At 41.5% G+C, this 72,089-nt stretch overlaps 1 protein-coding gene across 1 annotated transcript; it reads right to left on the bottom strand.

The window, feature by feature from the left end:
• Positions 1-17,120: 17,120 nt before the first annotated feature.
• Positions 17,121-55,740, bottom strand: LRRN1 (leucine rich repeat neuronal 1). Its single transcript, XM_081275994.1, has 2 exons — positions 55,246-55,740; positions 17,121-20,396 (listed from the first exon to the last, which is right to left on the bottom strand). Exon 2 carries the CDS (start codon positions 20,128-20,130, stop codon positions 17,980-17,982), a length of 2,151 nt encoding a protein of 716 aa, XP_081132120.1. The 5' UTR covers positions 20,131-20,396; positions 55,246-55,740; the 3' UTR covers positions 17,121-17,979.
• Positions 55,741-72,089: the final 16,349 nt, after the last annotated feature.

The following is a 72,089-nucleotide window of genomic DNA, read 5'->3' as shown; positions in this document are numbered from 1 at the left end:
CTCTGCCCTATTCCTCCCATTCTCTCCTTCCCTACCCCACTATGAATCAGTCTCCTTATATCAGAGAAAACATTTGGCATTTGGTTTTGGGGGATTGGCTAACTTCACTTAGCATTATCTTCTTCAACTCCTTCCATTTACCTGGAAAAGCCATGATTTTATTCTCTTTTATTGCTGAGTAATATTCCATTGTGTATATATGCTACATTTTTTTTCTCCATTCATTCACTGAAGGGCATCTAGGTTGGATCCACATTTTAGTTACTGTGAATTGTGCTGCTATAAACATTGATGTGGCCGTGTCCCTGTAGTGTGCTGATTTTAAGTTCTTTGGGTATAGACTGAGGAGAGGGATAGCTGGGTCAAAAAAAAAAAATCATTCGCAGACTGGGACCATAGCTCCGTGGTACAGCACTTGCCTCCCACATGTGATTCTTAGCTCCACATAAAAATAAATACATAAAAAGATGTTGTGTCCATGTACAACTAAAAAATCTTTTAAAAATCATTCACTATTTCTCCTCCATGCAGTTATGTTTGTATTGACCATCATATTATATTATAGTCACAATGTAGGTGTTTTTATTGTTGCTTTATTGGTTCTTAATGAAACAAGGTAAATCTTACTTATTCTTGTGTCCCTAATGGCTATTGCAGTACCTCAAAAATAGAACATGCCCAAGAAATGTTGGTTAGGTATATAATTTGCAAGAAAGCTCTCTGTTGATTATTTTTCATATATTATCTTTAAAATTTTTGCAGTAGTATCCCATGATGATAATTACTATTATTATCTCTATTTTGCAGATGAGGGAAAAGACTTAAAGAGGTTATTCTTGTCCGAGGTCTTAGTAAGTGGCAGATCCAGAGTTTGACCCTAGACAGTCGGACTGCAGAGCTCATACTGCTGAGAGCTTAGCTATTAAAATAAGATTTTAAAATACAGCACTCTCAACTTGAGCATCTCTGGTTCATGTTTCAAGATGCCCAATTTTGTGGATCATTTTGTGAAAAACAGGATTTGCTGAAAATGTACCTTCCAGAAGCCTGCCATCTTCTCTCACATAGTACAGTTATCGCTGCCCCTCGACTGTATTTCTTTAGGCAAAATAAAGTCACTTCTTTTAATCTCTTCTTAAAAACTTAATTTTTCAACTCCCAGAGTTACTGTGCCTCTAGAGAGAGGAGCGAAAAGAAGCAAAGCATGAAAGAGGAATTGGATAATTAGAAAGAGTCCTGTATGGCTGGGTCTACTTCTGTATTCATGATTTGGTATGAAGCAGGTCATTATTTTGGAAAGACATCATCATATCAACTGATTTAGGCAAGAATATTCAATGGATGCTAAAACCAATGGGTGAGAGTTTGAGGAATAACAGGATATTTCACGGAGTCTCAAAGCATTTTCCCACGTGGTAATTACAAAGGGTAAAAGAATAACTTCACAATAGAGAAACCTGGTGAAGAGCACCTTAAGCAAATGATGCAGTTGGCTCATGGGATGCATTTGTGTCTTGTGCCTTCTGATGCCAACCTCCAAGAGGAACTCAGCGTCAGTTCTGTGGTCCTCCTGCCAAGAGGGCATAGCTTGAATCTAATCGTGATAAAAGACCTGACAAAACCAAATTGAGAGGCATTCTATAAAACAACTGGCCTGTCCTCTTCAAAAATGACATGGTTGCAAAATATGAAGACCCAAGGACCATTCCAGATTAAAGGAAACTCAAAACGACATGACGACTAAACCAAACGTCATCTCGGATTTTTCTTTTGCCATAAACAACATTGCCAGGGAGACTGGAAAAATCTGAATAAGAGCTCTAATTAGGCAATAGTATTCTATCCTTGTTAATTGTCCTGGTTTTGTAAATTTTACTGTAGTCCTGTAAGAGAAAATTCTTAGTTTTAGAAAATACACACCGAGAAATTTAAAATAAAAAGATCTGTCCATATCTTACTCTTCAAGAGATCAGAGGAGAGAGTCCGAAAAAAATGAGTGAGGTAAGGAAAGAGATATCTGGATAAAAAGCATCTGAGAATTCTTTGTACTATTCTTGTAGTTTTTTGGTATGTCTTTAATTATGATAATTTTTTTTTCTTTTTTGATACTGGGGATTGAACTCAAGGGCACTCGACCACTGAGCCACATCCCCAGCCCTATTTTGTATTTTATGTAGGGACAGGGTCTCATTGGATTACTTAGCGCCTCACCTTTGCTGAGGCTGGCCTTGAACTCATGATTCTTCTGCCCCAGCCTCCCAGCTGCTGGGATTAGAGGCGTGCGCCCCCACGCCTGGCTTATAATTTTTGAATGTAAAAAGTGTAAGGCATCTGAGTCATTGAGTTTTCCCCGATTCCCCTCATTATGAGATAAACAAAATGACTTCATTGTTTCTAAGCCACTGTGTCTTCACACATTCATTGGGAAGTCCAAGGATGCGTGGATTTCACTGAAATATTCTAAAAGCTTGTAACAGAGCACTGGATTTGTAACCAAGAAAACTAAAATACGAACCTCACTCCATCTCTGTGAGACTTCTGATACGTCATTTCATTTTTCCTGGCTTCAAATCGTGTCCATAATGGGAAGAGTTTAAACTAAGCAATTCTTCCATCCTTGCAGAACATTCATTTATGGTTCTCTGTTTATCTTTGGGGGCATTTAAATAACAATCTATTCTTCTGAATAGAATTCATGATGACTTTGTCTTATACCAAGTTCCCCTTAAAGTAGCTAGCATGAATTGACATCAGAGAAATTTCCACTTTTAAAATTTGTTGGTTTGTTGTAATCAAGGAGGAAAAATCCCCTAAAATATTCAACAAAAATATTCAACAAAAAGTCTTAGTGTGTAATTCGGTTTACTGTTCCTCATCTAGGAAGTTTTATAAGTTTAGGTAAACAAACTATGTTAATGATGGCTGGGAATAATCATTTTTCATTTCATAACAAATATGCTTTTCTTTCTTTCCCGAGTTCGGAATGAGCTGGTTTATTTCCAAAAGTTCTGGGCATGTGTTAGCAGCTCTCCGCCTCCCCTGAAGGCTAGAACAAATGGTCCAGTGGAAAAGGCTAGGAACAAGGGAATCTCAACCTGGCAACAGTATCACCCCGCAGCCGCTTTGCTCCTTAATATTTGGTGGAAGGTGGTTCTCAAGTCATTGCCCTCCCTCTTCCTTAAAGAGAGGTAATGAGGCTTGAACCTCTTGCCTCTCAGGAGTGTTACATTGATGAATGGGAATGCCACTTGCAAACGGCTAGGAATCCTCTGTTCGAGAGAGATTTAAGTAACAAAGCATCCTCATCAGAGAACAGTCAGCTATTGCTCAAAGCCAGCGCCAAGGGACTGAATCTTTTCCTGTTAGCATGATCTAGAATGTGCTGTAGAAAACTTTGCATGATGAAGGAATAGATGACTTCCCTCTCCAAACTAGTTACTGTTGTCTTAGTTTTTATTTTCTTTGTAGCACTTGCAAGCTGTTCTGAACTAGTTATATGACTAATTTATTATCTAGTTGCCCTTTAAGAACATAAGTTCAAAGAGAGGAAGAACCAAGTTGCTTTGTTCTCCTGGTATCCCCTGACATGTAGTGGGGGCCCAATAAAGACTTATTTAGTGATAAATGAATGAACTATAAAATCCATAATACAATCTTGCTATTCCTTTATGGTATAACTTCAATTTGTGAAGATACTTATAATTGCTCATTAGCATTTGAATTTCCAGAGCCAAATAGCAATTTCTCACAAATGTTTTTTTTTTAAATGTCACTTGTGGACCACAAATAAAGAAGTTTACACGTGATGCTTAAAAAGTGATATCTCACATCAACGTGACCCTCCTAAGAAACTTCAGTATATTACCTGGTTGCAGTGAAGTGGATAACCAAGACTCTGAATTCTTTTCAGACTTGGAATGCAATTTATCGTTTTATTTTTCTTGTGAACACCCTCTCACATCTTGTTGGGTTCCACTGCTATAAAAAAGGTATCAGTTTTATGTAAAAAAAAATGAAATAAATGCTAGAGGCTTATACTACTGAAGGCAGAAAGTGGTCAAAGATAACCTTCACACTTCCTCTATCTGTAATTGATTTTCACGTCCACAAAAGTTTAAAAGATGAGGCAATTTGTGAGTTACATCTTCAAAGAGCCACCTGTGAGGATTGGGTTCAGCCTCTTTTGTGCTGGAGTGGCACAGTCTGATGATCTGGAGCATTTCTTGAAATGGGTAGGGGGATGGATGGAGTCTCTCTCCTATTGATGGTATCTGTTCTTTAATAAGGTAGCTGAATGTTATAACTTGGATCTGGAATGTCCCCCAAAGGCTCATGTGTTGAAGGCTTGGTCACCAGTACAGCAATGCTCAGAGATGGAGCTTTGGGGGAAGTAATTGGATCATTGGGGATTAATACATTGATGGGTTCATAATTAAAAAATACTATTGGGAGGTGTTACAAACTATAGGAGAGGGAACCTAGTTGCAGGGAGTGGGTCCTTGGAGCATATTCTTGGGGACTATGTCTTGTCTCCTGACCCCCTTTCTCCCTTTCTCTCTCTCTGCTTCCTTTGGCTGCCACGAGGTGAGTAGCTCTGGTCCACCATGCCTTTTGGCCATGATGCTTCTTCCTTAGCACAGGCCTGAAAGCCATGGAGTCTGCTAATCACAGACTGAAACCTTTGAAATCACGAGCCAAAATAAATCTTTGCTTCTTTATGTTGTTTTTGCCAGGTCTCTTGTCATAGCCAGAAAAGCTAATATGTGAACACTGGGAAATAGTCTTTGAGCTGTGTGCATATATGCATATGTATTTTCTTTGAGAATTCTAGGGGAGTATTTTTTTGCTTATGGTCATGGTATTGCTACATTGACCTTCCTGAAGACTGACATTGATGGTCACCCTCATTATTCAGAATCCTTCCCTGGCACCCCTAATCTTGCAGAATGAAGTCTCAAGCCTTCAAACCAGCACTTACTTTCCCTCATAAACCAATTCCACCATAGCATTGCAGTTTATCAACATAGGTTCTGGGGTTAAATACCTGGTTCTGCATCTTGAACAAACTGCTTAACCTTCTAAGCCTCCTGTTCCCTCCTGTGTAAAATGGAAAAACAAAAACAATGAAATTTGTCTCATGGGCCTATTTTGAAGATTATAAATTAAATTATGCATATAACACACCATTGTGCCTAGGACATTTTTGAGGCTCAACAAAGATTTTGTTATTTTTACCACCTCTCACCTGACCTACCAACGGAGTTATTTACTATAGTAAGTGCTTTTGCATACTCCATAATTTTCATTTCCTTTAGACTTTTTTGCCTTGTGCTCACTCTCCCAAGTTCAATTTTTTTTTCTGTCTTCTGAGGCCTTGCTGCAGTGTTGCCTAATCTATAAATCCTACAAAAATAATTCCTTCCTTTTCTGCTCTCCACAGTTCTAAGTGATTGCTCCTTTCTCTAAATTCCCTGAAGGCTTGTTCTGAGGTGAAAGTGGCAGCCACTTGAATTGAGAACACTCTTCTGGTTGCCCACATAGGTGGCTGAGATCTGGAGAAGGTTTCATTCTTTCCGATGAATCTCTGGGATGAGGCGATGTCAACCCCTTTACCCTGCTGCCTGCCCTGACCAATAAACAGAATGACCCATGATCATGTGCTGCATGTAGTAGATGCTCAATAAATATTTATTCAGTGAAAGCACCTTCCTGTGGTCACCACACATATACCTCTATCGGAAGACCCAGTCTGATTCTAAATTGAAAGTTCTCCGAAAATGTGGATAGTGAGGTTCAAAGGACCCTCTGAGATTTTCGTCTGGGATGATAAATTCATTATGTGGGATAAATTTGACAACTCATAAATTGAAGTTGATTTCAGGGATCCTGTATGTGGGAACTGAATCTTTTAAAACTACTAGTTCTCTTGTCCCCGACAGCCATCGTTTTCACTCGTGACAGAGATTCAGAATTATTTCATAGGAAGCAGAGTGTTCTGGCATTTGAAAGGATGATGATGGATCATTTCTATCTTGCCATCATCTCCCCTCACAAGATGGCAGGAAAAAGATGAAATATGCCATATTTTGAAAAAAAATGTCCCTTTCAAGAACAGAAATGGGCTGTTGGGGTGGTGTAACTTGTGGTCCAGAATGATAGATCTAGGCAAGGTGTAAGGGTGAAAGCAGAAAAGAACTTTCCACACACATCATAGGAACTCACAGCAAGTCCACCGTAGCCAGAATTATATGGGAACACAGATGATTCTCCCTCAGGACTGAAGATAACAAGGCTCAAACAATCTCCCTGATGGTGCAGGGTCAGAACATTTGGGGAGAAAGGTCAAGTTTTCCTAGGTCTAAAATTCAAAACCGAGTTCTAGTTTCAGCTTTTCCACTTGGTGCTTGGGAGAGCTTAACCAAGTTGTTTTCTTTTCCTGGCCTCAATTTCTCCCTCTGCAAAAGCATGGTGTTAAACTAAATGATATATTAAGGTTCTTCTGACATTTTTGGCCTCAATGAGACACCATACAGTAATGGAAGAAAGCGGCACTCGCCTTGTACATCATGAAGAGTTATGTGGCCCTCAGGGTTCATAGGGACAGCCAGCAGGGTGTGTCCTTCCAGCCAGGCATCCCATGAGCACAATTATGGACTTCACTGTTACCCCCACCAATGCAAATCCAGAACCCCCACCTCAGAATGTTTCTGTTATGCCATTTTTTTTTTGTATTTTATTTAAAAACAGGGTCTCACTGAGTTGCTTAGGGCCTCGCTACATTGCTGAGGCTGGCTTTGAACTCACCATCCTCCTGCCTCAGCCTCCACAGCCCCTGGAATTACAAGCATGTGCCAACACACCCACCTGGAAATAGGATTTTAAATAGCCTCACACGATGGCAATGCAGAGAACAAGAAGCAAAGATGCAGAAATTTTGACTCTACTGTTAGAAAAGATAAGCAATTTAAAGGTTTTGTTGTTGTTTGTTTGTTTTGTGGAGGAAGAGGCCAGGAATACAGCTGAGAATTGAATTATCCATCCATTTCCATGGTGATGTTGGCCATTCCAGACCCTGTTAGCTGTTTACTGATCTCCTCAATGAATAATCAAGGATGTTCAAACCTACCATAGGAAAATGTCCAGAGTTCATGGACAGAACTTCTACGCTGGGTGTCTCTTTTCATATTCCCTGGGGAACTAGCCAGGTCAACTGAAAATAAAACTGCAAGACTGGGACTCTCAGAGTCCAAGCCTCTTCCTCGACCCTTCCCAGGCTGACTTTAAGTTCTCTTCATTCCCCAGTATGAATGTGGCCTAGAGATGAGCACCTACATGAAGTTAGGAACGATTGTAGGAATTCCAGCTTTGCTCACAGAAAACGGGAAAAGGGAAACTGAGACACAGAAGACCCCTTTAAAAGGCTCTTCTTTCAGCAAATTTACAAGAAGTTGTCATTTCTCAACTCCTACTAGCATTTCATGTTCTGGGGCTTTTGGGGAAGAGAGAGAGAGAAATGTCTGCCACTCTACCCTAAGCAATAGCTTCTGTCTATCCTGTCTTGGTGTTTCTGCAGCAGTTGCAAAGTTTTCTTTTCATTTCTCTCATAATGTCATTATTTTTTTCCAAACTACCTCCCTTCACCTGGCCATTGGTGGTTGTAAGACATCAGAGAGATTGTGTGTTAATTCCTGCTAGTCAGCCGCAGACCGCAAGTTTTGTTGGAGTCAAAAAAGGCAGCTGAAGTATTTTGAATAAGGCTTCTAGAGTTTGGGGAATGGTGAGTGTACCCCACAGAACCATAAAGAATACGTACTTATCTGCATGGGGACGATGTGTGATGGCCAAATCAATCGGGAGTTGCAATATGCTCAGAAAATGTAAGCCGTTTTGTCATGTGTTCAGAATAGCACCTTGGGGGACGGAACAGAAATCCAAGCAATCCCAGATCATCACAAGTGGTTCAGCCCAAGCAGATGTCCTGGGTTGAATGATTCCCACAAACTTGGAATGAAGGCAAAAATTTCCCAAGCCTCAAAAATGGAAGCAAAAAGAAGAAAACTCAAGAAATGCAATCTGTTCCCCAAATCAACCAAATGCCAACTTGCTCTCTGCATCAGTCCAAAAATCTATTACCAGACACAACAACATCTAACCAGAAGATACATTTGCTTCTGGCAACAGTTTGTGGTTCACTCTGAAGTCCAAGTTGTGAATAACTTCATTCATTCGACAAACCTCTCTTTAACTTTTGGATGGTCTAGTATTTTTCATTGTCTGCAAAGTGCCTGATTTAATTTAGGTGGCTAATGGGAAGCTAACTATAATTTATGTTGTCTGTCTGGTGACGTGGACTGTAATTAAGATATCTGTAGGATGGTCATTTGGATCTTTCACCAGACAGAAGTAATAATTCAGAGCATGGGTAGGTGGAATCTGAAAACAGGTTTGGACAAATCTCCCAGAGATAAAAATACCGTGGAGTGTTAGGTCCACAATGCAAACTGGTTAAGTGATGAACTGGGGAAGAGAGAGAGAGAGAGAGAGAGAGAGAGATTGATTTCTGTCAATCTCTGCTTGCTGTAATAAATTTGTTATCAGGAATTAATCTAATAGAAAAACCCAAAGAAAATCCCTGCAGAGACACTAAGACAATCAAGTTTGTATTCAGAACTATATTAGTTTGTGCTACAAGGCCTTCGATTTGTTCTTTTGGAAAAGGGAGTGCAATATCTAAGCTTGGGGGTAGCTATACCCCAGTATGGCTTTCCCAGTTAAAGGCCTTGTTAATTACAATGCTTTTTTTTTTTTTTTTTTTTTTAGTTTTGTCTAAGCAAGTGAACTGGAACTTATATTTAGTAGTCAAAGGAGTCAGATAGTTAATTTGGGTTTAAAACTCCACATTATCAATTTCGATTTTCCAAAGATGCACTTCCTAATTTCTCAACACCAGACACCAGAGGAAACCTAGACTAACTTCAGGCCACTGACTGGGATAGACTGAGGCAATTAGGGCCATCTCACATCTGTTTATTACTTGTGTCTTACCTATAACCACAGCTGAGATTCCATATTGAGTCCCCCCAGGCTCAGAAAGGTTTATCAAGCGGCTCATGCAAGCTTCTCTTATCTCACCAGGAAAGCACTCCACCAGTGATTATGTTGAATAGCTTTTAAAAAAAATTAAATTGGAAGGAAAACTTCATCTGGGACCATGGGTGCCTCATTTGACCTGGCTCTCCCTCTCATCTTTACACAAGAACTTGCTAAAACTTCTATCTCAGCTTCCTCTTCAGTGACTCTGTTTTTAATAGCCCCTTCCCCTTCTGCAAAATGCTTTCAGAATCCCCCAGGTCTTCTTGGAGGCCCTTGGAAACCCTGTGATTAGTGTTGACACGGATCCTAAATGTTCCACACAGGTCCGTAAGGTAAAGGCTTGGTCACCACCCATGGTGCCATAGGGAGGTAAAGGAACCTCTGAGAGGTGGGGCCTAGTGGAAGAAAGTTAGGTGACTGGAGGCATGCCCTTGAAGGGGAAATCCGGACCCTGGCCTGGTCCTCTTTCCCTTGATTCCTGGCTGCCACGAGGTAAGCAGTTTTGCTTCATCACTTGTTCCCTGCCTTGATGTTCTTCTGCCTCATCACAGGCCCCAAACAACAGAGCCAAGTGACTGAGGACTCAACAAAATCTTTGCAACTATGAACCTCTCCTCCTCATAAGTAACCCATCTCTCAGGTATTTTGTCACAGTCATGGAAAGCTGACACATAGGGCAATTTGTTCCCTTTGCCTAGATTCCCTCCCTCTGTGCATTTTCTTGTGGAACTTTTACCTTATCTTTTAATTCTAAGCTCAAGTAGTGAGATTTGAACTCAGACCATCCCCAAACCAACTGGGGCTCTTCTTCCTGGTATCTTCATGTCATTTTGTCTCTTGGTGGACATCCATCTTCCTCCATGACTGCACCATTGATAATGTAAGCAGCGTAGGCTTTTATTTATGGCCCCCAATCTTGACATGGAAGACAGATCTCCAAAAGAAGGAGTTGTTTAATGACTGCATATCCATATGATAGATGACTATACACAGCCTTTAATATCATGCTTTCCAAGAGAATTTAGTGATATAAAAAATGCTTGCCTTTTTCATGATAGAAAAATGTATACAAAACCATATATACCAGGATTTTAATTCTATATTCATACAGGTGAAGTTTTACAATTATGTGTATATACAAATATAAATATGCAGAGGGAGAAAAGACTACACGCAAATCATTTTATTTATTTCTTCTTTTCTTCCTTGTCCTAGAATGAGATGCTATTTTTGTTAATATATGCCTTTCTCTGTGCTTTATATATTACTGTTAAAAGAATACATGTTTAAATGAATAGCTGATAGGAACCACTTGATGATACGGGGAACACACTGAAGGCAGTCAGAATAAAATTGGGTGAAACCAAGTATTGTTCATGAGGATGTGGCACTCTAACACGAGAAGCTCACAGTGGCCTTCTTTTAATAGTTTCATCAGCACACGTGACACACGTGACTAATTTGCTTCCCAGAAGACAGAACGGCATGTATTTTACAAGTAAGGGCTACTGAGATCATAAAGATGTGGGAGTTAGCCATAAAACTCTTCACTAACAGTTCCCTATTGAGTTGATGATCCCGGCACCCCTAACCCTGGAATGTTGCACAGTAGGGCCTCAGAACAAGTCTTTGCACCCAATGATGTGGCATAGCTTCAAAAAGCAGATCAGAGAAATGATTAAAAATGAGACTAACCTTAATGGTTTAAGAAAAAAAACAACATAGCATTTTCCCCCCTCTTCACTTACCAATGACATTAAATACCACGTTAACAAAACTTCTTGTGAGAAGGCCCCTGAGATCATGGAAACTACTCTTCCCCTGGCTGCCCACTGAAGAAGTAAATCAGAGAGGGCCCGGTTAGCACTCTAGGTGCATCTTTCCAGAGGATTCCACAGCGCTCCGCACTGCCCTGGTGAATGCCTACTGCTCAATTTATGGAGCCTAGTCTTACTCCCACCTACCCATTTTATTTTTATTAATTTAAATCTTATTACTATTTTTTTTCTTCTGCAACTTTGGTTTCTTCCAATCGTTTATATGAAGTTGGCATCTCAAACTTTTTAGAGTTGTCCTTGCTGTGACTTCTATATGCTTGTCACTTGACCTTCACTGGGAATTGGTTCCAGGACCCCTGGGGGATACCAGAGTCTGAAGATACTCAGTTCCCTCACATAAAATGGCCCGGTGTTCGCCTAGAACCCGGGACATCGTCCTCCACATTGAATCACCTCTAGGTGACTTATAATACCTAAAGCAATGCATATGCTATTAAAGAAATGTTTGTTATATCATGTTGTTTAGGGAACAATGACAGGAAAAGCCGGTATAGGTCCTGCACATGTTTTAGTCAGGTTTTTAGCTGCTGTGACCAAAAGACCTGACAAGAGAACTTTTAGAGGAGGAAAAGCTTATTTGGTGCTCATGGTGTTAGACGTCTCAGTCCAGACTGGGACCCAGCTCCATTGCTCTGGGCCCTAAGTGAGGCAGAACATCATGGTGGAAGACTATGGTGGAGGAAAATGGCTTTGATATGGCAAACAGAAAGCAGAGAGACACTGAAGACTAGGGAAAATATATATATCCCAAAGGCACACCCCCTTCTCCAGCCTTACACTACCTGCCTACAGTTACCTCCCAGTTAATCCCTATTAAGCGATTAATGTACTGATTAGATTAAGGCTCTCATAACCCAATCATTTCCTCTAAACTTTTTTTTTTTTTTTTGCATTGACTCAAACATGAGCTTTTGGGGTGAGGCGACACCTAATATCTAAGCCAAAACAGTACAGAAACATTAAAAAAATAAAGGTTGATCTTCCCTAATCTAAAAATCTGACCAAAACTGTTTGAGCACTGTATCAGTGCTGAAAAGTGTCATGAGCACTAACATAATGCTCAACAATTTTTGGATTTGGGTACATTTTGAATTCCAGATCAGGAATGTTTAACCAGTAAACAAATTTTCCAAAAATCTAAAAAACAAACAAACAAACAAAAACCTTGCAACCTGCAACCTTTCTAAGTATTTCCCATTATCGAAACTGAACCTGTATTTTCAATCCATGGATGGTTCAATCCACAAATACAGAATGAGTGGATGCAGAGGCCTCACTGTATTGATCTCAGGTCTGAGTCTTAAATGAGACCCTGGGCTCAGTGCTGGGAAGTGCCCTTCCCCCACTCTCCCTGTCTCAAGTGCTCCACACTCCTGATCTAGCTGTCGCTTGTGGATCATTCTGTGGTTAAAAATCTGCAAGTCGCAGTCACATGATCCGAGTGTCTGCCCCAGTTCTGTTTCTCACCAGCTGTATGAGTCCAGGCATATCACTCTGCCCTGGGAGGCAGATTACCCACTATTCACTGATGTCGGGACAATACAGGTACCATCTCCTGGAGGAAGTGATGGATCTCCTGGAGGAGTCAGTGTCGGTGACCCAGGAGAAGCTCCTGGCACAGGACTAAATACACAGTACATGTTTCTCTTTTTCTTTCGTAAGTCCTTGCTTAAAAACAACAACAACAACAACAAAAAAAAACCCAAACCACACAGTCCTGGCAGCAGTGACAGGGTTGTCCTTTTCCTCATGCCACAAGGTCTTCTGTGGACATTGGAGAGACATGCTAATATGCAGGCAGATACATTGAAATGCTACCTTATTAATTCAGGACACCCCCCACCACCACCACTTATTAGGGATTCTTGATCACTCTGTCCAGGCTGAGATTCATTTTGTCAGTCTAACCTTATGAGAGAAAGTGAAAGGCCAAGGTGGATGGGGCATAGCTTCAAAAAGCAGATCAGAGAAATGATTAAAATGAGACTAACCTTAATGGTTTAAGAAGAAAAAACCCAATTTATGTCCAGAGATACTTTCATGAGGTACATGACATGGGCTTGGCTTCCTATTACACAGCATATAACTGACAAGATGGGGTACATTGCAAGGGCAATTACATTTCCCTTTTAAAATAATCTCCATCATTTTAATGTCTTTTGACAGCTCCGAGACTTCTTTTTGGTGTGTGTTGGGGGGCATAGGATTGGCTAAACAGAAATCTACCCGCAAACTCCACCAATCCATGATGAGGCAGGAGCCCTTTGGTTGATCTGGGTGTTTCCAGGATGTCAGATACCACCCTTGGAACTGCTCAATTATGTGGGTTTCATATTCTCCTGTTTAAGTTTTGGAGTTCGTCATTAGTTTTATGTAAGTTGTCCCTTTCTCCTAAGGGACAAATGAGTTTTGAATTTCCTCCAATTAAAAAAAAAAAAAGCTTTAAACATTTTAATTTTACAAGTGTGTAACAGGGATGGGCATGGGGCAGTTGAAGAGTAGAATTAAAATTTATCCTGGTAGAAACATAGTTTTGAAGCACAAAACTATTACAGATCCCAGCATGGAGTGTTTCCTAAAAGACAGAAAAAATTCAAGACAAGAAGGAAGCCTTCAGTGTCTCTCCCTGCAACTGTGCATTTGCTCTTTTCCCAGGTGCCTAGTGACTTTCAGAATTTGCCCTTCAAAAGAAGCTCCTCCTTGGGGCTGGGGATGTGGCTCAAGCGGTAGCGCACTCGCCTGGCATGCGTGCGGCCCGGGTTCGATCCTCAGCACCACATACCAACAAAGATGTTGTGTCCGCCGAGAACTAAAAAATAAACATTAAAAATTTTCTCTCTCTCTCCTCTCTCACTCTCTCTTTAAAAAAAAAAAAAAAAAGAAGAAGCTCCTCCTTCCACCTGGGGGGAGGGAGAGAAAACTGAGAGCTTGGGGATCCCATGATGGACACCTTCTTACAGAGCTGCCTGGTATCAGCAAATACTTCTATGGGTCTTAGTTTTCCTATCTGTAAATTGGAAAGGAATAATATACAATTTACCAAACTTTTTCAGGATTAAATTAAACCCCCATTTTCCTCTGAGATATCAGCGGCGGCCCAATGCTATGCACTTTCTATTAGTACTATCAAGTCTCTGAGGTGTTCTACAATGTAAGAAACCCTTTAGTTCCGTTAACCAGCACACATAAAAATCATTAGTTCCCTCATCAGCTCCTATTTTCACCATGTACCTTAAATTCCCAGTTTAACTGATTGAGAAGAGCTGATTATTGGTGGGGGAGAGGCAACGGAGAAATCATTTCCACCCCAGATTAGATCAAGGCCTGCAGAGGTTCATTTGAGAGTAACAAATGGTGATTCTAAATCTGAGCTTGAAAGAAACATTTTCTCCCAGATAATTCCTTTTGAATTAAAAGAAGAATTTTTTTTTTTAAAAGAAAAGAAAAAAAATCTATTTGCAAGCGGGGTAAGAGTGAAAGAAGTAAGGTGAAGAAAGTAAGGTGAATTTTCAATTGTACTTAGAATTCATCAGAAGGGGTTAAATTCTCCTTTTCAGTGAACAGAAAGGCAGAAAGTGGTTTTGCCCAGAAAAGTGTTAGAAGTACAAAATGCTTCCCCCCACCCCATGGTGAAAACAGGAATGAAGAAAAGAAAATGCTTTGAAAAATGAATAGAGATAGAAAGCAAACACCAAGCAAAGGGGGTAACTATGGTGTTATTAGCAAATAAATGAATGAATGAATAAATACACAAAATGACAGAAAATGTGGATTTTGGCATTGCTTGCAAAAGAATTGAAGACAATTCCTTTTTGCCAGTCACAGAACCCTAAGTAGAAACACTGATAATCATGCATTTTTAAAATTCATGGCATTAATTTGATTTGTCATTAATTAGATGAGCAAATTAGGGAATGCCTGTTTTAGGGAAATGTTCCGAAAATAACCTTGTAAAATCAGGTTAGAGACACACTGTATGCCCTCAGAGCAACGGGGAGTAAGAGGGAAAATGTGAAATTAGAATGTGATCTATAATAGCCACTTCACTGGTAAAGGTGATGGCACCTCCATTATCAATCAGGACCTGGTCTGATGTCTAATTTCACTGCCTGTCTAACTGATCAAATTAAATTAAATACAAATGAGGAAATATTCGGCTGGGGGAAAAGAGCTATGCCATCTTGCTTTCTACTGAGTGAAAACTGACCCATTATCAAGGGCAGGGGGAAAAAAAGCTTTAATACTTTTTCAAAGTAAAAAACAGCAAAACACACAAACCAAAAAAAAAAAAAAAAAAAAAAAAAAAAAAACTTTGCCCAACTGACCTGGCAAAGAACATTGTTGGCAAAAACATTTGGAATTCCTTGTGCTTGCTATGTACTCAGAATGGAGCATTGGTTGATTTGTTTTACTTCAGTTATTTCACCAAAGTTCCCATGCCCATTCTGTGCCAGGTTCCAATCATTGCTTTGTGGGTAAATGGTGCCTCCTCCCGACAGCTGCAAGCCGCTGTGGGTCTCATTTTCAGTGCTGCTTGCTTTTTCACCTCTTTCGGGTGTAGCAGAGCTGTTGATAGATGGTTTACTATTCTGCAGATGTTTGAAAACAAGACTCACCCAACAGGAAATGCTTCCTGGTTGCATCCAAAGCATCTCCACTTCTGTTTCCCACATGTACTTGGCAGTACCAGCAAGGCAGACAGTTCCCTGGTCCTCTGCACTACCCTTTGTGCTGAAAGTCATCCTGAGTCAACAGGAATTGAGAGTATGCTGCATTTTTAAAGCAGGGGCAGCACAGGTTGTTCAGAGCTGAGGAGTCCTGCACAGGAGTCTACCAGGCTGCTGGGCCTGAAGCAATCAGTGGAGAACAGAGTTCTCAAAGGGCAGGAGGACCTGACCTGGATCAGTGGCAAACCCTCCTTGGGCCTCAGTTTTTCTTATCAACAGACAAAGGCTGTGGGAAAGGATGCTTCTAGCTCAGGTACTCACTGTTTTCCTGTTGCAGCTTGCTTGTTTTAGCATCTGAAGTTCTCTCCCCACTTCCTTTAGAAATGTAAAGAAATGACTCCCCCCTACTCCCCACCCCTAGGATTGAACCCAGAGCCTGGTGCATGCTACGTAAATGCACTACCACTGAGCTACACCCCCAGCTCCCTAATATTTATATATATATATTTTTTAATGATTCACAAAACAAAGAACTTGACAAAGACAGGAGGCTCTCAGCCCGCCTCATCTGGACTTTCTTTCTGCCCCCTTGTCCTTTCTCTGGCCCCTCTGGTACCTGCTTCATCTTGGTCCCTTTTGACAGTCTCATCATTCCTGATGTGACAGTGTGTCCGTGTCAGAACTGCCATCTGGGATAGCCTTTCTTTATGTCTCTGCCGTGTCCATTTCAATTTTCAAATGGCTCTTTTGTCCTCTACCTATGCTTTCACATTCCCTCCCCATCTCCTCCCTTCCTGGCCTTCCTCCTAAACCTAGCTCCTGTTCTCAGCTTCACACTGGCGTTTCCTGGGTGATCTTGACACACTCAACTCAGCCCAACTATATATGTGTATATTATGATTTGGATGAAAAATGTCCACCGTACAGAAGTTGTTCTGTTTTCTCTCCATCATTTACTTGTCTCAGCAGATACTGCCACACTGATTCACAGATTCGTGTGAGTCTAAGCATATAGATGGCTGTTAAGATGGATTCAGAAATACACTAGAAAGAGTCCATGGCTCCGTGCTTCACACTTGGATGGAGAATGTGGAGACTGTAAAAAATAAATCAGGTCTTAACCCTTACAGAAAAGGAATGACAAATCCAAAGTACCCGTGTGTGTGTGTGTGTGTGTGTGTGTGTGTGTGTGTGTGAGAGAGAGAGAGAGAGAGAGAGAGAGAGAGAGAGAGAGATTGAGATTGTTTAGCTATGCATGGGATATAGTAATACAGCTTCTTTCTTTAATATGAACACCCTCCCATTTGATTCTGGTCAGTAATATTTAAAATATAGAAACACTTCTCCTTAGAATATCTGAATTAAAATAGTTTTTTCTTCCTGTACAAAAAGAATTCAAAACATTTTAGGGCCTAGCTTTTTAAGAGACATCATGTGACAGCTGATTTATTTCATTTGTTGTTTCATGGATGTGAAAAATATATCATTACCACTGTGGCTGTTAAGAACTATAAATGATACATTATTGCAAGTGTTCTAAAAAATCAGAACAAAACTAATTTATTATAGTTCTGTCTTCATTTGTACACCACAGGTTGGTGAGTTCAACACAACAAAATTATCTCTTCTTTTAAAAGTATCTACTAAAGATAAAAAGAATAAGGTAACAATTAACATGTAGTTTGTTACATTAAAAAATCTGATATACATATTTCTATTGCCTGTTAGCTTTTTCTAAGCCTCTTTAACTATTACAAAAAAAAAAAAGAGGAAAAATGAAAGAGAAGTGGTCCTTGAAAGGCAAACATTCAATTCAGTTGATACAACATTACAGTACAGTCAACTAAAGTCATTCAAGGAAGGTAGCGAGTCTAGTCAGCTTCTTGGGTTAAAGTCTGTAAACCAGATTGCTACAAAAGGTTCGATGCTGCTTCAAAACTGTATGTTAATTACCTTTTTTTGGAGTATGCAGAACTTCCTACTGATGGCTTCAGAAGAAGGGGTCATGCTATTGGTCAAAGCACAGGGGAACCCCGACCTGTCATTAATCATTTTATTGAGCAGTGTAGTTAGGATAGCATTATTGAGTTTAGCACAACAACTAAAATAAAATAATAATAATAATAATAATAATATAATAATAATCATAATAATGATAAGAATAAAATCCAAACACAAACTGGAAGCCGAGAGTTGCTGCCAGCCGTGTGGAACCCTTGCGATACGCTATACTAAAAAAATTTGAAATATCCACCTGTCCTCTCCACTCTGCCACAAACTAGCAAAGTCAAAAATACAAAAGTCTTCAACTGGTTACTTTTGCAGAATAAAGCAAAAACGTCTTTGTGCTCCTTACTACCAGAAGCAAAATATCCACTGAGTTACCACATGTAGTAGCTTCTGGATGTGTCAACCTGGGATGGCTTGGCCTCTGCCGAACCGTCCTTGTCTTTCTCGCTGTCACCGTCCCAGAAGTTAATGAGTGGTGGGTACAGCTCGTTCAGGGGGATGGAAGAGGTTTTTTGCATATACTTTTTTAGGGAATGGTGGTAGTTTTTCCTCTTAAATCTCTTGGCGATGTACACAGCCATGGATGCGAGGCTAATGACGGCGAACATGGACCCCATGACCGCGGCGAGGGCTGTGCTGGTTTCTTGGTCAGAGATGTCCAGGGCAAAGGCAGCAGTTTTGGTGGTGACGTTGACACATGACTTTTGAGTCTGCTGGTGAATGTTGGACACGGTGAGGCATACTTCATAATCGGTAGAAGGCTGCAGATGAGTCAGGTTGTATTCATGAACGTCTACCGGGACCCTGGCTGTGTATGTGATGTGGGGGTTGTCGATCTTCATGGTAGCCGACGACCATTTTAAATTTGATGTCATGACATTGGAGTTGACCTTCCAAGACACTAAGATGGAATGAGATTCCGTCTGCTTGACATAGATTTTCAGCACCTGGGTACCATCCAGAAGGGTTCCATTGACCTTGATGGTGGCCACCCGAGTGTCTGCCCCTTGGACATTCTGGGCAACACACGTGTATCTTCCTGAGTCTTCGATCTGTATATTAGCTATTTCCAAGGTACCTTCACTGCTTAGCTTGTATTTTTCCGAAAGGGTGTCCACCGTTATTTTATTTCCAATGGGAGTGACCCAGTAAATTTCAGGTTCGGGCTCAGCCATAGCCCTACAGTCCAGAAAAACTGTAGTGCCAATCTCCATGTTTAAATGATTTGGGAATGTGTCGTGAGAGATCATTGGCAGGCACTGTTCACTTGAATCCTGGATTAAAACTTCCTTCACCTGCTGCCCTCTGTACTCGGGGGGCATGGCACAGAACATGGATAAGGGCTCCATGAAGCGGATGTTGGTTTTGTTGGAGTTAATCCAGTGGATGACACAGTCACACCTCAAGGGATTGCTGTGGATACTGATCTCCCGCAGATTGGGAAGGGACTCTACTGTCTTTTGGTAAACGGCATTCAAAGCATTATTGTTCAGCATCAAGCTTTCCAGGGCAGGAACGCTTCGGAAAGCCAAGCGGTGGATGTAAGACAATTTGGGGTTATTGGTGGCTTCTAGCTTTGTGAGTTCTGGTAGGTTATCCAGGGCATAGCGGTCCACGGAAACAAGTTCCCCCATATTGTTTATCCCTAGTTCTTTTAACCGGAGCATGTTTTTGAAGTCCCCTTCTTGGATTTTGTGGATGGGATTTTTGTTGAGGTCTAAGAATTTCAAATTGGGGACTTTTTGCAGGGCGAGTTGAGGGACTTTGACCAGTTTGTTATCATAAAAAGACAGGCTCTCGAGGCTATCCAGGCCCACCAAGGCGTTTCCGGGGATATCCGTGAGGTACATTCCTGCCAAAACTAAGCTTCTCAAGTTTGAGAGGGGTTTAAAGTTCATATCCAGAATTCCAATCACAGGGTTTTCCCCAATCATCAGAATTTCCAGGTTAGGTGTCGAATCAAACCAGCGACTATCAATGACCTTCAACTTGTTGGAATTCAGGTGGAGCCTTAGAAGATTTTTTAAGCCTGCAAAGGCATTAGCAGAGATAGTGCTGATCTGGTTGTGGTTGATGTAGAGTTCCTGGAGGTTGCTGAGGTCTTGCAGACAGTAATCAGTCATCTCTGTGATCTGATTTTCCTCCAAATGCAGAGTAGTGAGCTGAGTCAAGTTCGCCAGCCCTACCTCCTTAATATTGGTAAAGTTGTTTTGGGAGAAATCTAGCTCAGTCAAGTTGAACAGCTGTTGAAGCTCATCTACCGTCTTGGCGATGTTATTGCTCTGTAAGAGAAGCACTTGCGTGTCACTAGAAAGGTTGCTAGGAATCCTTGTGAGGCGGAGATCATTACAGTCGACAGTGGTGGCTTCTCTGTAGGTGGACTGCGGGGTAAACCAGGGACGAATTTCACAGACGCAGAGTTGTGGACACTCACTATTCTGTATGGAAGACTCCGTGAAGGAGGTCACTAGCAAGCCCAGCACCAGTTGGCAAGCGGCTGCTACCAGGCTCACCCCAGCCATGCTGGCTTGCCGAACAAGCTCAAGTCTCAGCCCTGGGGAGTGAGTTTTAACAAAATGGGAACTCTATCTGTTGACACGGAGCAGAAAATGTAAACATTCGAGCAGTCTCGGTTGAGATGTACAGAATGCCAGAGTCCAAAGGGATGATGTTCTGGACTTTTCAAAAGGCAGGAAGCAATTTGGAGTCTTTCAGCTGTGTCTCTCGATTCCAGGCATTCGCACAGCTTCTCATCCGAGTGACTTCAGCCAAGAGTCTGGAACTGTGTCTGAAAAGTAGATTAGGAAAGGTGTTATGCTTGTTCCACTACTTTCTGCATTAGAGCCTTCCTTTTATTTACTAAAAAGGCATAGTCACTTACAATTCTAATAAGAAGAAATGTTTAAATGCATTCAAATAGGCAAATAAGCTTTAAAACATCAGGATACTCACTATATCCCTCTTACTATACTAAAAGCAGTTAATGTTCCTTCACTTTTACAATTGGGAGTGCATGTACTACTGGACCAAATTGTTAAACACACACACACACACACACACATACACACACACACACACACACACACACTGATTCAGAATACCTAGAAAAGCTTGTAGATGTCATTTCTTTTAAAATAAAAGATGACTTTAGAAATTGCATATATTTATGGCTCTAAAAAGCAAAAAATATCATCCCTACTAAAAGCAAAATACAAATAGCAGTTTATTAGAGACTCGGTGCATTTTTAATTATTTACAGTTTAATTAATACCTCATTTGTTTCCAGAAATTTTCGTTTTTAAGTGGTACATTCTGTGGAAAGGCACCAGCCAAACCTTTTCTAGATCAATTTATTTATTTATTTATTTATTTATTTTTAAAGAGAGAGAGAGAGAGAGAATTTTTTAATATTGAGTAAATAAAAAGAAACTCTACGATCCCATACTACTATTCTTCATTAAAAACACAAATATTGAGCCAAGGGTGGTGGTGCATGCTTGAAATCCCAGTGGCTCAGAAAGCTGAGGCAGGAGGGCTTCAAGTTTGAGACTAGCTTCTGCGATTTAGCAAGATCCTATCTCAAAAGTCAGAACATAATAAAAAAAAAGGGGGGGCTGGAGATATAGTTCAGTGGTAGAGCAGACGTGGGTTCAATCCCCAGACCACCCTATGCAAAAACAAACAAAAAACAAAAAATCTTCCATAAATATTCCATTTATACATAAAAATATTATCTCAGGTGCACAGTTTCATTAATCTCATGAAAATGTCACTGGCCATATGATATCTGTGGACCATGAATACATTACTCAATATTTTGAAGTTTTAGTTTCTTCAATTTATACAATAGGGCTGATCATAAAAGTACCTCTCTCATAGGATTACTGAGAGAATTAAAGAATCTATGTCAAGCACGGTGACTGGCACATAGTAAATGCTCACTGAAGTTAACTACATTCATTATTTATTACCGTATTATTGTATCTTATCCATTTTGGTTTTAGGTAAGTAGTAATTGTCAGAGGACAAGTAAGAGTAGAAAAGCCAAGGACACATGATCTATTGACCATCATCTATAGGTTTAATAAGATCTTCTGAGATCAGATATATATGCTGACTGGCTTATAAAGATGATATTACTGGTTGATGGTTCCAGTTTTCTGGATTCTATTCAGATATAAAAAGCTATTATGGATTTCACGTTAGTCTTGTTTTCCGAAGATTTGGCCCATTACTTGCTAATTATTAAAAGTAGGGTTATATATGTTTCCTTATACTTCTCTTCTCATAATCAACCTCAGCTTTGAGTACTGAGGGAACTTCAGTGACTAGTGGTTTCTAGAAATTCAATAAGACAATGCATATAATGTGCTTCAAGCCTGGTGTTCAACACATAGTGGACTCTCACTTCACGTTAGCATTTCATGTTATATCGGTTTACTTTTAAAATCATAGTTATCCTTGTGATTGTCCAAAAAGTGTAATAATACAAAGAGTGAGTACTGAAAGATATATCCTACAAACTTTTTGTTGCTTTACGGAATATAGAAACCATGTTCCTGGTCTCACAAGATAAAATCACTGAATCTGGGTTCTGGCAAGTGTGAGGTAAGATGAATGGTTAGCAGGATGTTGGAAGCCTGCTGATCTCTGGGAAAGAAATGCATTTGGCATTCCTGTCCCTCCATCTCACCCCGAATACTTTGCCATTTATTGTGCATTTGCAAAACTTCTCAATATACAACTACCCAATTCTGACTTGTATGGGGAAATGCTACAAAATGAAGACATACCTCAGAGAATAACATTTTCCAAATATCATTAACTCCACAAATTTATTCCACTCTTGTTTCTATTTAGACTAACCCCAAAACAAGTACAAGGGCCAAGGTAAACATGAAGAAAATTTCTGCCACAGGTTATTCTTCAATCTTCATTTGAAACAGAAAGCCAAAAGAAAAAAAAAATCTATCTTTCATAACTCTAAGATGGAATTTCAACTAATTTTTATGTTTCAATTGAATTTAAGGAAATGTATCAGGAATTAAGATATGTATTAAAGTTGTTGTATGAGAGACTCCCCCAAAGAGTTGATTGCTATTGAAAAATAGCTTTTGTGGTGCGGTAGCTTGAATACCATAGGCATTGCTCCATTATAGTTTAAATGCTATGATTTGAGATGATTACATTGAAATATTCAAATTCGTCTTTCATACATACACACACCTCAACAAACCAACCAAAGAACTACAGAAGCCCAGAATGTCAGCTCTCCCATCAAATATAGAAGAAAGGCATTCTGTTCTCCTAAACCTGAATTTGATTCCTTTGGAAACAGAGAATGACCATCCATAATACAAAAGGAGGTGCTGAAGACACACAGACCAGTGAGTCTTTTCTGTTCAGAAAACCCAGAAATAAACCCTTTCCTATATTGATCTTTGTTAAGATTCTGTTTGACGAGGCTGCCAAGACAACAGAATAGGGAAAGGGCAGTCTTTTCAATCAACTCTGTTGGGGAAACTGTAGATGCACATGCAGAAGGATGAAAGGGACCTGTAACTTACATATAAAAACCAATTCAAGATGCATTAAAGACCTAAAAATCCTAAAAAAGAAAACATAAGGGAAGAACATCACGACATAGGATTTGGCAAAGATATTTTGGACATGATATCAAAAACATGAACAACAAAAAGCCAACAAATGGGCTAATTTCAAACTTAGGACTATGTCTGCACAACAAAGTGAGACAGTGAGCTCCAGAGAAAGATGTTTTCAAATCCTATATCTGGTAAGGGGATGATGGCCAGGATGTATTAGGATGTTAACAGCAATAAAATAACATAAATAAAAATGGGTGAAGGACTTTAAAATACACAATTCCCAAAGAAGATACACAAATGTCCAATAAGCATATAAAAAAATGTTCAACGTTGCCAATTATAAGAGAAATGCATGGCCTAGGATGGTCACACATGCCTATAATCCCAGCAACTCACTGAGGCAGGAGGATTGCAAGTTGAAGGTCAGCCTGGGCAATTTAGCAAGACCCAGAGAAGCTTAGTGAGACCCTGTCTCAAAATTTATTAAAAAAAATTTAAATGGTTGAGTTTATATATCAGTGGTAAAGTGCCCCTGGGTTCAATCCCATATCAAAGGAGAGAGAGAAATGCACATTAAAAAAAACCTCAGTGAGTTATCATCGTATATCAGAATGGCCACCATCATAAGAATAAAATTTTTTTTATTGGTTGTTCAAAACATTACAAAGCTCTTGACATATCATATTTCATACATTAGATTCAAGTGGGTTATGAACTCCCATTTTTACCCCAAATACAGATTGCAGAATCACATCGGTTACACATCCACATTTTTACATAATGCCATATTAGTAACTGTTGTATAAATTTAATAAATGTTGGCAAGGATAGAGAAATTGGAACCCTTGTGCAGTGTTCTGAATGTTAAATGGTGAAACTATTCTGGAAAACAATATGGAGGTTTCTCAAAAAAATCACCATATGATCCAGCAATCCCACTTTTGGTTATATATCCAAAGTACTTCAAGGCAAGACTCCAAAGTGAGATTCACCACCTGCCATGTTCATTGCAACGTTCGTTATTCACAATAACCATGAAGGGGAAAGCCACCCAGACTTCCATCCCTAGATGAATGGATAAAGAAAATGTGGTATATAGAGTTGGCCCTCGGTATCCATGGGGATACCCAAATCTGCAGATCCCACTAACTGTGTTCACACTCAGGCAAAAAAAAAAAAAAAAAAAAAAAAATTATGTCTATAGGACACATGTATAGATGTTGTTTTCTTGTAATTAACATTACAGTATAACAACTATTTACAGAAAATTTATATTGCATTAGGAAGTATAAGTAATCTAGAGATGACTTTCAAGTATACAGGAAGATGTGCATAGATTATATGCAAACATTGCATCAATATATATTTGTGGATTTTGGTATCTGAGAGGATGTCCCTAAGAAACAATTTCATCAAGATACTGAGGGACAAATACATATATTATGTATACATAGTATATATTATATTTATTATATTATGCACACACACATTTTTAAGAAAGAAGGAAATCCTGTTGTGTGCTAGCTATGATATGGATGAATCTTGAGGACATTATGAAATAAGCTGGTCACAGCAGGACATAGACTGTACGATTCCATTCTCACAAAGGATCTAGTTGTCAAAATCATAGAAAGTAAATAAAAATTGAGGTTGCCAAGAGTTGAAGGGAGAGGGAATTACTGTCTAATGGGTGTAGAGTTTTCAGTTTTGAAAGGTGAAAAAGTTCTAGACATCTGCTGCACAGAATACACTTAACATAATTGAATTACAAACTTAAAAATCAGAGATGGTGAAATTAATATCATGCATTTTTTTTAACCGCAGTAAAAAGGTAAATCCATTATGATTCAGGCCAACGTTTATCACCCATACAAATTAATTATCCTAAATCCTGCAACAAATAAAAAAATGGCTGGCATTGATTTTTTTTTAAAAGTAAAATGGCTTTTTTCGAGGGCTGACTGGCTAAATCGGTCCAATGTGAAAATAAAATGTCCTGCTAATTAGCAGAATGATGTTCCACAAACAAGTCTGGCAGTTTAAAGAAACAATCCCTTCAATAACAAACCATGGTTTTAAAGGCCCAGAATTGGCAAGGGACACATTTCAAAAGAGGCCCACAATTATACAATTACATTAGATGCTTCTCTTTTTTTCCAGCCAGATATGTTTGGGACACTCTGCTCCGAATATAAAATTTCCAAAGGAGAAGGAATGCATGCTCACCACCATCAATGAACTTGGCTCTCATTCTGGCTTTCCCCACAGACTTGTTTCAGATGGGGTGTTAGTTTAGTAGGACTTCAGGCTGGGGTCTGTGTGCATGAAATTCTTATGGAGTTGGGAAAAAAGAAATATGCACTTATAATGACATGATGGTTTTGTGAATTCTTGTTACCATTAAAAAAAAAAAAAATCAGGCAGCTCTGGGATTGCAGAATAAACTCTCCCAGAGGAAACAGTTTGGTGATCTGAATCCAAACTCTGATTTATTGGATGGGTTATCTTGTGCAAACTACTTAAATTCTTTGCATCTCATTTTCCATAGCTAAAAATAAGGCCAATTATACCTTCTTAATCCATGAAAATTATGATAATAAAAGCAACCTATGTGAAAGTAATCAGCCTAGGGCCTGGGAAAGAGACCAGCCCATAGTGGACCCTCAAATGTTTTTTAAATCTCTGGAAGTTCATCAGGGTTGTGGTTACATGGCATTCTCACCCTGCTGTTGGAAGGTAACGAATGAGCAAATCTCCTTAAGGCTCTTGGGCACAGCAGGTGTTTGGGAGAGTCATTATTATTACTTATCTTTTCCATTAAGTTTTCAACTAGTATTATTAGAATTAATAGGGTTAGAAATCCAGAGACCAAATACTGCATCAGAGTCCAACTAAGAACCTAAGTGAGCAAGCAAATTATATGGGCACAGATCTTGGGCTGAGGGTGTAGCACATTGCCTGCCTTGTATATGTGAGGCCCTGGGTTCAATCCCCAGTACTGGGGAGGGAAAATAAAACAGAACAGTAAAACAGAACAAAACCCCACAAAACTCCAACCTCATACACAGTGTAGTCGCAACAATGAAGAACCTAATTTTTTATCTAATGAAGAAAAATGCCTTCTTAAGTCATTTACTTTTATACACATGCACAAATTTATAGTAGGTAGAAAATGTTCTGAAAAATCATTCTTTGAGCTCTCTCAGTCTCCAAATAGACCCAGGATTAATGCAGCATTCAAATTGGATTGTTTTCTTTTGGGGGTCAGGGAATGATTTCAATGATGTTGAAGTGGGATTTTGTTCAACCCAGTTTTACTCCTGGCCTTATAAGGATTTAAAAAAAAATGCATAAGCTCAGCCCAAGCTCTCCCTGTAGCCAGTCCCCTCAAGGGCGACACAGAACCAGACAGGACTCTGTGGACTGACCTTGTGCTTGAGGGCCACCCTGACTTCTGCAGGTACAAGTGCCGATTGTTAGTGCTTGTAGGGACCTTAAGCCTTTTGAAGCAGGAGGACAGCTTAGAGTTAAGAGTAGCTTCTGGAGAGACAGAACTGGTTTCAAATTCCGCTCTGTGACCTTGGACAAGTAATTGAAACTTTCTGAGTCTCAATTTCCTTTTTTTTTTTTTTTTGTTGTTGATAATGGAGATCATAAAACCTACTTTGCAAGAGTGGTGAGAGAATTAGAATGAGATATTAAATGTGAAGCTTTTGGCAGAGGGCCTGGCACACAGCAAGTACCCAAAAGATGTTAGCTGTTACTATTTACAGGTTTGATGTCTCGTATTGAATCTGGGTCTCTTTTATGGGTATTGAGAATAAAAGGAAGTACTGGGTAGTTGAAATCGGTGGAGACTGCCTTTTGTGGCACAATCAGCTACAAGCTCTGAACCTAAATGTCGGTGGCTGCTGCAGGTGGAGCCAGAGATTCTTTATGGAGGGCAGGTTTTATTTCCCGTGGGAGGTCAAGAAGGCCTTGCGAATGCATCTCAAGCGCTGAATCTGCACAGGCTATCCTTTAAGGCATTAGTTTCTCTGACTTTCGTCTGGCCTTTGACCCTGACTCTTGATTTCTTTGTCTAACCATTTTCCAAAATTATATTCCTGGCTCACAAATCATCCAAAGCAAACACCCTGTTGGGTGTGTTCGTGATGCCAGACGGAAGTTCGTATGGGAAAACAGTCTCCATAATGCATTAAGGAAACAATCAAGTGCATCCCTTTGCAAGGACACACGGGAGCTGTTCCTGACAGGCCACCCAGTTCATCAGTAAGCTTCAAACCCGTGCACCTGAGGCCACGCAGCAGCCAGGATGTCCACCCGGGAAGGGAGTCTTAATTTTGGCTTCACCACAAACTTTCTGGGTGACCTTGGACAAGTCCTGCAACTTGGTGACCTCTTTTACTTATTTCAAAGTAAATGGGTTGAGAGGGAAAGGAGTCCTGGCTTCCCAGGCCAAAAGGAAGCTCAAGTAGTCATCTTCTCTACACATTGCCCAGGTGTCATGGCCAACTACACTTTCAGCCATTTTCAGAGAAGGAGTTCTTCCTTCCTACCCCCTCCTGCTCTCCTTCTTCCATCTTTGTGATTAGGATATCATGGAGGGATGGAAGGATCTCACACTCAGTGCCTTCAAGCCAGGTAAGTGAAGGTAGTTGAGGCTAACACAGCAGGAGGCAGAGGTCACGGTAAAAGCTGGAGACCGCATGTGCCCCAGAAGGCAGCCAGGAATGTTGAGCTGTGCAGGGCAAAGAAAACCCCAGCTGCCTTCTGAAGTCTTTAGAGCCCGTGGCCACAGTTTGCAACCTCTGAATTATATAATTATACCTCTGGATTATATAACATGATCGCCTATAATGCTGAGCTAAAGGGAAAATTTGATAGCTAGGTGCTTAGATGTGAATTTTAAATATCATTGGCAAATACTCCATAGGTGTAAACCTATAATTACAAACTCAGTTCATTAAGGTGTGGATCTTTGCTCTGAAGAAAAGTTCATTAGTGCTTTTCTTAAAAAAAAAAAAAAAAGCATCACATTTACAAAATTCATTTTACTCTCCTTGCTTTCGGAAGACCTATTTTTAAAAGCAGACAGAACCTTAGAGGATCCCTAGGTGATCCAAACTGACCCAGTTAACTGGCAGAGAAACAAAATAAATCCCAAGTGCTTTCATCCCCAAAGTTCATCATTTCCTAATCCCACTTTCAATTTTTGTAGTGGCTTTTTTTTTTTCTGGGTCCCAAAGAAAAATTGAATTGTCTTTTCCCTTGTTTCACTATCTTCAAGCTGTATTGGTTATTATCATTATTATTTAATAGAGACTCCCCAATTCTCTGCTGTGCCGGGGTAGGATAAATGTCCCAGTGTTCGAAGAGGGTGGACAACAAGTGATCTTTTGATTCCTGCTCGCTTGCTTTCCTTCCTCTTTCAGGCCAGGGCAAATCCATCACGCCGCAGGTGCAGTCTCGGCCAACATCTCCGGGAAAAGCCCAAAGGCGCAGCTGGTCTCCAAGCTGAGCATAAAAAACGGGGGTCACCATTCATTTAGCTCCCAAGAGGAACTGGGCATGGCCAGCACATTAGCCCTTTCAGAGGGGTTTGGCCAGGCATGGTAAACAGGGCAGGGCTGGACTGCGTAGACTGAGGAATTACCAAAGAAAATTAAAAAAATAAAAATAAAAAAGAAAAATGAAAAGCCAAAAGCCCAGCACCCCAGCTGGCATGAATCCAAATCCAAGTAGTTGGCTTGGTGTGGTTGGGGAGAGCGCCTGTGGAAGAACCCCCCGGGGAATAGGGCCAACCTCACACTCTGATGGGGCTTCTACTGATCCCAGGCAAGCAGGCTAGCCTTCCTGTGAAATGTACAAAAGCCCACAGGTGGAGAAGATGGAGAGACGACCGGACACATGGAAAACAACCTCTCATTTAACAGAGGACACCTCGGAGAGCTGAGGTCAGACATTTGGAGGCCCACCTTGACTCCATTCCCAGTCTCGACCACGTTTTATTCCTTACAGAACCCCATGCTGCTTTACTTACCCCAGGGTTACCTTAAATCTGTATTCTTTATCATTTAGGTAGAGTTGCAAACTCTGAAGGACTATTGGATTCCCTTAATCAACCATTTATTATGGCCTAGGAAAACATTCAGGATAGGGATAGGACAGTAGCTTGCTTTCTGTAATAACCTCCATCCTGACCTTTGTTTAGACAAATCAGGGGTAGGGTAGGGAGCTCAATCAATCCTGCTAGTGGCCAAATTATTCCAAAAAATTAGTCAACTCAGCTAAATAATGTTCATTGATTTTTTTTTTTAAATTTAACATGGCAGTGAATTGATCATAAGGGTTGATCTGTTCTACATAAGCCCGGCCAAACTGTGAGTTTAATTTGCAAAATGCATAAATTAACTTTTTTTTTTAATTTGGTGATAGATCATGTGTTGCAAACTGTATAAGGATATAGAAACTCTAGTGAAAGAAATGTAAAGAGGATTTGAAAAATGAGTAGGCGTTGGAAGCTGGCACTCAAGATAGGAGAGGCCTCGTGAATCATCATAATAACAATAACAACATGAACGGAGCACACTTCAATAGCTGACTTAAATAGAAGACTTTCTACTCATTAATTACGAGATGGCGGGCCTTATATGCAAAGAGTTTCAAGTATTTGCTACGGTTTGGATGAGGTTTGTCCCACCAAAGGGTTGTGTGTTACTAGCTTAATCCAGGGGTTATGACGTTGGAAGGTGATGTAGAACATTTAGGAGGTAAGGCCAAGTGAGAGGTTCTTAGGTCACTGGGGACACTGACCTCAGAAGGGAGCACTGGCCTCCTGGACTTGTCATTAAAGCCCGAGTTTGACCCCTCGTCCTGCTTCCCACCTTGCTGTGTGGTCTCTTACTCCTACATCCTCTGCCGCCATTGTGATCCACCATGTAGAGGCTGAGCCAAGGAGGCCACCTAATGTTGGACTCTCAGCCTCCAAAATTGGGAACTAAATCAATCTCTTTTCTTTATAAAGAGGTTTCTGTGAGAGCAACAACAACAAAAAAATGGATTGACCTAGTATAATCGTCCCTATTTTCCAGAGTGGTCAAGTCACTAAGTGAACTAGTAAATCCTAGAATATAGGACCCATGCCCTACTTCTGAATCCTGTTTGGTTCTCAGGTTGTTTGAGAAACATTTTGTGGCAGAGACTGGAATACTGGACCAAAAGTTAGGGGACCCAAGTCCTTACTTCTAGTGATGCCTCTATGTCAGGGCACACAAACCTAAGATGATGATGTGGAAGAGTCTAGAAACTGAATGCTTCTTTCTCAGATTTCTGTTCTTAAAGACACCCATGTACGCAGGACTCCTTGTGACTGGGAGCAAAACTCCTGTTCCTGGCTTCTTAAGAGGAATCATGATCGTTTTTGTGTGTGTTTTTTAAGGCACAAGTCTCAAGAAGCAGGCAGAGCAGGGTCCATATCCTGGAATTACCAACGGCACCTGAGAGAAACCACTCCACTTCTCTGGGCCGTGGCTTCCTCCTCTTTTAGAAGGACAGTGTTACATCTACCTCAGATGCATGTTGGAGAATTAAAGGAAAGGACGTGTCCTGAGTAGCGCCTGGTACCTAGGATCCCAACACACATGTATGTCCTTTGGAATTTCCTACTTAGGAAATGAGAGCCAGGTGCTGACACCTAAGTTAAATTGTAACTCTTCTGACAAGGATATTAATGTGTTGCTTGAAAATTATCTGCAAGAGTTTTCTTCTTCCTCTTTTGTCAGTCTAACACTTCTTGGTGTTTACTTTGTTCCTCACAATATCCCCAGGAGCTAGGCACTGTGACTGTCTCCTTTAACATGGAAGAAATGGATGCATGGAGATGTTAAGGAATCTGCTCAAGAGGCATTGCGAGAAAATCACGGAAGCAGGATTCAAACTGAGTAATCCTAACCCTGAGACCCAATATCTAAACTTCACCTCCTACAGGTCACACGATTCTCCAAAGAACCCCTGGGTTTGAGTCAGGTGAATGGAACTATCATCTTAAAGCATCAGAAATGGGGACAGGCTGCCTAGGATCATCTGTAGCTCCTGAAGGCAATACATATTCTTAAATCACAGTCAAAGCCTAGGGATGAGTCATCTGTTTACAAAATAGTTTGGTTACCTCAGAGACACCCTCTATCCCTAGAGTAGATTTCTAGAGTACTAGAAATACGTGTTTTTTTTTTTTTTTTTTTTTTTTTTTTTTTTTTTTTTTTAAGCAAAGGCAGTTTAGTTGTCATGGAACCTTATAGGAGGGTATGGCACCAAGACAGACTGATGCACAAAGCACTTCCCTATGCATGATTTTCTTACAAGGAGTAGTGTTCCAAGTTAAATCCTTCACCAAACCAAGCCAAACAAAGAGGAATGAAAAAGGAAAAAACAAATAAAAAAAAGAAGAAGAAATTTTAAAAAACTGCCTAAACATTTATTTATTTTTACAAAGAGAGAGTGAGAGAGGAGAGAGAGAGAGAGAGAGAGAATTTTTTTTTAATATTTATTTTTTAGTTCTCGGGGGACACAACATCTTTGTTGGTATATGGTGCTGAGGATCGAACCCGGGCCGCACGCATGCCAGGCGAGCGCGCTACCGCTTGAGCCACATCCCCAGCCCCTAAACATTTATTTATATATCCATCTCGGCTATTCTGGATGCCAAGATATGAACAGTATACTAAGGGAATTAAGCAGGTAGACCAAGAAAAGCAGGAAGAAATTGTTTTGAAAAAATGGAGAATTTTTTCCAATTTTTTGTTGGTGCAGGATAATTACACCTAATGGTGGGATTCATCGTTATACATTCATATGTGCACATGGTATAACAATATAATTTTGGCCAATATCATTCCCCTTTCCCTCTCCTCCTGTTTCCTGTACTCTAATGATCTCCCTACAGTTTTCATGAGATCCGCTCCCACCACCTTTCTTTCCTTTCTCCTCTCTAGCTTCCCCATATGAGAGAAAACATATGGCCTTTGACTTTCTGAGTTTGGCTGACTTTGCCGAACATAATGCTCTCAAGTAATGACAGAGTATTTTCTATCCTTGTAGACACCTCCCATTTTCTACATCATAACATTCACTGCAGAGTAGTTCTGGCTGAGCAGTAGTTGCAAAAATAATAGGAATTAATACTCATTAAGCTCTATTATGTAGCATGCACTACACGGAGCTTTACATGATTTTTTTTTCTTAATGGTACCAGTATGTTTCTTATCTTTATGGAGATTTAGAAAATTGAAATAATGGCTGAAGTCTAGAACCAGTACAGTGATGGAAGTTCTATGTGAATTCAGACATCGGAGGCCAGAGCCCAAATTGTACCCCTGTTCTTTCCCAACTTGCCCATGCAGGTAAGAGTCCTTGCCAACATTTCAATCTGTCTGCATGAGCTTGAGTCTCATGAAATAAGCACTGTGCTTCTGTCTTGTTCACAATGAGTCACCCCAGGGCGGGTGCCGGGCCTGACATCTACTAGTGGGCACTCAAAAAGGAAGCAAATAATGGAACCATTAAAATGTGCTTTCCAGGTCTCTAAAATAAACAAATGTTTCAGCCTGCAAATATTCACAGTCTTGCCGTGTCTCTTCTGCATCTGCAGTGATATAAACCCTGAGCTCTTAAAAGCCTTACTCTTAAAAAAAAAAAAAATCCTTGCAATTTAGCATTAATCTGCTCCGCATCCATACTAATATCTGATATTGAGTCAAACCTACTCTCGGATCCATCCTTTCCTCTAGGATGCTGAAAATCTCTGATGAAATCTGGAGTTAGTCTACATTGCAAGAGATCCAATAAGATGGCGCTGAATGAATCAGATGAGTTTAAAAGATCCCCATTAACTGCTCCCTGTCATGGGGCCAGGAACACCAGACCCTGCCCTTAAAGAGGTTATCTCCTTATGGGGTGACAATGAGACAAGTACCCAAGTGACTGTAAAAGAAGACACATGACCGAAGGGAGGACAGGAAGGAGACATGAGAGCTGCCCACCTGTGCTGCTCTCCAGTAGGACAGGAAGGTTCTGTCCCCACACTCTCAGTGCATTAGATCTTCAGTGGCCCCTTCATACTTGAAATGTGGCTGGTGGGAGCAGAAATGGAATCTTCACAGTTTATTTTTATTTCTATTAAATCCAAAGAGCCAGATGTGACCAGGAGCTACCGTGTCAGGCCGCACAGACAGAGATCTCCACCACCACACTGTTCTTCATTAACACAGGGATCTTTAGAGGAATGCAGATTCTTATGCCTCGTGGAGATTTTGATGAATTAGGTCTGAGATGGGGTCTGGGAGAATATGTATATTTTTAGAAGTTCCACAGAGGGCTTCAATGCAGACCAAGTTGAAAAACTCCAGACTTCATCCATCCTGGTGGGGCCATACCTGCCACCACTCACAAGCTCAGAGGGCCTTAGCAGGCAGGTCCGCTGGGGCCTGGTAACTGCAAAGACATAGCTGCACTTGGCTTTGTCCTAAGCCACTGTGTTTCCAGTCTCCACTCAGAGGTGTCCTAACCTCTGTGCTCATATACAATAACCAAGGCCTACGGTTCAGCTTTATTTATCTTAGTAGGCACTGCAGTGAGCACAGTGACTACTCTGCAAGGGCTCAGGGGACATTCGCTGAAACAAACAAAGCATAAGATAAGAGAGACTCAGTCTCATTTACTGGGCTTCTCTCTGCTACCCCAGAGAGGACAAAGACTGCTGGAAACTGGTGTGTGAACGTTGGGAGCACAAAACAGCAGATCAGGAAAACCAATGTACTCTTGGAAATGAACCAACTGAATTAGAAGAAAACCCATGAAGAAGTCTTTTGCCCAGATTCTCAGGATGAGGCCAACAAAATTTTTCATCAGAATAGAGCTCTTATGTTCAAGTCAAGGATCATAGCATTCCTTGCTATAGTATTTCAAAGTAATAATTGGCCAAGAGCACTCAGCATAGAAAATAACCTAAACAAAAAAATGTGTAACCCTCTGCCAAATGCCATGGTTTCTGTTTCCTAAAGGAAAGGCTGATGTTCAGAAATTAAGAGTTTTGGAGGCCGGGTGCTGTAGTGTATGCCTGTAATCCCAGGGACTTGGGAGGCTGAGACAAGAGGATCCGGAGTTCAAAGCCAGCCTCAGCAAAAGTGAGGCACTAAGCAACTCAGTGAGACCCTGTCTCTAAATAAAATACAAAATAGGGCTGGGGATGTGACTCAGTGGTGGAGTGCCCCTGAGTTTAATCCCTGGTACCCTGCCCCCTGCAAAAAAAAAAAAAAAAAAAAAAAGAGTTTTGGATGGAAAGTTTAGTGAGGGGGCCTAGCAAAATGCTGTGCATAGATTGGGCACCCAAAAATGGCAGCTTAGCCTTCTTAGGTGATGGTGCACCTATTTGTTTTTTGTGTTAGGCATTAAGAACATTTATCATTTCTGTATAATATCCTTGCACTGGATAATTGCAGAAGACACGAGATAAAAGTAATTCTAAAAACTAGCAGGGCACAGTATGTGTAAAATGCCTAGGACATTTAACTGAGAGTCCCATCATCTAGAACAAAGGGCTTATTTTCAATTGAATTGTGTCTTCCCCAAACTAGATATGTTCAAGTCCCAATCTCAAGGTCCTCAGCGGTGACCTTTGTTGGAAATCGGGTTGTTGCGGATGTAATTGAGTTAAGAGGAAGTCAGACTGGAGGAGGCTGGGCCCCTACTCAGTTAGGACTGGTGCTCTTAAAAGAATGGGGAAAAGGATTTGAAGACAGGTACACACACACTAGGAGGCAGCCATGTGACAAGGTAGGCAGAGACGGGAGTCAGGTGTCTGTAAGCCAGACCACACCTGAGTTTGCCAGGAAATCCCCAGAAGTTAGGAAGAGGCAAAGGATACCATCATCTAGAACTTCAAACCTCCACAACTGAATGTTGCTTTAAGACACCCAGTTTGTGGTACTTTGTTACAGTATATTAAAACCAATAGTATATGGTTTTAATATACATACTAACTACTTTAAAATCCTGTGAATGATTTTCCTGTGCAGCTTACTTTATTAAATACTTACAGCACTGACTATCCTTACCCTTCTCCACACTGCACCCCTAACACTCCTAAGTGATTATGAAAGCAAGTTTTCTGCTCCCACTACCTACAAATCTTATGTGTAGAGATAGAGCAGTTTCTTAAATTCAAAAGCTGTGATAAATTCGATGATCTTTGCAGCTTCTTCTTTGAGGACCTAGCAAGCCAGACTAATAATTATTCATGAACTATCTCAGCTCTATGCCAAAATAATTTTTCCTCCAATGTTTTGAAACTCACACACCAGATATAGTTTGAAAAATTCTTGAACCTTTGGTTTTTTCAAATCCCTTTTAAACTTGAGATTCTATGATAGGCAAGGAAGGAGAACAAGGGGGGGGCGGGGGAAAGACTTTTTTCTCTTGTTTAATTCACTGGTAAGATCAAGAAAGATTTTTTTTTTCTTTAAAAGAAATGAGCTTTCTGCATAGCTGGAATCATAAAGTAGCAATTTAACATTATTGAATTGAGAAACTGATAGGAAGCTAAACAGAATAAAATATCAACCAACAACTAGGCTATTTTTATTGCCTCTTTTTAACACCAGCAAGTGCAATGATATAAAAACTACCATGAAATCAATTAATTTTAGTCTTTTACAGATCATTTTAATTCTCTTCTTGTAATATGTCTATATGAAATAATTGCTTTGTAATTAGCAGCATGATTAAATGTTAAATAAATGCTAAGTCTTTAGTTTGGCAGCCTTACTATGCCTAGAAGGCCCAGTTTCATGACTTATTTTTAAGTACTTCACAGCATATTGCTTAGTGTCCTCACTTTGGACATGGATTTCACCATTCTATGTTAATAAATTGCAGAGGAGCTGCTAGGTGCAATGGTTCTGGATTGTACACCCCACACTACAGATGCACCAATGAAAAAAACAGATTTGTCATGGCTGGTACTGAAAATGCCAGTGTGTAGGCTGCTAATACCAAGCCATAGATTTTTGGATGCTAACCAAGCTAAGCAATTCCATTAGACTCTATCAGATTTGATTTTGCTCCCAGACTCTTTTAAAGTTTAGTTTGTAATAGTGAAAATAACTCTCCTTATCAACATATGCCAAACATTTTCACATCTATTTCAGAAAACTCACTGCATTTTTCTTTGTTTGACTAGAGCCCCATGCTATTTTTTTGTTATACTTTTAATCCAATAATAAAATTCATTAACTATCTGACATTTTTACAACATTTTGTTTTATTTAAAAAATTAAAAAAAATCCATGTCCTTAAGATGGAAGCCTATCTCTCTGATCTAGTGATATTTCTCTAAAGAATCTGACTGCTTGGAATTGGTCAATTAGAAGACTGAGTGCTGTTTAAACTTTAGACAAAGAAAATGTCAAGAACATATCCCTTCCACATTAAAATGTTCCTTTAAAATTTGAAGACAGAGAGGTAAAGTGTATATCTCTTTACCATAAAATTTCCTGCTAGTCAAGGTTAAAGACAGCAGTATTCAGGTGAATGACAGAATGTGTCTGTTGACTTGCCAGAACTCGAGCACATTGAATGCTGTTTTAAAAAGCAAAATAAAGCCATCTGTCCCTGAACTCTTCAAATAAACTTGGTTTTAAATCCCTTTCCTAAACTATCTTTATAACTACTTATTCTAATAAGAACCTGAAGAACTCAATATTCTTAATCATTCATTGCAAGAGAATAAAGTCAAAGGTATACCTGCCTGTAAGACTTGGACCCCCAGAGGCTCTACAGGGAAGGGTCACTCTAACCAAACACTAGGATGGAGAGCAGGTTACAGCACAAAAACTGTGGAAGGGGCTTTACTTATATTCTTGTAACACTAGGACTGAACACTGGCTTTCCACGTTTTCCAGCTCACATATGGTGGAAGGACTTCTCATCCTTCATAATCACATGAGGCAATTCCCATAATAAACATGTTCTTCTATATCCATCCATCCATCCGTCCATCCATCTTACCTTCCTGCCCACCTTCCTACCTACATACCTGCATATCTATCTGCCTACTCTGTTGGTTACGTTTTTTGAAGAACCATGACAAATACACGTGACTTGTCAGAATCCCCATACCTATTAGGTGGAAGAGTTGAGGTTAAATCCAAGTTCATTGGACTCTGAAGTTAGGACCTTTTCTGTGATACCACCTGCCTCAGGGGTCTAATTGGATCTCCATATTCCTGTGTGCCTTGCCACCTTCCTGAGCCTGTTCTTATGGTTAACCAAGGTTTGAGCCTATAGATCAGTTTTCTCTTATGAATCTAAGAGAATGCTAACTTTAATACCTACTTTCTTGCCTTTGATAAGGGTGTTATTTTTTAAGCATATTTTTCAAGTCATTGATAATGAGCTCATATTGGAATTGTTTTTTTTTTTTTAATCTGAAGCCTTGGTTATTAACTTATTTTCTTCCAATTTTCTCTTTTCTCCTAAAAGTAGACTCAAGGGTGTGTGTGTGTGGGGGGGAATCTAGTTAATTAGGATTTCTGTTAATCAGGTTTTTAATTTGTTTTGGTAAATGACAATCCGGTGAACACTACCTCCCTGAATTTGAAATAGTTTCTTATTGTAGAGCCTCCTTGATGCCAGGGGGGTCTCCTATCTTAGTATGCATTTGAAACTAATGGTCCAATACTCCAAAGTGCTCAGAGCGCTGATGACCCGCGCACCATAAATCCACTGGTGCACATTAGTAGGATGGTCCTTAATTACACAGTTTAGGCCTTGTGTAATCAAATGGTGCCAGAGAACAGCTGATAACATTAAAATGCCAGCAGCCATTATAAATCATAGTGCCTTGTATAGTTTCTCTTCAATTCATGTGTTTTATTAAGTTAAAAGCAAAAAAATAATTTTAGTGGAATAGCCATATCGTCATTCACAACCCTTAAAATATAAACTAATCCAAGGCTATTATGAGATCATCTTTATTCATACTTACCTTGGTTTTCAAATTGAAATAGTTCCATTTTGTACATTTAGTAAAGGAGTTATTTTTTTAATGAAACAATATAAAAGTTATTTCTTAGACTGACTAAATAAAAGGGTTCCTTCTTATCAGAACACAATTTGGAATAAACTGCAGATCTCTCTGTCCCCTTCTCTGCCATCATGGTATATGCAGTTGGCTGTATGCAGTCGGCTCCATTCCTTCCATGTTTTCTCTTGAAACTTTTGGGATCAAGCTATTCCTGGGTAAAGAAACAAAAACTAAATGTCCCATCCCCCAGCAGATCTGCATGAAGCTGGTAATAAAATCAGGTTCAATTCTAAGAGGAGACATTGGGGAACCACCCAATAGAGTCTCTAAGGAATTGTGCATGAGATGGCACACAGATTTATGCTGCATCAAGGTCACCGTCATCTTACCATAGCAAGCTGAAAACATTGCCACTATTTAAACAGTTGGACATGTTTTACCAGGAAAATGATTTTTCTCTTTGTTTTTATCCTCTGCGCTAGTAGGTTAGTTCAGTAGTAAATATGTGAGATATTTTGTTTGGAAAGAAAGAGAATAAACTGCAGCATAATCTTCTCTATTTAGGACTAGCATGCACCTTAGAAGTTTTCTAAAGAATTTTAGGTTCAAGGGGACATAGATAAAAAAATATATTGTAATGATGGCTTATTATTATTTAACATTATATTTAAATGAGGACAACACCAACATAATTTGTAAACAAGACCAGAAAATATGTTATCATCTTGGAGAATTATGCAACTTTCATAACTAAGCTTCAGTATCTTGGCATAAAACGTGAGCAAGTAGCTTATTTTCACTTCAGGGATTTTAAGTCTCAAAAACCTAACTGGCACCTACGTTAGCACAATATTTCTGGACTGATAAAGCCATCAACATGTGGCTGCTAATTAGGGTCTGAACTATTCCAAATGCCCACAGGAGAGATAGAAAGGAAGGACAATAGTTTATGAGCAACTCTTCTGTATGCTGCGCAAAAGGGGTGGGGGGGAGGTGGAGGTGGAGGAGCTGCTGTTACCCAGGTGGAGGGGAAGCCGCAGGCAAAGCAGTGAGATCCAGAGCTAATTGTGAGAGTTGCTTTCCAAATGCAAGTTCAGAGGTGTCATGCTGGTAGTTTAAAACTGGTCCTGTCCTACAAACCAGGACTTGTTTTTGCAGACCCAGATGTTAACCCCTTACCAGCAGCAGACCTGGAATAGCTACTTGGTAGGTAAGGAACTACGTCACTTCCATGGGGTTCAAGTCTATGCCAACAATAGAAATTAAGAGAGAAAGGTAAGAGTGTGTTCAACATCCAGGGCCTTTCATGTTTCCCTAAAGAGTTTTCTCTCACTTCTTAATCTTGTCAAAGACCTGGAAGAAAACAGCTGGTATATTCAAAAGGGATCGAATAAAGAAAGGCTTTTAAAAGGGACCATTTACAAAGTGTATTGGTCCATTCCTGTGGCCATTAACAAAACACTCAAGACTGGGTAATTTGTAGAATTCTGTTTTGAGAAAACAGAATTCCCTGAAAGTGCTGGTGGTAGGAAATCCAAAATCAAGGCATCAGAAGGTAGTGTCTAGCGAGGGCTTCTCTTTATTTCCAGAGAGTGCTTCCTGGCTGTGTCCTCATGTGGTGGGAGAGATGAAAGGGCAACAGAGAGATGAGTACCTCTTTTAACCTCCTTTTTGAGAGCACTCATCCATCCTGAGGGCAGAGTCCCCCGACTTATCACATCCCTAGGAGCCTCACCTCTTCATATCATCCGAGAGGTGTAAGTGCCAGCACATGAGTTTTGGATGGACAAATAACTTTCAAACCACAGAACAAGGGTTGGGCAAGGTTCAGTATCTGAACTCCCAAAGGAGAGTGGACACCTGTGAGCTAGCTACACCACAGCACAGAAGGCTGGAAGAAACCACAGGGCAAGGGCCCAGCTATGAATCCAGTCCACACGTGCCTGATCCCCAGGGCAGAGGGAGGAGAGGGCACTGAATGGCTGTGGAGGGGCGCTGACACTATCCAGCACAACCCACAGTGGGCGGAGACCCCCACATGCCTTTTACAGGGGAACCACAGGACGGTTTCTATAATAGATAAAGCTTAATCCACTAGCCGTGTGGAGGGCAGGGAAACCAGCTCAGAAGCGCTTCAATAATTGCTGAATAAAGGGCGATCAGAGCTGGAATCTGGGTGGTTGTTATAGGAACAATCAAACGGCCACATTAGGGAACATGTAACTATTAGACACTCCCGTTAACCAGACACAGAGAAGGAAAGGAAGCCGAGGTTGGGGTCCAGTGACTGTGATGAAAGCAGACCCCAAAGTAAGAGGGTCAGGCAGAGCCAGAGTTCACTTTGGAAGGGGTGTGTTTCCATCCAGGTGTACAGCATGGGGAGAGAGGGGCGGGAGTCCTTCTCTCCTGGCTCCCTCCCTGCTGGGCCACCTGGCGGTGGCTTCTTTCCCCTGTAGAAGGCAGAGGTGTCCTCTGACACAGGCACTGTCCATTCTGCGTCTACTGCTTCCCCCGGTCCCCTGAGTGATGTTGTTATTCTCAGGGTGAAATTATCCAGGAGGCATTTGGAAACATAGGACTGGCCTGAGGGAGCAAAAAGATGGCTGGAGAGAAATGTGGGAGTTTTCCTCATGAAAATCTAGTAAAGAGTTCTTAAAATCTCAAAGGGCATAGACAGAAAAGAAGGTTATTGATAAAACGAGGCAGAGGAACCAGGGATTTACTGCCTTTACTAAAACATGGTAAGAGGCAGGAGGAGCCCGAGTTCAAGGGCAGCCTGGGCAACTTAGCGAGACCCTGTCTAAAAAAAAAAAAAAAAAGATGGGGATGTAGCTTACTGTAGCTTAGCATCTGTGAGACCTTGGGTTCAGTCTCCAGTACTGCAACAATAAAAATAAATAAAAAAGGGAGTGGGGTGAGATAAAAGCACAGTAAAAGTATGTTTGAATCTTGCTTAAAAATAACTAACTCCATCAGCTCCTTTGGTCACTATTTGGTGATAGTGTCTGAATTTAGTTATATGTCAAAACAAAGATGTAAAAAAAAAAATCATTACAGGAGCAAAATGCTACAAACTCAACATTGAAGTGACCTCTATATTATTAGCCATAATAATTAAGATCAGGCAGAAAAGAACATCTCTCCACTGAGGACACATCACTTAGGACTAAGTGACCAATCCAACATGTAAGATCTTACACACTCAGCATTGATCTCTTCCATGTTCGCACCAGCCAGATATAGTCAAATACCTTTTACATAACCGAGATCATGAGCAAGAATAACATCTTACACAGGAGCCATGGGCTGGTCAAGCAAGAGAAACTTTTCAGGTATCCCTGAATTAAATGAACAAAGGTTCATTTATGGGCAACCCAGGTGATGGGGTGTCAGTTAACTAGTGTCTTAATCAGAAGTTCATCTACAATAAAAGGAAATTGTATTACAAGGGGGAGAAGGCAATGGAAGACAAACATTACAAGATGAGCTAACTTACTTACAAGATGAGCTTACAGAACTTCCTAGGTACTGTGTGCCATTTTTACATATACTGTATCTTTCCATTCTCACAATCCTCTGATGTTATTTAAATTTTTTTTAAACAATCAAGCCTCAGATCTAAGTTAGTTCACATGCACAAGGTCACACAGAGATGAGGGAAAGAATTTCTTCCAGGAATGTCCTTTTGTCCTTGAAGCCTGGTGTATGACAGATCAAACATGTCACTCAAAGAACTGCTCTCCTGACTTGCCTCTCCAGGAATTCAGAATTTCTTCTGTCTTTCCTCCCAGGATGGCAACCAGCACATCTCTTCTGTATATAACCAAAACTCTCTTTTTGCTGAACTTCCTCCAAGTTCAGCCTTTTCTAACTCCAAGTGTGTTTTGGAAGCAGAAGGAAGAGAGTCCCCCTTTTTTCTATCCTGTGCCATCCCTGTCTTCTCTGGTCTCAAACCCACCAGGCACCTTCTAACCACATCTTTTCCCTGGCTAACTCTTTGCTTGCTCTTGAGATTTGGGTTTAAAGGTCGCTTCTTTAGGAGGTCTTCTCGTGGAAGCCTCTGTGGTATATTCTCCTGGTCTCAACGGCTTCTCTTCCACTGGGCTCACAGCCGTCATTTCACATTCATGCATGTGTGTGATAAGTGGAGTCATCACACATAGATGGCAAGCTCCAAGTGGGGAGTACACACCAAGTGCTTTGCTCACCACCATATCCCCAGTCCATAGAAAATGATCTGCACACAAATGGAAATATTTGCCAAATGACTGAACCAAATGACCGTCGTATTCTCAGAACTCGACCCAATGCCTTCCTTATGTCGTCATGACAACCCTGTGAGTAGATATCATTCTTGCAATGTCTAAAGGAGAGAGTTTAGATCAACACATCAAATCTCTTAACCAAGAATACACAGCTAGCATGTGATGTGGTAGAGCTGCAAAGCAGGAATTGTCCGGGCGGAACCCCTGTTTTTTTCCTGCTTTGTTGTAGAATTTCTATAGATGATCACTGGCCTGTTTTGTCTTGTCTCTATTCACTTTCTGTCTCCAATGAGTTTGGAAGCTCATCTGGGATGGAAATAATGCCATGTTGTCACCTCCCACATCACCCTTCTAAGATATTCTACATGCATATAGTCAATATCTTTTGATGAATAACACTTGCTTGGCAATAATATCATTAAAAACTTCCCCAAAGGAGTTTTAATTTCTATAATAAACTTTCTAAAATAATAAACACCAACATGAGTATAATACATCTTTACGAACTCCTCATTTTCTACTTAACGGCAGAGAAAATAACTTTGTAAAAATTGTTTAAAAGACACAGCATTGGCAAAATGAAAACAGACATATGATATGGAAATTCTGTCACTCACTGAATATTTCCTAAGTGATTTTCACATGCCAAGTGCTGTGACAGGTGCCAGAGACCTAAGACTAAGTCATAGTTTCTTTCCCTTACTGAGTGTTTGGTGGTGATGGCATTACAATGACCTGAATAAATAATCCTATATTAAGATGGCATATTCCTATACTTGAAGCAAGGGAGAGAAGATACAGGGAACTCAGGGATAGTGTTCCCAGTGCAGCCTGAAGGAAAACCAGGAGCCAGAGTACCTGCTCCTACATATGTACTACTACCTGAAAGGTATTGGGCAAGTTCCTTGCCTCAGGTTTTTCCACATCTTTAAAACACGGGGAAATACCTCTCGGGGTTTCTATGTGCTCCTCTCAGCACACAGAAGATTCCATTCACTGGCCTGCAAGGGTAGCCAGGTGGCCAAAAGACTTCAGAGCTGAGAGTATGGAAATCTCCAATGGCCAACCAATGCAATCCAATGGGAAGCACTGGTAATGAAGATTCAACAAGACGATGGAGTTCTCTGTAAATAATTATTATTTCTACATCATGAGGAATTCAAAGAGGATGCTTTTGATTCACCCTTCCATATGCAAATAAAAATCTGTGAGCTGAAATGGGGCAGGGGGCTGTGGAGGATAAGCCACAGCAATCTGCCCCTGTCTGTCCACCTGGGATCCCTCTAAGAGGTCACATCTGATCTGGCTGCCCTGGTGACCTCCTCTTGCTTCTTGACTATTCTAATCCAACCAGGAGCTTCGGAGTTCAGTCAATAAGATGATGACGTGTGGAGATGATGATGATACCAAGAACTAACAATAACAAGGAGTGCGGCATTGCTTACTGAGCACTCCCAAGATGCTTAGCAGTGTTTGAGTTTCACACGCCCCAATGATTTTATGATCACAGTGGATACAGAGAGGTGAAGCTCTTGTGTCTATGAATTATACCAACTTCAATTCCTATCCTCTTTATGGAACATCTCTGAATGTAACCTTTTGTCTCTGGCTATAAAGTGGGATTCTATGAATTACAATTTAGGGTCTGCTGAGGTCTAGATGTTTGTCTGCAAAAGGTTACTGTATTGGAAGCTTAGTCCCAATGTGGTGGTGTGAGGTAGTGGATCCTCTAAGAGGTGGTGTCTAGTGGGAAGTGGTCAGGTTATGGGGGCACCACAACTGGAAGAGGCTAATCTACTTGTAGCAGAAATTGAGTAGTTTCTGGGAGAAATGGGTTGTTACAAAGTAAGCTCAGCTTTCTTTGGCTCATGTTTTTCCTCCTTCATACAGTCCCTTCTACATGTAGCCAGTTCCCTGTCACCTTTTGTAACATATTGTAACACAGCTAAGAGGCCCCTCACCAGACTCTGGGCTCATGTTTATTATTTTGTAGCCACGAGAATTATAAGCTAAGTATGCATCTTTTCTTTATAAAGTAAACAGCCTCGGGTATTTTGTTATAGCAACAGAGAGAAAACAGACTAAGAAGGGGCATTGTAATATTTTCTGAAAGAGAACAGAGAAAGTAGAAACAGAACAGAATCTAGAAACAAAGAAAAGTGATCTAACGTATTCATCTGTGTGCCAGTCCATTAAAAATACATTAGCTGACAGGATTTCTTGCATGTCTGGACAAATATAAAGCTCTCTTACCCACAAAAGGGGACAATCGTGTGAGTTTCTGAATTCATGAAACCTCTAGTCTGAATCTTCTTGTCCCTGAACACTGCTCTACTTGTCTCAGAATTAGCATCCTCAGAATGCAGAAACAGTAGCAGGCAGAAGGGTCAGAAAATATAATAATATAATTTCTCCTGGTTGCTACTATTTACTTTCTAGGTACTTACTTTGGTTCAAGAACTATGCTAGGGGACTTAGATGATTGAACAATTTTAGTGATTCTGGAATTGCAGGTTCTGTTACTATGCTCACTTTGCAGATGACATCGAGGCTTAGAGCACAGAGCTGAGATGCACTTTTTAAATTTTTTTCTTTTTTAGGTTGTAGATAGACACAATACTTTTATTTTATTTATTTACTTTTATGTGGTGCTGAGGATAGAACCAGTACCTCACATGGTAGGTAAGTGCTCTACCACTGAGGCACAACTCCAGCCCTGAGATGTGCTTCTGAAACTAAGTCTTCCTGACTCTAAGACCTGTCTTGTTACCCATTCTTTTCCCCCTGCTTAGGGCTATACATCCTGTAACACCACCACAGTGAGTGACACATTGTTCTGACATGTCACTTGCACGTCAGAAGGATACCTTAAAGCAAAGCAAGCTTTAGAAACAGATTTCAGATGGTAGATTTTAACATTCCTGGAAGCTCGAAGCTCTTATAAAAATTATTTGATACTTAAGATTCAACAATTTACCTATCTCTGATAATATTAACAGGAATTTTTTAAAAAAAAAAATTCTGTGTAACAGGAGGATGCTTTTCAATTTTTAGAAACTTCTAAATTTAGAAAGCAATGATACAACTTAATATGCAGCGTGATGGTAATGGTTAGAAGGTTGTAATCTTTAAATATGCATTTTCCTCTGTGTAAAAATTATTTATCCTAAATAGGGTTTAAAAGCATGTTCTGTTAATAACTCCAATATAATTTTAAAGGATAATTCAGAGATGATGAGTTAAATAGATTTCAAAATTAAAAGCAGTAAAAAAATGGTTTTATTTTACATAAACATTACTTTTATATGGAATTGTATAACTTTGTGGAATATGGATGGGCTAGAAGAGCTAATCTAATCGAGCCTTTTTGTTTTATAGCTGCAATTAAAGAGGAAGAAACATAGCCAAGTGCTTTAACAGGGCAGGTTTAGAGTCACACAGACCCAAGTTCATGTCCCTGCTCCCCTCTTAGCAGGTCTTCAGGTGCCATTCATGGGTCACAGAGGCAATTCTTTCTTTCTTTTTCTTTTTTTAAAAATAATTTTTAGTTGTAGATGGACACAATACCTTTATTTATTTATCTTTATGTGGTGCTGAGGATCGAACCCAGAGCCCCACACGTGCTAGGCGAGCGCTCTACCATTGAGCCACAACCCCAGCCCGTAGAGGCAATTCTTAAAAGTGCCCTGCATACAAAGCAGGAATGCCATAAATTGAGACTATAAATAAAGGACTCTATAACCTTGGAGCCCTGTGTAACATTTTCCTCCCACTTACTGAAGCATCTCATTTGCACGGAACTCACCTTTCATCCCACTTGCTCAATCCTCCTTGTGAAGCCTTGGGAACTTCTGCACTGCAGTTCCATTTTGACGGTGCTACCCTTTAGACATGCAGAGAAAGGTATCCCCACGGCATCTGCCCACATACTACATGTTTTCCCTTCAGATGTCTTTAAATGACCCAAGTTTTTCACCTGACCTCCCAGTTGGGAAATGATGAGAGTTTCTGCTTACAGGGCTATACATGTCCCCGAAGAACATAGCAAAGCTAACTGGTCCTTTGGGGGTGCTAAACCTTACATGTCATCCTCACTGCTCGGAACCCTACTCAGCTGCAATAACAAGCCAAAGAAACCCAGTAATTGCTACTCTGCTGTTCTCGGTGTTTCTGTTATGGGCCGACGACTTAATGGGTAGGTAGATTCCATAACTCATGTTCGAGGAGTGAATGTAGATTCCACAAGTGTCCTGGAGACTCTCAGGATGTGGCTGAAGCCCCGCGTAACTCTCGCTCATGATCCTGGAAATCACTGAGGATGAAAAAATTCTTGAGCAGAGCCAGGCACTGTGGTGTGTGCCTGTCATCCCACAAGGCAGGAGGGTCGCAAGTTCAAGGTCAGCCTGGAACTTAGTGACTGTCTTATAAAATTAAAAAGGGCTGGGCATGTGGCTCAGTGGTAGAAGAACCCTGAGTTCAATTCCCAGTGTTGCAAAAACAAACAAGAAACCTTGAGTGGTGCTGCAGCTTCTCAGTTTTCCTTCCCCTAAGAAAACACTCCACGAGGCAGGAGAAACGAGAGGTCAACACACCCTTAAGGCCTTGAGAGAGGGCTCTCTCCAAAACTCACGTTGATGTGCCAGTTTCATTACAGAAACAAGCAAGCACACACTCAACAGTATGGAATCTCTCTGTTTTATGTTTGTACACATGCGTGTGCATGCGTCTATACCCTGGTTGTCCTTCTCTGGTAGGAACATTAAATACCTCTGCCAAAGCAAAATCGAGAACAGAGAACAGTGACACTGTTGCATCTTTTCCGAATTCATTCTTTCTGCATGTTCTGGGTCTTCTCGTTTTCTAACCCTAGTGTCCCTCTCATATGAAACTGTCTTCCCAGGTTGAGCATTTTATTAATGCTGCTCAGATCAGCTTAACACTCAAGATGGAGGGCCTGATCTGTCGGGAAACCCAGCTTAAATTTCCCTGCTTGCTACTTTTTAATCGCTGCCTCCCAGGTCCTTGCTGTCTCTGGTAACCCAGAAGCTACAAGGCTGAATCACTGTCATCTTCTGTCCTGCTCCGACTCCACAGTCCAGGGAGCAGCCCCAGTCCCAGTGGAGAAGGAACTGGGTCTGAGAACCAGAGAGCCTGGCCTCTTAGGCCAGCTTCATTCTTTTACTTAGATGTGTAAACTAGAAAAGTTCAACTTTTTTTTTTTTTTTTTTTTGGTATTAGGGATTGAACTCAGGGGCAGGCACTTGACCACTGAGCCCCATCCCCAGCCCTATTTTGTATTTTATGTAGAGACAGGATCTCAATGAGTTGCTTAGCACCTCACCATAGCTGAGATTGGCTTTGAACTCCTGATCCTCCTGCCTCAGCCTCCCAAGTCGCTGGGATGACAGGCATGTGCCACCGTACCTGGCACCATCCCTCATCTTTCTTTAATCAATAAACTGTGACTTGTTCATGGTCAGTTTGACCTTCTTCATGACCCTGGTCCCTTATTAGAAGAAATAGTGATAATCCCTGGTATCTCAGAATATTGCAGATCAAATGAGATATTTAAGACTTTTACAAAGCTTAAAGTTCTAAGACATGAGACGTCTGTAGCTAAGTCAAGTTGGCCTCATCTTCCCATTCTGCAGCTTGTGCTGTCCTCTCCTCTTCACTCAAGGCCCACTGAATTCAGACGGAGTCCTACGAGCAATGAACAACTCTGTCCCAGGTTTATAGTTGTGTATGGTGGTGGTGGTGGAGGGGGTTGGTACTGGGCATTTAACTCAAGGGCACTCTACCACTAAGCCACACCCCAAAGCCTTTTTATTTATTTAGATATTGGTTCTCCCTATGTGGCCAAAGTGTAGCCTCAAACTTGCAATCCTCCTGCCTCAGCCTCCAGAGTGGCTGAGATTATAGATGTGAACTCTCATGCCCAACTCCCAGGTTATATAGTTCTTGACAAACAAACGGAAGGAATCTACTATTTTCAAGCAATTGTCTAACCACTTATGTTCAATAAGTCTAGACCTACAGTTGTCTCCTGACTACTTGTGTTCCTGGTGATAGTCTGCTCCATGGATTAATCAATATATTTTGGAAAGCCTTTGCTGACAGCAACTATTTGAATTCAGTTCCCTTCTATCCTTCCACAGCTCCTACTTTTCCCATCACAGCGTACTCAATAGCACCTGTCAGTCTCCTTTCTGAACCCTGCTAGATTTCAGTTCATTGAGGGCAGAGGCAATATATTCGAGACAAAGTTTCTCATCCTAGGCACTACTGATATGTGCACCAGATAATTCTTTGCTTTGGAGACCACTCTATGCATTGTAGGATGCTTAGCCTCATCCCCTACCTACTAGATCCCAGTAGTACCCTGCCTGCTTTCAGTTGTGATAACAACTGACCAAAAAAAAAAAAAAAAATTGTCTCCAGAATTTGCCAATTGTCCTGGGGTGGGGAGATCACCCCTGGTTCAAATCCTCTGTTGACATCAGCTTGGGAGGCTGAGACAGGAGGATTGCAGAGTTCAAAGCCAGCCTCAGGAAAAGCAAGGTGCTAAGCAGCTCCGTGAGACAAAATAGGGCTGGGGAGGTGGCTCAGTGGTCTAGTGCCCCTGAGTTCAATCCCTGGTACCCCCAACCCCTCCACCCAAATATCTTCTGTTGAGAGTACCTTTTTTATTCTTCGCACTCAATAAATATTTGTAAAAGAACACACGGATTGAGGAAACAAATGCTTATGGTGGATTTAATTACGAGCTGCAGAAAAATCAAGCCAACTTTAGTTTTAGTGCCTTCTCTAATGCCTAGCACATAGCAGGTGGTGTTCAATATATATTTATTGGGTGAACAAATGTTTAGTGAGCATAAATAGCCTCCTGTATCCCCAGAAAAGTTCTTTCCCCCGGGAGGGCCCAGATGAGGTGGTAGGGAACTGTCAATATTAGGGAGAGAACATTTTAAAAAGAGCAAAACCAAAATCTCTTAGCTGCAAAACTAGAAAGGAGAAAAATCACCTTGCAGAAAAGGTGGGGGTTGTTCCCTGGACCTTTAAGCTCTCTATGCAATCATAACGTTAGGACAAAAATCAAATTCTTTGTAACGGTAATGCTAGAAACATCTACCAACTTTCCTGGACCCTTCACGACTCAACTCTGATAGGAACAGGAAGCCTCGGGAGGGTTGCAGGACATCTGGAAGGTCACACGTTCAGTCATTAGTGTCAAAGCTGGGAACCGAGCCTGAACATCCCTGACTCTCTGCACAGGGCTTGATTACAATGAGTATTAGGGATGCAAATTAAGACTTATTACTATTGTGAAATAACAATGCAGGTTAATGATATTCTTTATTGCCATGCTAACATATTTTTTTTCCTAGAGGAGAAAATTATAGGCATGAAACCAATTAAGCCACCTTTCTTTCTTTTTTTTTTTTAAGAGAAAGTGAGAGAGGAGAGAGAGAGAGAGAGAGAGAGAGAATTTTTAATATTTATTTTTTAGTTCTCGGCGGACACAACATCTTTGTTGGTATGTGGTGCTGAGGATCGAACCCGGGCCGCACGCATCCCAGGGAGCGCGCTACCGCTTGAGCCGCATCCCCAGACCCCACCTTTCTTTCTTTGTAAAGCTTTTTCAATATTCCTAAATGAAGATTCTCTCATTGTGCTTACTGCTTAATAGGACAATGATTTTTTTTTTCGGGGGGTGGGGAGGTCTCCTAGGTCTCACTGAGATAGATGCTGTTCAGGTCTCCCTGTCTGAATTGAAAATGACTCTGCTAATCCATTATCCTACAAAGGACAGTCATAAATAGTAAGAGCAAATATTTTGAAATGAAGATTTAATGGACATTCTCCTGCAGAGGTTAGGCATTGTTGGAAATACCTCCCTTGGAAATCTCTGTTAGGCAAAGGCTGGTGATTGCCCTTTCCTGGATGCTCCTGGAGGATGATTCTCCTCCCATAATTGAGAAGGTAGCTCCAGAACAATGGCACATTTATCGCTGTGTTCTTCCAACTTTCAGTAGTTGTACTTTTCACTCCCAGGTCGACTAAATTTCTGCCACATAAAAACCTTTCACACAGGAAGATGTCATGTCACATGTACATTGTAAATGTAGCTATGGTAACCAAAAAATGCCACCAGTGTGTCTGCTTCATACACAAATGAGGGGACAGCTGTGGAGACCACATGTCTGCCAGAGGTATAATAGATGTGAGCTAGGACAGCTCGGGTCACCAAATTACAACTCATTTATATTAATCAGAGCTTTCCAATAACATTCCAACCTCTGAGCTATAAAGAGTGCAAATGGAAGGCAATAAGCCACTATAAAAGCAGTTTTCACCGCACAGCTTTCTAAACCGAGTGTCTTACGCTAATATAGTGGCATCTTTAGAGGGGACTCTGAAGTCCAGGTGGACAGGGCCTTTGGTGTGTATCACTGTCAACCTCGATTCTTTACATCTCAGGGATGATTGTCAGTATATCTGTTGTGATGTTCATGTCAATTGTAGTACTGGAGGTAGTGCTTCTATAAACCTTCTAGCAATCTGATTATGGTAGTCAGTTAGTCCTTCCAACCTTATTAGCCCATGCCTACTGGGTTATAATTGAGAAATCTGAAGGGTGGCAATTCAGCAAATGATCCAAGTTCTATGACTAGGTAATATAGCTTGCTTACCAACCAAATAAAATTGCAAATAACATCCTTACTTTGCTAGAGCTTTTGAAAACATATAAAAAGTTAAAAATAGAGGAGTATGCAATCCTGCATAGTATTTCCTTTAAAAAACACTGAAACATATTATTATACATATTATACACACGTGTGTGTATACACACACACACATATATATCCATTGATTGTAATGCAATGTCAATAACCACTTATGACCTTATCTGTTTTTAGAAATGTGGAAGCTATAGCCTAACATATCCATCAAGTAGATAAATGGTTATATTCTGAAACAAGAAAAATTTAAAAGCAAACTTCACTTTAGAATACCTTTTAGAAGAAATGATTCTTTTGGTCACTAAAATATTGAGTTTTACAGCTAGAGTTTAAATTTAGTCTCTCCTCTGTACTTTGGCCAAAACAAGAGAGAATACATGTTTTCTGACTTCATCTATATAATTATAATTTCATCCTGAATAAAATATTAATCAAAGCTCTATTCATGAGTTAAAGATACTTCCATTGTTCCCAGAAACCAAAATATGCTTCTAAAATGGAATTTGCTTTATCTTTGGATTGGCTTAACCCAAAATAGAAGATCTGCATAATAACTCTAAAAAATTAAATACAATATTTGAGCAACCTTACATTAACGCTCAAATGAATCACCCGGATAACTATTATTTTGCAGCTTAAAAAATGAATTTAGATAAATTATTGTGGAAATCTTGTAAAAATGACATTCAAATCCTATAATTTACCATATTTTATTTGTGGCTTATGGCTTATTTAAGGTGGTATTAAAAACCTACAGTTCTGATTCTTTATAATTTCTTATAGTCAGTTGGTTTGGAGAAAGTAGCAATATAACTCTGTAGAGGCATATTTTTAAAAAAATATTTGATGTACTCCCTTGAGTATCTCTGCTAAAGAATATATGGTGATTCTCTGGCCACTCAAGTCAAGAATTCAGGGTTAGCAGGGTCTAACCAGAGTCAGATGAATGGTGGCATTTCCCCTTGCTTTATTTTAGAATTTCAAACACTAACCAGGGCCACCTGTGATTATGCTTCAGAGGCACAGACTGCAGTTGGATCTGGCCTGAGATTCCTTTATGTAGCAGAGTGATTCTTTCTAATAATTAACTACTTTTATTTACCAAGGAATGAACGCCCTAATCTTTCCTTTCATTCGACTTCCACAATAAAGATCTCACAAAGACAGGATAATAGCCAAAGACAAAGATTCACAAATAAAAAGCGTTGGTATTTTGTTTCAAGAAAATACCTAGATGATAACTTTACAACAAAAAGGTATGCAGTCTTAGTTTAGAAATGCCATTTTTATTTTATAGTTATCTTTCAACTCCATCAGGAAGACAGAATCCCAGGTTTAAGAGTCACATAAGAGTTTATTACAATGATTTGTTACTTTCTGACTTCTATATAGCTCTAAGACAGAAAATGCAAACTTGGCTATAACATTTTCTTACTGAAATGGGACTCAATTCATTTTCTTTTTCCCTTATGGAACATCCTGCATTATGTGTTAAAGGCACTGAACCAGCAAAAATAACTTCAGGAAACACAAAATAGAAGACCAACATCTGTTGTCCACCCCTCCTCCCAATCACTAAGCCCTCCAAAACAATGTTAGCTTTTTTTTTTTTTTTTTTTTTGGTGGTATTTTAATGTCCCTTTCAGTGAATATATAGAAAACAGGGGCAAATGCTGTTCAGTGAATAGGGTCTTTTTCCCTTCAGCAGTGTTTGAGACTGACAAAAGAAGAGGCCACTGGTGCTAGTGTGTCAGGAGGTAGAATTGCTGGCCTCACGTGTGGCCCAAAGGGCCTTTTGTTCGAGGTGAACTTGCAGTGTGGTTGGTTGATCAGCTAAGGTTAGATCAGGCAGGAAGGCCCTTGCTTTGGGGGTTCATTGCATGATTGCCTCCCTATTTGTTGTTCTCTGCTGTGACCCCAAATCCACCCCTGTTACTAGGAACCGCACTCTTACAAGTTTAGTGCCTTAAGGACCCAAATTGTGACAGAACAGCAGACACTCTAGTGAGACCTTCCTGTTGGTTGGTCTGGGACAACTATCTTCTCTTCAACTACTTATCTCTGAGGATGGGGAACAAGTGTGAGCACAAAGTTCTATTTTCAAAGAAAGAGAAACGAAACTCCAAAAGTTGAGAAGTCAATTCGGGAATCACTTCAAAGCCACCGAAAGTGGATTACTCTCTGCTTCATGGAAACAATTTCCTTAACTAGCTCAGAATATCCAGCTAGAATGTTGGACAAATACATTCAGCCAGGTAAAGAGCAAACAGACTTTGAGCTTTCCAAAATAATACCACTCAAAGAATTTGGCTCTAACATAAAGGTGTCAACAAGCCATGGAATTCCCAAACAGAAAAATTCACACTGCCCCTTTATACCATTTTCTTAAGGTCTATTGTTAACTGAAGGCTCCTTGTCTGTTCAAATTCCTTCATGTGAATGGATGAGGCCAGACATCTGCCAGGATCTGCTCACATTTGCATGCAAATCAGAGACTTGGGGACACACATGGCCCTGGAGCCAATAACACCACTTTTCCTCTAGATTTATACGGATCAAAGTATGAATCTTCCTGAACTTTCCACTCCTTTGCTCCCAGCTTTGACAATGATTAATGATCATATCTGAGTAATAATAATCATCATCCAGACTCTGGTGGCAAAGCAAATTAACGAAACAAAACAACAACATATTGTTCTGCAGGAAAGGCTACATGCAAAAACTCAAGTCCTCAGTACCTGCTCACTTGCCTAATTTGAATTCCGGTTTAATTATTCGGGTCAAGGAATGAAAATACTAATGATGGGATAGAATATAGAGTCCATATTCCAGATTTTTTGCCCTTTGCCTGTGTGGTTCCAGGGTCTCAAAGCCATTTCTCTTCCTCCTCTCACTCACTCGCACTGTTCTTGGTGCTGGGGCTACAGAGGTGAATATGGCAAACAAGCATCACCCCAAGTCTGTGGGTCCTAGTATCCACGCCTGCTCTCTCGCAGCCGTCCCAGGACAGACTTTCCCACCTGTCCTGGGTGCGGGGCGCCCTTTAAGCTGCTGGACTTTTCCACCCAACCCCAGCTTGCTAGGCAGGAACTCCCTCCGCAGGAGGCGGTCACCGCGGGATCCTAGGAAGAGCGGCGTGAGTCCAGCGGCTGCCCACACCCCTCTGCACGTAGCACAAAGGACACTCGCTGGCAAACTTTCCCCGCTTCTGACCCTGACCGAGCCGGGAACCCCGCGCCGGTTCCGATCCTGGAGCGGACCAGGACTTCCCTGACATTTCAGCGTCCCTGGCGAGCTTCCTGAGGCTGCCACCCCTTCTGGACTCAGAATGTACAGGGGGAGGGTTTTCCCCGTTAGATTGCCGGGTAGTTGAGCACCTTCTTCCTAACGCTGACTTCAATACACCAACTGCTTTGTGAATGACGCCCCTTGCCCCTTTCTCACAGCGACAAGGACATCATCGCAAGACCTCTTTCCTCTTGTCTTTACCCATGATCAGCCACCTTCCTTTCCCTTCTCTGGGCCCCCTTTCCGCGCTTCGCTCGGGTCCCAGCTGCCTTCCCCAATTCACACCCCAATTCCATTCCTCCTCCTTCCCATTCCCGGGCACCACCCTCCCCCCGACGGGTCCCCGAAATCCACCGGTTGGGCTCCCGCCACCGCCTTTTGCCCATTTCAGTCTGGCCTCGCTACCCCCAGGTTTCGCTGTTCGTGATGTTCGGTTTTGTTTTAGGAGGGGAAAATAACTAGAATCTCGTTTCCCGACTTCGTCATTTAACATAGCTCCGCGAGCCGCGCCCCCTCATCCCCCTTAGGCCCGCGATCTTATCCCAGGGTCCCCCAGACCTTCTGGGGTCCGCCACGCTGACAAGTTTGCCCCGACTTCCCTCCGGCTGCCTCCCACACCTCCCGCTGCGGCCCGGTTGGGTAGTGCACTTACCCCAAGGCCCGGCCGGCGGGGGTGTTGGGGTGCGCACGGGCCGGGCACCCGCGGCGACAGCAGCAGCGGCAGGAGGAGAAAGAGGAGGCGGATCGGCTGAGCGGCGCCTCCCTCCCAGCCCGCAGCGCGCACCGGCTCCTGGGGGACCCCCGGCAAAGCACCGAGACCGGAGGCGAGGCAGCTACGGGAGCAACAGCTGCGGCGCGGGGCTGGGCTAAATCCGGCTCTTGGGGGGCCGGGATAGGAGAGAGCAGGACTGGGAAGGAACGCGAGAGAACTGGGTGCAGAGGGCGGGGTGGCGAGCGGGCTGGTCCGAGGAGGGCGCCCCAGGCGCCTAGGGATGCCGCCGCCCGGGCTGACGCCGCCGGCCTCTCTCCCCGCCCGGCAGGCGCTGCAGCCGCGGGCGCACGGGCCTCGCCTCGCTCCCCGGCTCGCTGCCGGCGCCCTCTGTGCGCCGCGCTTTGTGCTCCCCGCAGCCGGCGTGCACCTGGTGTAAGCAAAAGCGGTCAGCTGATGGGCTGTGCGCGGATTGGCTGCTCCGCCGAGTCCTCCCCTCCTTCCCGACCCCCCTTGTCGGCCTCCCACACCCGCCCTCGGCTCAGCCCGGTGCTGGGGCACCATCTGTAGCCGGCCCAACAAAGGCGCAGCGCGACCGGCCTCGGGTGCCCGGGCTGCGCGCTGTGCCGCCGCCGCCACCGCGGCTGCAGGGAGCCGCGGGCCGCCGAGTTTTGTCTAGGGGACGACAGGCTGCGACCGGGTTAGGGAAGCGAACGAAGCACACTGACGTTTCTTAGCAAAAAGGGGGAAAAAATGTAGAGAAAATGAGCGTGTAAAAAGGCCAGCCGGGCACCATGGGGCTACTACCTCTCTGCACAACGTCGAACTCGGGCTCAGGGGCTGAGAAGCAGACCAAATTTCAGCCCGAGATAAGAGTCAAGTTTCAATATGAAATAAGACCCTTCGTTTTAAAATGTGGGGTGATTCCATGGGCAGGGTGTACAAGCCCGGGTGGGGTGTGCCTGCGGTGGTGGACCTGGTCCTCGCCCTTGTCGTGGAAAGTAGTATTTGGATACTTATGTGAATGGTGAATCCACTTCCCATTTAAGGAGGCTTTCAGCAAACCTATATGAAACTTCGAAATTGCAGCTTTCTGATTTGTTATATATGAAAGTTGTGTTCAAATACCCCGGGGGAATAAAAATGCAGCGAGAGGTGTCTGAGATCAAGGGTGGGAGGAAAGGATGCAAATGGGTCTGTGGAGACAGAGCTATCCACGTGAGTCTCAACTTCAAAGTGGCAGCGCAAAGCCCAGCTCAAGAGAAGCCCTTGATACACGGTATTGGGGGAATCAACTTTAAGCTGGAGCATCATTAGCCCTTCAGTACTGAATAACTTTGGACAAGAGAATGGGATTCCATTTCCTCATGATATCTGAGCAAAGAACTTCTGGGGAATTTGGAAGAATAGGTTATTACAGAATCAAGTTTTGAATTCTTTGAAGCCGCAGGATAAATTCAATAACAATAATCTTAGGTTTTTGATCCCTGTAGCATTTCTTGGTGTCTTGCCTGGAAGTCTAATACATATTTGATTCCCTTCTGTGTTCATCTGCTCCATGATATCCAGCAAATGTCACATAGATAACAACAGGCCACACAGTGCCCCTTAGGAGGCTCTGTGGAAAGATAATGATCTGATTCAGGTTAGAAGGTAGGTGAAGAAGAGAGAGAAAGACAAAAAGAACCATTGCTGCCTATAAATAAATAAGATGTAAGAACTTTCAAAGTCAGTTGAGTCTAGAACTTTATCCAAGTGTCACTACACGCCTTTTATTTCTTCCCATTTTTGGTGCAGATATAGTTTGGAATTTGCCTGAAAGACAGTGGACCAATTGTGGAAATACTGAATTGAAGTTGATTATTCAAAAAGACCTAGGGAGCCTCCTTCATGTTTTCCAGTTTGTCTACCTGGAACTGCAAGAGAGAAGAGATGATGTTTCTGTATGTGGAATTTTATACAGTAGGTCTTGTGATAGAAGGTGGCCAAAGCTAAGAACGATGGTGAGGAGTTAGTCCTAGGAGGCTAGATTGGTAATTGCCTCTGGGTTTTGGAAGAGATTTCTTGAGAATGGTAGGAGGCAGACACCAATGTGTGAGCCTTGAAATCAGGCCAGCATTGCTTTAAATCCCAGCACTGCAATTTATGAGCTGGGTCCCTGTGGGCAAGACACTTTACCTCTTTAAGCCTTAGTTTCCTTGGCTCTAAAGTGGGATTAATAACAGTACCTATCCCAGAGGATTGGGCTAGTTAAGTAAGGGTAGGAAAAATGCTTAGGGCAGAGCTTGGTATACAGTAAACACTTGACAAATGTAAACACTAGACATTATCAGGCAAGTTTGAAGATTAAAACAAGACATCAGGTCAGGAAGGTGGCATGGGGATTCTAACAACTGACTCATGTGACTGAATATCTTACAGGCACTCCCAACTCCCGCGACAGAAATGGCCTCGGTCTCCCTGCTGTTCAATTCATTTCTTTTTAAATCAGCGTATCATTTATTTAAGCTAATTCCCCTCTTCCCCCAAGCAAGAGTGTGAAAGGAAGCTCTGCTTATTTCTACTTGATCCTGCATTTATTTGGCTCCTGGTAGAAGGAGCATTAGGAAGGTGTGTGTGTGTGTGTGTGTGTGTGTGTGTGTGTGTGTGTGTTTGGTGTGGGGAATGTCTCCGTACCATACCGGAAAAGATAGCTGTAAGGGAAGAGGACAGATTCTCAAGGGGATTGTAGGGGAATACACAGGGGTTTGGAGCATCCCAACACAGAGGGACGAGGCCTGGCAAGGTAAGAGTCTGAAATTTGATCTTGTTATTGGAGATTTGTTGAACTGTCTTCATAGTTACCTGATTCGAATTTTAGAAACTGCCATTTTCAACTTTGGGAAGGGATTTGGGGAATGTTTTATCAACTACTACTTTATAGCCCTTTGTCACTGGGGTGAATAAAGAGGAGACACCCCATGAACCAACATAACAACCACATTTGCTTGTTTCTTGCTTTGAGTCCTCAAATCCGTCTGAATTATTCCTAGTGAGCTCACTCAGTCCTGGGTCCAGAATTTATTAATGAGTAAAAAAAGGTTGTTGTCTTACAATTTGTTTCTTTAGGGCATGGAAGAAGACCTTGGGGTCTTTGAAGGAGAATGGAATTGGAGGGAAGGGCCCAGGAGTTCCCAGGAGAGCGAGGTCTTACTGTTGAAGAGTTGGTTGTGTTGGGATGCTCCAAACCCCTGTGTATTCCCCTACAATCCCCTTGAGAATCTGAAGCGTTGACTTGAAGGAACATTATAATTGGTACTGATCTCTGTGGTAAATGAGGGGAAAAAAGAAAGATGAAACTTTAGAGGGTGATCATATTTGAATAATCTTTAAAAGAACACTGTATTTTGAGAACCAAATTATAATGTGCCATTTAAAACCACAATTTTCAGAAGTTAAAAATATGTCTCTCTCTCTCACTGAAATATTAAGAGTGCTGGTAGTCGGTGTTCCTTCCAGTCTCTGAACTAATATTCTAGTTTTAAAACAACCACCTCCAAGCTCTTAAGAAGTTGATAAGTATGCAACTTGTAATTATGTAAGTGTTGTGTTGTGAATTATTAACCTTCATGCCAAATGAGTTGTTTCTCTAAACATTTTTGACAATTGAGTGGGTTTACTACATACACATAATCCCTGTTCTTCTAGATTTATACTGCATATGAGATCCTTCCAACACAAAAAAGGCATTAATTAAGGTTTCTATAATTAAAAATAATATTACATCTTAAGCCTAATAACTTGACATGGAACTGAGGTGACCATCCATCTGAGTTTTCCTAGGACCCTGGGTTTTAATCCAAAGTGTCCCCACATCTCAGGAAATAACTCAGTCTCAGGAATGTAGAGATGGTTGGTTACTTTATTTCTGGTACCGGGGATTGAACTCAGAGCACTAGACTACTGAGCCACCTCTCCATCCCTATTTTGTATTTTATTTAGAGACAGGGTCTCACTGAGTTGCTTATTGCTTCGCTTTTTGCTGAGGCTGGCTTTGAACTCACGATCCTCCTGTCTTGGCCTCCCAAGCCGCTGGGATTATAAGTGTGTGCCACTGCGCCTGGCTGATTAGCTACTCTACATGAAATTAAGTTAATAGGTTTATGGTACTATGATAATACGCCAAATAAAGTCTTATGCCTTTTTCCTCTTGTAGAACTTAATTGCTACAAGAACTTAACAATACTCTACTCCAACCCTTGTTGTATAGATAAGGAAACTAAGCCCTAGGAAAGGAATTCTCTCCCTGTCTGTTGAGAATGCCTGCCCTTAAGAGCTAGACCATCAACTCTTTGGTGGCAAGGATACTATGACCAGCTCCTAGCCCAGTTAATAGTACCCAGCATGGAATCAGTACTCAGTAGACATTTTCTGAATTAGTGAATTCACCCAATTATTAAATAAATGACATGTAATTGGATCACATTACATCAAGAACATTTTCTTCATATCACTAGAAAGTCTTTGGAGCTATCATGCTTAATGGCCATATAATCCCACTCATCTTTTGTTGGTGAGAAATAAGGACTTCGGCAGTTATTTGCTATTACATATAATAAACATACTCATTAGAAATGCCATTTTGGTTATTAAACTATAGATATTAACTATAGTTTGGATCATCAAATTAATGTATTTAGCTTTTCTGATATTCATTATTTTTTTCTTCGGCCCACAGACTTAAAAATACAAGATTGTTTTAATATTCTAAAGATTTTAGTTGATAAGAGGATTTTAGAATCAAGTTTGCTTTCAACTATTTACGTTCTTGTGATTTTTCTTTTGACTGTAAAATAGTAGCTAACATAAATCAAGGACTAATTCTGTGCCAAGCACTACACCTAAAACTGTTTCCTGTATTGAGAGAGGCCAATGGGTAAGATCCAAGACTCTTGATTTGGGCTGCCTGGGTTTGCAATCCCACCCAACACAACTGTGTGGTTTTGAGAAAGATACTTAAGTTCTCTATATATGTAATAGAACTTATATCATAGGATTAAAGAGACGTACCTGCCTTGCAGAGAGAGGGAATACAGGATCACAAGGAAAACTCTATGGGTCAGGCTAAGAAATGCCTCGCATCATTTCTGTTCTACCCTCAAGAACTGTTACACAGCTACACTAAATTGCAGAAGAAGCTGGAGAATGTGTACTAGAGAAAGAAATTTTGTAACATATAATAATCTGTATTAGAAATACCACCATCTCTCCTACCATTGGTCATTATATTCCTAAGTCCCCATAACAAAGGTAGGAGAAAGGAAATGACCAGCTTAGGTTCACACAGGAAGTGAAAAGATATAATTGCAATAAACAAAATGTGTATGAACAACCACCTGAACAGGACTTCCCAGTTCTCTGCTCCTCTTTAAACTGAGCTTGGTTGATTGCTAGTCTAATTACCATCAGCTCATTACCTACCAGAAGTTCCCAGAGACTCCTGGGAAGGTAGAGGAGGACTATCAACTATCCTTGTCTCCATTTATATCCTTTTTTCTTTCAGTAACCATAAAGCTTTAAGGAAGTTCAGAATTGTTCCTCATAAGAAAATGCTTAGAGACTATGGCACTGGAATTCAGTTCCTCTATTATAATAAATTTAATATCAACACTTACCTTTAGTCCTAGGGGCCTACGAGGCTATAAAAGAAAGATTGGCAGATAGAGTAGATAAGCTGGTTTATATACATTTTACAGAAACACTGAAGCTCCCAGAATCTCCTCTACATTTCATCTGGTACCTTAGTCTGTCAAGTTGGTCTCCGTTTTGCATACTTTGTTCTATTTTTGTAACAGGGGACTTTCATACTTTTTGAACAGTCTCTTCTGAGTCCAACCTTGTCCATATCCCATTGTCACGGATAACAGGTACTCATCCACCAGACCAGTCATCTGTTGAAATCCCAATTCTCTTGCAATCGGTTCACACATTGCGCCTGGAGTCTGTATCCTTGCCCAAACCCTGCCATTACTTATAAGCTCTCTTTTGGAAAACAGACTCAGCATTTGAGTTTCATCAGTTTGGAGAAAGAAAGCTGGAGATAGACATGTGATATATAAATGGTGAATCTTCTAGCTTTTAGAAGCAAGGTCATTGCAATTCAACTCAGCAAGTACCAGAGGATTTTAGAGCTGAAAGGAGTCTCAGAGATGATCTGCCTCAACCCTTTCATTTTACAGATGCACAAACTGAAGTATCAAGAAGGCTAATGCTTCCATGAACTTCAGAGCATCTGAGAAACTTGACGGGATTTAACCTTTATTCAAGGTGCCACTGCTGGTTAATAGCAGAACTAGACCCAAAACCTGGTTCTCTTAATTTTCAGAACCGAGGTCTTTGTCATATGTTGTAGTAACTTTAACTGGGATCCTCAGACCTTCCCAAAGTTTGTGCATACACTTTCCTCTCCATGGTCACTCTCCATGTACTTAAAAGCACAGGCAACAAATGCAAAAAATAGACAAACAAGGCAGCATTTATAGCAGCCCAATTCACAACAGCTAAACTGTGGAACCAACCTGATGTCCTTCAGTGGATGAATGGATTAAAAGAATGTGGTATATATATACACAATGGAATATTAATAAAAGCAATAAAAGAGAATAAAATCATGGAATTTGCAGACAAATGGATGCAATTGGAGAAAATAATGCTAAGTGAAGTTAGCCAATCCCCAAAAACAAATACCAAATGTTTTCTCTGATATAAGGAGGCTGATTCATAGTGGGGTAGGGAGGGGGAGCATGGGAGGAATAGACGAACTCTAGATAGGGCAGAGGGGTGAGAGGGAAAGGAGGGGGCATGGGGTTATTAATGATGGTGGAATGTGATGGACATCATTATCCAGAGTACATGTATGAAGACACGAATAGTGTGAATATATTTTGTATACAACCAGAGATATGAAAAATTGTGCTCTATATGTGTAATTAGAATTGTAATGCATTCTGCTGTCATATATACATTTAAAAAATTAATGAGAAATAAATTAATAAAAATAAATAAATAAATAAGCTTGTGCTCAGGTAAGGAAACCATCAATAGCATGAAGAGAAAACTATAGGAAGGGGGGAAATATACACCTAATAGATACCATACACTGATAAGGGATTAATACAAACTACAAAAAACTCAGATATCTCAGTAGTAAGAAAAAAATAACTTGATTAAAAAGTGAGCAAGGGGTCTAAATAGATGTTTTCCAAACGAAGACATTCAGTTGACCAACAGGTGTGTTTAAAAATGCTCTTAATCACTAATTATCAGAGAAAATGCAAATTATCAGAGAAATGCAAATTAAAACCAGGAGCTATCACCTCACACCTGTTAGATGGGCCATCATCAGGAAAGACAAAGAATGTTGGCAAGAATGTGGTGGGAAGGGAACCCTTGTACATTGTTGGTGGGAATGTCACTTACGATAGCCATTATGGAACACAGTATGGAGGTCCCTCAAGAAATGAAAAAAATAGAACTGCCATGTGATAGAGCAATGCTGCCCTGGGTATGTGTAGAGAAATTTTAATTGGTTATTATTCCATTAATAATATGAAGAATCAGTATGAGCATATTCTGAATTACCAGGGTGACCTTATCACTGAAGGCATATAAATGACCTATAGTGCCCAAGTCTTTGCTTGTGTTTGTGATGATGTCAACGCCAAACAGTACCACATAAGGTGTTTGGAGCAAATGAGGGAAAAGACAGGGTGGTTTCAATGTATAAATGACATCTCCCAGGAAAGCTGCATGAGGTATCAACGAATTTTAAGAAAGAAAATTCCACAGAGAAGTCACAAATGGAAAATGATGAGAGAAAAGAAGGTGTGGGGGCTGGGGGCTGGGAGAGCTGAGTACTTTAAGCATGAGAGAGAGAGAGAGAGAGAGAGAGAGAGAGAGAGAGAGAGAGAGAATGAATTGGTATCAGTCCTTTAGCTAATTTAGTAGTGTTGGGTCTTTGGGTCCTGAATAACTTTATTCAGTAATAATCACTGTTACGAATTTAATTATGTCCCTCACAAATTCATGTGTTGCAGTCCTAACCTCCTGGACCTCAGAACGTAAACTAATTTGGAAACGGTGCCATTGCAGATATGATTAGTTAAGATAGGGTATTCGTCCGAGTAGGGAAGGCCCCTGATCCAAGTCGACTGGTGTCCTTTATGAGAAAAGAGAGCTGGAGAGAGGTACACACGCAGGGAGAATGTCATGTGAAGATGAGAACAGAGCTCACGGTGACACTTCTGCAAAGCAAGGCACAGCCAAGGTTGCCAGAAAACCAGCAGGAGCCAAGAGCGAGGCACAGAACAGATTCTGTCTGAGCCTTAGAAAGAACCTACCCTGCTGATACCTTGACCTTGGACTTCTGGGTTCCAGAGTAATGAGGAACTGAAGTTCTGCTGTGTACACTACTCAGCTCGAGGTTGCTCTCTGACACAATCACCACACCATAAACTGCACATATTTAAAGTTACCGCGGGGACCCCCATTCACCCCTAGAGCCATCATCACTATCAAGGTAATGAACACATCCAACACCCTCCAAAGTTTATTTCTTGATGCCTTTTTGGAATCTATTCTTCCTAGCCCCATGTTCTCCCACTTACTGCCTATCCTTAGGCTTAGTAAACCCCCTTCCTTTCTGTCACTATAGATAGATTCCTATTTTCTAGACTCCACTGAATGAAATAATTGTTTCGAGATTCATCCATATTGTGTGTAATTACAGTTTATTGCAGAGTCTGACTTTATTATATGGAGATACCACAATACGTTTATGTATTTACCTGTGAAGGGACATCTGGATCATGTCCAGTTTTTGCCTAATATATATAATGCCTCTTGGAAGGTCAGCGTTCAAGTCTTTGTATTTATGATTTCACTTCTCTTGGGTGAATACCCAAGCATGAAATGACTGAATCGTGTGGCAGTTGTTTTACAAAAGTGCCGAACTTTGTAAAAGTGCCGTTTTTGATTCCCATCCTTCCTGTGAGAGAGTGCCCACTGGCCTGTATGTTGAAACTCTTTGGATGTGAATGCCTTTAGGTAGGTGGGACTTCCCGGGTCTCAGTCCCCATGGGACCTGTTGCCTTAAATCACATTTGTTACCCTCCCCATCTAGCTTTGAGTTTGTAATCTCTGATTTACAAGTTGATTCACAAATGACTCTCAGGTCTGGGGTGTACTTAGTGGGCAGAGTGCTTCCCTAGCATGCAAGGCCCTCAGTTTGAGCCCCAGAATGGCAAAAAAGAAAAGAGGGAGGAGGAGGAAGAGGAAGAGAAAGAAGAAGAAAAGAAATGACTATCCACCTCTATCTACAGAGGCTTTGTCCCCAGCTCGGTGCTATTGGGAACTTTTAAAGGTGAGACCGAGCAGGTGGTCTTAGAGATTGTGGGCATGCCCTTCTTCGTCTGCCCTTTCATATCCTAGATGTGAGGTGAATGGCTTTGCTTCACCACATACCTGCCATGACGTGGCACCACAATCCCAAAGCAATGGGGCTAATTGATCGTGGACTGCAACCTCCGAAACTGTGAGCCAAAATAAACCTTTTCTCTTTATAAGTTAATTATCTCAGGTATTTGTTAACAGTAATGAGAAACTGACACAGTCACACATTCTGCATATACAAATCTCCAAAGTGTCCTTAGGCCAAACTCAGAAGATTGGAGTGACCATTGGCTAGCCATGTCTTTCTCAGTGTACTGTCAACTATCTCCCAGTTTTCATGTGCCCCCTGAAAAGTCTGACTAAAGATCTACCCAGCCTGTTTCCATACGATTTTTACACATCAAATCAAAATGTTCAAGGAAGCCCTTGGTAAATGGTGAGATGTAAACATTTTTTTTTCATGACGCTAGGATACTGAGAAGTGGGTTTCCAGAATGAGTTTCCCAAAGACCATGGCAGCCTGAAGGATGTGAATGACGTCTAACAGAGAGGGCCCTGGTCAACTGCACCTGCTCCCTTTTGCCCAAGTTCCTGGGCAGAAGGTAATCTACCAGCAGAGCCTGGGACAAACAAATAAATGTTCCCTAGAACCGTCCCTCCAGAAGTTGGGAAGGAAGGCAGGAAGCACTTTCTGGTGGGATTTTACCCACCACAGGTAAGATTTCATTTTAATAACAACAGGAATAATAATAGTGGGTAGCACTTATCAACACTAGTACCGTGTGCTAGGATGGTTTCAGCCAAGGTAACTGAGACCTTAAGGAGGTCAGATAACTTGCTCAAGGTCCCAAGTCGGATATCAGAGCTCCAGCTTTTCACGATGATATGATCTGTAGTCTCTGACCCCATCTATGCTACAACACTGTCATCGAAAAGACCTGCTCCCTTTTGAGCGTATTACAGATACCACACCCGTTGGGGAAAATATTTACAAATTCAAAAAACCAAGCAGGTGGAAGTAATGTCTAAGGAGCTGTCTTCACCTGAATTCTTTCTGGAAGGAAGAACGTGAGGAATATTGCTTAGACTTCATTAGGATAAGATTTGAAAGTCTACATCACATCAGGGGATTTGAGAATTTTTGAAAATGTGAAAGGCAATGAAATTTCCATTTGTAACACTGTAGCTTTGGGGCTGGTGTACGTGACGGTCAGCCATGGGCCTCGCAGGTGACTCTTGAGGGGCTGAGCAGTTATATGGGATATGCTTTGCCAAGGCCACTTCCTGGAATGTCACCTGTCAGCCTGTAGTGAGAACCGGATTCTAGACTCACCTTTACCACTAATGGCTTCACTGCGCTGACCCCCAAGTCCTTGTATCAAACGAGGCAGTTGATGGAATCAGTGGTATTTCCTACTTTCCTTCCCCCAGAACTCTGTGGTTAAATTATGTCATAAGGAAATGCCATACCAAGACACCCCAGAGCTCAGGATGCATGTTGGCCCACCACCCAAGCAGCTGGAGGAAACGCCCACCCCACCATGTGTCTTCTGTGGTTGGGAACATTGTCACCATTACCCTATCACACTGGTCTGGTCCTCAGAAGCTACACTCCTCTCCCAGATGAGGCTGGCAACTGTCCCTTTCAGAAGATATAAGCCCCCAGCTGGTGGCTGCCCTGCCATGTAGCTAACTTATACCTCTGTGTTGCTTGACCAAACCTAGGTCCTGTGCAGAACAGGAAGCCAGCTAGAACAGAGTTGGACTGGGTGCTGGGTACTCCGACTCACAGTACCCCCATCTGTGCTCCCGGAAACAGCAGGAGCAGGGGTCCCTACTCAGGTCTCCCCTCGACACTGCTCAGCAGTGATGATGGGGTCTTCATATCTGGGCACTCACCAAATAGTCCCCCAAACCCTGGCCTTTGGTCCCCAGGGGACCCAGATGGTCTTGACAGCTGAACAGGTAAAGTTAGAAAAACCACTAAACTGGATTATTCCCAAGATCCCCTCAGGTGCTCAGATTCCTTGATTCTATGTATTTTCAAGGTTAAACTGAATACAGAGGTGTTTCAACAAGCATTCTCCTGTAGGTCCTAATTCCCGTATATTCTCTCTAATTATCAGTAGTTAAGAATATTACATGCAAGAAGTATGGCTTTATCTCCCCGTACATTTTGCTTGAATTCCTCATTTAGGCCTATCAGTGCAAGAACATCCAATTCACAGGGAAGGAGAGGAGAGGGAGGGTGTGGAGGAAAAGGAGGAATGTTTGACAAAGATGTTCTACGGGATTTCTTTTCAGAGGGGGGTTATTTTGGGCCTTTCAGGGGAAGCATTTTTAAGTTGAGAGTACTTGCAGATGCAGTTATAGGAAAACTGCTTACAGTGTTGGCACGGGTTCAGATTTATAAGTCCCAAGCACAAAGCTCCAAAAAAATCAAAAGAAAGAGCAGACAAATTCCAGCTACCTTATGTTCTAGAGAGATCTGTTTGCTTAAATTTTTTTTTTCACTCTCTAATGTCTCTAAAGTATCAGAAATAACTCTTTAAGTTCTTCTCAAGGCACCAAAGAAGGACATGAGGGACCATCTTATTAGGCCTCGTGGGTCTGTCAATTGTGTATGTAAACTTGGGATGCACTCTGTCACTGTGTCTGCAAGCTTGGGCTCCAGATTCAGTCCCCTGACCTCTTGAAGCATTAGTTAATTTACCCAGAAAATGGAAATAATAACAAATACCCAATCACGATGTTGCAAAGATTAAATGAGATAACATGTGAAATTAGTAGCACGTTGCCTGTGACATCATGAGCGCTCACATACAATCATTGAAGCAGTTTTGGTCAGCAGGGAGTTACTACCAAAAAAAAAAAAATACTGAAGAAGAATGTCACCTTATGAAAGGAAGAGGTTATTTTGGCACAGTTTTGGAGGTCCCAGCCCATGGCTGGTTAGCCTTATTGCCTTTAGGTCTGTGGCAAGGCAGCACATCAGGTAGGAGCACATGTGTTAGGGTTTGGATGTGAGACAATGTGAGACAATGCAAGAAGGCTCAGAGAAGTGGTTGGGTGAGAGCCTTAATCAGTGAATGCATCCCTGATGGGATTAACTGGGTGGTGACTGGAGGCAGGTGGGGTGTGGCTGGAGGAGGCAGGCATTGGGGGTAAGGCTTTGGGGTATCTATTTTGTATGTGGTGAGTGGAGTATTCCTTTGCTTCCTGAACATCATGTGAGCTGCTTCCCTGTGCCACCCTCTTCCTCCATGATATTCAGTCTCACCGTGAGCCCCGAGGAATGGAGGAGGCTGTCTACGGACTGAGACCTCTGAAACCTTAAGCTCCCTTATGAACATTTCCTCCTCTACATTCGTTCTTGTCAGGTCTTTTGGTCATAGTGGTGAGAAAGCTGACTCAAATAACATGGAAGAGAAAAGCTGCTCACCTCATAGCTGGGAGGCAAAAATCAGCAAAGGGAGGGGAGGTCCCACCACCTTTTCAGGGCCAACAGAGACCGCAGCAGGCCCCACCTCCTGCAGGTTCAATGCCCTCCTCACGGCACTCTGCTGGGGACCAAGCCTTTACCATATGCCATTTGAGGAACATTCCAGATTCAGACTATAGCAGGCCCTACCCTGGCCTTTGGTCCCCTGGGGGCCCAGATGTCTTGACAGCTGAGCAGGTAAGGGGGGAGGCTGCTGCTGAGAAGAGAAGTGGCCCTGCTGTTGCCCTTTCACAGGAGGCAGATGCCATATTCACAAATGTGCCACCAACCCACTGGTTCTCCATGCTGGGACATGGAGAGAGGTGGACCTCTCTGTCTGAGTCTTCCTAACTCTGTAAGGTCACTCTCACTCTTCAGTATGGGCGATTTGGTCTGAGCTTGAGCTAGGCCCTAGAGGATCCTATGTGGGTTGTGGTGGTGACATGGAGAGTCATGTTAAAGAAGCAGATATCAGGATCGGCTTTGCCCATGAACACGGATGAGGTCAGGATGATCAACCATGTCGGTTTGCTTGGGACTGAGGGTTTGTCTTGGACACAAACTTCTCTTTCAAGAAGACGGATTAAGTTCCCAGAATGTGGTATTCTGCTAACACCAGGAAGGTTCTGGTTTAACCAGTGTGGGTTGATCATGGCAACAGGTTTTATATCCCATACGGGGAAGCCTCTCTTTCTCTGCCTTTGAGGAATGTAACTCTCTGCAATTAAATAAATAAATAAATAAATAAATAAATAAATAAATAAATAAAATACTATGAACTGGAATATAGTGGGGGGATGTTGTGCAAAGCAGTACAGACAGGGATTAGACTAAAGACCCTAATCATTGTGATTATCCTTGACAAATTGATCACCTGGCTGAATCTAAGTTCTTTTCATCTGCAGAAGCAGCAATACCCATCTCTTGGAAATTAGGAGAGTTTAAATGAAATAATATGTGTACCAGTACCTGACTCAAAATAATGCCAGTTTTTAATTTTCTATATTTGAATAAAAAACATCATGCTGGCTTTAAAATAAAACGTTTTATATCAGCCAGGCACAGTGGCACACACCTGTAATCTCAGTGCTCAGGAGGCTGAGGCAGGAGAATGGAGAGTTCAAAGCCAGCCTCAGCAACTTAGCAAGGCTCTAGGCAACTCAGCAAGATCCTGTCTCTAAATAAAATACAGAAAAGGGCTGGGGATGTGGCTCAGTGGTAAGTGCCCCTGGGTTCAATCTCCCTAGTACCAAAAAAAAAAAAAAATGTTTCACATACGTATGCTTCTCCACCTTAACTCTTCACCATTTGCGCTGTATTTGCCCTGCAAGTGCTATCTCCATGTTTTATTTGGGGACAAGTTACTAGCAAAATTGTAGACTCCCCAGGTGCAAGCATGAGCTTTTTATTCTCGGTGTCTCCTGAAACCTTCTCCAACCTAACACGATCAAATTCTGGAAATACAAATTCCTGAGTTTGGTTTGTTGATATCCTAGGAATCCTATATATTTTTAACCTGCCCTTTAAACTTTAAGTCTTAAGTTTATGTAGCTAAAAGGAGTCAGGTCAGATGATCTCCTTCTGAAGCCCCTCCAATGCCTGCGTTATTACATTGAAATCTCTTTGTGTGATTCGGTGACACGTGCAAATTGAATGGCAGGAGAAAAGTGGCAGAGAAAGGACAGATGTATACCTGGCTATGCTAGGGAGACAGAAACCCTTCCGTGTGCATGAGCCCGAGAAAGCACAACTGAAATGTCAAGGCTAACCGTTTGAGTCCTTCTAAACAGCAACAAGCCTGCCCCCACTTTAGCCAATTAGAGGTCAGCTTTGTAATTTCAAATTTTCTGTTAACATGATGAGAGTCAGTCTGCTCATTTTTTTAGACTCTAAAGGGCTTTCTTTACAAGTACCCTTTAGGAAAAAAAATATATATATCTCATCTATTACTGGCTCGCTGGACTCTGGGGTGTATTTCCTCCACCTCTCCCTTCCTGCCTTCTTCCAGCTCTTCCACATTAGGCAGTTTTGACTTCCTGCCAGCCGTTCACCTGACATCTTTGACATATGTTTTCGTGTGATGACAGCTTTGCTCTTCACATTAGGTCTCTTCTCCTGATGATTGAAGCAGCCCAGCCAGATGCTCTTCCAGCTAAAGACGCTGGAGATTCTGAGAGCTGGCTCCTCATTGGGAAGTTGGGATCAGCCCCAACCCAGGCTGGAGAGATCTGCTAAAAATCCGCATAATTAGAAGCATCTCCTTTGGATGCTTGAAGCACTTCCTGAGACTGTGCCTGTGGATTATCAGAGGTGATAAGCCAGTGTTTTACTCTTAGGGTAGCAGATGGGAGCAACAACTGAATGTTTGTAACTGCCTGAAGAGCTAATGTGACCTCAGGTTTTATTAAAAGGAGTATTGTGCTTGAAAAAGGGGGGGAAACTTTAGCTTTTTCAAACTAAATTGTTCATTTATTGAACCAAAATATATGATGCCTACTCTTTGAAAGGTATGGTGCCCCAGGAGGTACAAAAATAACAAGTAGCACTCCCAGACACAGACCTAAATCGCATTAAATGAGAGCTCTGTGAGGGGACCACTGCTTCTCTGGTTTGCCTCATGGAACTGCCGTGATCTTTTGTAAGAGCAGTCACAAACCCCGAAGTGTCTGCAGGGGGCTGGCCGATAAGCCAGGAAAGTGACCTGGTAGGGACACTGCCAAATTGGAAAGGATGAGCTTGCTCCGTGTAGGGTGGGCAGCTGCTGTTCAGTTCTTTTGCCTTGGCCTCTTGTGAGCATGTGGGTCTGATTTTGCGAAAGGAAACTGGAAATACAGAATCTGTGTGAAATATTTTATTGTTAAATGCAGATACTCTTGAACTTGTCATGGAGTCACTTCCTGATAAACCATCATGAATTTAAAATATCATGTCAAAAGTGCATCAAGTGCACCCACCAACTCCTCACCACCACAGCTCAGCGACACAGTGCATTCGGTCATGTCGATTGTTCATCCTCGTGACTGATGGCTAACTGGGGGCTGTGGCTCATTGCTGCTGTGCAGCATCACCAGAGAGTATTGTGCTGTGTATTGTCAGCCTGGGGGAAAGGTCAAAATTCCAAATCTGCAGTGTGGTTTCTACTGAATGTGTGTTGCTTTCTTCACTGAAAAATGAAGTCCAAGCATCATAAATTGGGGGACCCTCTGGCAATTCCTGAGAAAACTTGGAATGGAATCACCATTTGATCCAGCTATCCCACTCCTCCGTCCATACCCAAAGGACTTAAAATCAGCATACGATAGTGACACAGCCACATCCATGTTTATAGCAGCTCAATTCACAATAGCCAAACTGTGGAACCAACCTAGATGCCTTTCAGTAGATGAATGGAACAAGAAAATGTGGTATATATCTACATAATGGAATATTACTCAGCCACAAAGAAGAATGAAATTATGCCATTTGCTGGTAATTGGATGGAACTGGATGCTATCATGCTAACAGGAATAAGCCAATCCCCCCAAACCAAAGGCAGATGTTCTCTCTCTGATATGTAGATACTAACACACAACAAGTGGGGAGGGAGGGAAGAATAGAAGTTCATTGGATTAGATGAAGGGGAATGAAGGGAAGGGAGGAAGGATGGGAATAAGAAAGACCGTAGAATTAATCAGACATCACTTTCCTATGTTCATATATGAACACACGACCAGTGTAACAGCACATCATGTACAATCACAAGAATGGGATCCTAATTAGAATAAGTTATACTCCATGTAGGTATGTCAAAATATACTCTACTGTCATGAATATCTAAAAAGAACAAAATGTTTTTTTTAAATGGAAGCTCGACAGCATGTTATTGTCAAGATAGGGG

The sequence above is a fragment of the Spermophilus citellus genome (genome assembly GCF_964194105.1).
Source record: "Spermophilus citellus genome assembly, chromosome: 19".
Lineage (NCBI taxonomy): Eukaryota > Metazoa > Chordata > Mammalia > Rodentia > Sciuridae > Spermophilus > Spermophilus citellus.
The sequence above is the reverse complement of the archived record's forward strand: the minus strand, read 5'-3'. Positions and strand labels throughout refer to the sequence as shown.

Excerpts from the sequence above, each read along its gene's own strand:
- LRRN1 (XM_081275994.1), bottom strand. The coding sequence starts at position 20,130 with ATGGCTGGGGTGAGCCTGGTAGCAGCCGCTTGCCAACTGGTGCTGGGC.